Raw genomic sequence first — 72,089 nt, 5'->3', positions numbered from 1 at the left:
TCCCTTGACTGATTTACTCTGTCTATTGTCATTAATGGATTAATGCCAGTACCTGCTCCCTCTATATCTTTTGACTCCATCAAATATAATCTTAGACAAGTATCCCGTCCGTATACGTCCGCGCAAGCCCAGTAAGTTCTTTTCATGTCCTCTTTAGTGACCTTTACTATCGTTACTACCATCTCCGTGGGGATGTCGTTATACCTTCTTATCCTCCATCTGGACGTCCAGCCCCCCGTCTCATATCTCCTTCCCCCCAGTATGTCTAAATACCTGAGCCCAGGAACAATCCGCTGAGGGGGCTGAACATAAATACAACGGGATCTTATAATCCCATGTTGCTTGCTTATCCGCTCTGATAAGATCCCTAATCATAATTTTGAATCTTACTCCCCACCCTTCTCTGACTCCTATTTTGTAGATCACTCGCCCTTGATGGTCAGTATGTCGGGTCGCTTTCCCTTTATTTCTTAATAATGGTAAGGCCATAGCGTAATTGGTGCGAGGTGGTGGTGGATTTTGACCTACCACGACTATTGCCGAGACTATGATGCAGTTCAGGGTCACCCATATTCCACAAAAAAAATAACCAACCCTCTCCTGTCTTGAGTCCTTCTGCTCGGTACCACCCCATACTCACACCCTAGGAACACACTACAGTGATGATAGGTCTGGGTAGGAGATCTTCGTTGACAGAGGTGACCCCCGCACCCTGTGGCGCAGTTCCGCTCGTCAACTCTGCATGTGCTAAGCGGTGCTTGTATGTGGTCTTACCTTCTTGCAGTGGGTAACATGGACCCAGGTTCCTCTCTCTGCTATTCTAATGGCCAAGGTGGTTACCAACATAACCTGATAGGGCCCTTCCCAACAGGCCTGCTTCCAGTTTTCCTTCTAGTGACTGGATGCTCACCAGTCACCTGGTTAGATAGTGGGTCACCTTCTCCTTTAGTTCACCTGTGGGGCACAAAACCTCTGACATACGGGTGTGGTTAATAAACTATCTTCACACATGTTCAGATTAATGTAACAATTTCTGACTGCATTCTCTTTTTAGACTATCTAAAAAATGTTTTTTTTTTAAGTATTTTGTCCTCTCCTTCGTATATTATCTAATACAATTAGCCTCTTCCCCCCTCTTGACACATAGTTCTGCTTATGTGTCAATTTTTTCCACCTTCCTAAACATTCCCTTAGGTTATTTATCAACCAATTGCCATGCCTTTCATTTTTTAGATTCTTTTTTGCTTCTTTATTGCTCCTCCCACTTCCTTTCTCTTTATGGCGGCTAAATTCGACTTTCATTCAGTTCAGAATCAATTAGTAATCCAATCAAACAATCTCTTATCTTGTAAAAACACTTATGTTTAGTTCAACCTCTGTTCTACCCCGGCTCTCCCGGGCTTGACCTGAAGACTGATTGTTGGACATGACAAGTCTATTTTTTAAGTCACTTAAGTCTTCTGTCTAGCAACAAAGAATAAAAATCTCTATGTTCATGATTAACCCAGTTATCTCTAATAGCCCACCAAAAAACTTCATCATCTTTAAATCACTACCAATGTCATATCCCTCGTTACTCTCTACCATTTGGGTAACATCCCTGATATATTTATTAAAAGCTAAGACTGTTTGGGAAGAGAGCAACAACATAACCTGTTCTTCCTCCTCAGAGTTCCAAATGATTTTACCATGGGCCGCCATTGCCTTCCCATAGATAAGATCACTTGATTTACCCGTATGCAGTACATAATGACGACCTTAGCTTTACAGAAGTCTATCCTTACCAAAAAAGCTCATCATTCTTCATCTAATTGTTTTCTTATTTTCCTTATCTACCTGACCCTATTGCTAAATCAATGACCTAGGCAATAGTTGTCTCGCCTTAGATTGTACATTCTTCTGATTACTGCAGCTTATTCCATGAATTTAGTTTCAAATATCACCCAATAAACCGTTCCATCCCACAGCATAGTAAACACCACCTATGAACTGTTGAAAATTCCCTAAATTCAACATAACAACCCTTTATAAACATCATGCTGGGTGTGTTTTTATTTTATTTGAAAAACCCAATTGAAAAATAACAATCAAAGATAGTTAGGCTCAACTTAATTTGGTAGCTCCCTCTTATGACCTAAATATGCCTAACTTCATAAAATCCCTCAAAATTCCTCGAGTATACAATGATTATTTAATTGATTACTCTAAATCTGCTACATGTGATCTCATTCAAATGATCCATTATCAATTATTTGATCCACCCCCTAGTAAATCTCTCTCCTCTTCTATCCTGGAGTTTTACCGATCCCAGCTATTTCCCCTAGTGGCCATTAAATACTCTGCTCTCGTCTGTTCCTTTTCTTACTCTGTTAGTCTCTGCTTTTCAAGCTCCAGAAACTGTTATCTCTGTCTCTCAGCCTTTTATTCTCTCCCTCTCTAACTTCCTCTGTCTCTCTAAGTCTGTCTCTGCCTCTCCTTTTTCCCGCCAACCAGAGCCACAAATCATTCTCCTTGTCCTCAACTCTCAACCCTCTCAGCTCTATCGCTACTTCCCTCCTATCATTACTGAATCAATGATAATACATTTACATTCTAGTCACCCAGCAGACGCTCCTATCCAGAGCAACCTAGTGAATACATTTGTATTATTTTTATCTTTATTTTTTTTTACTGGCCTCCCCCCGTGGGAATCGAACCCATAACCCTGGCGTTGCAAACACCATGCTCTATCAACCGAGCTCCATCCCTGCCGGCCATTTTCCCCCCTACCCTGGATGACACTGGGCCAATTGTGCGCCGCCCATGAGTCTCCCGGTCGCTGTCGGCTGCGACAGAGCCTGGATCCGAACCAGGATCTCTAGTGGCACAGTTAGCCCTGCGATGCAGTGCCTTAGACCACTGCGCCACTCAGGATAATAATAACTGCAATAACTATCAATAATAATTATAATAACTATTACGAATTATATTGTCCTTTTTCTGATGTTCAAATTGTAGTCTATTCATTTTAGTTTTAAATATAAAGTTATTTATAACAAATCCAGAACCCACCACAGGCTGGCGCTATTCCCCCAGCACAACAGCCAATGCCACTTGCTTCCTAACCAAAATAAATTATCGTTTTAAAATCGTCCAATTATTCTGTATTTTATGCCTTTCATTTTCAGTTCGCTATTCAATATCTTTAACAGTTTTCTCTGATTCGGCCCCAATCAATAAAACAAACGCTTGATATTATTTATCAGCATACACTTAATGACATCCCTACCATTTGAACGATGTCCTGTCTCTCACTCCCCCCCTCTCCTGCTCCTTCCTACATTATGGGGGAGGCGCGGGAAACTTCCCTACAATTTTCCTTCTTAGGAAATAATGTAATTAGTACTTATAACATATTTTCATAGCTTTAGTAATATTCTAGATATGTCTATCTAATGCAACTTTTAATACACGTAAAAAAACTCTCTCCACCCATTCCTTTTTGAATAAGTGCGTCTTCCTAGTTCCCCCATAACCACGCCTCAAATCTTTTATTTAGCATTTAACCAACCAAATACTAAGTAGTATCCGGTTATCATTTATACCCGCCGTTGAATTTCCTCATACACACATATTTCACCTTCTGCCATTCAAATGCCCAACACGACAGAATAGTTCCATGCAAACCTCTATTGGCTCTTCAAGTCGCTCCGGATTAGAGCGTCTGCCAACTGACCAAAAACGCAAATATTCTCTCATAACGTACGTCTACGTTTGAGTGCGAAAGCTCATACACACGCATAATAATATGTCATTTAGCAGACGCTTCCATCCAAAGCGACTTACAGTCATGCGTGCATACATTTTTTTAAATTATTTTTTATTTTTTTATTAGTGGTCCCGGGGATCGAACCCCCTACCTTGGCGTTACAAGCGCCATGCTCTACCAGCTGAGCTACAGAGGACCACATCGTTGGATTTTATAGGTACCTCTCAAATAATCGCTTTGTGGTGTTTTTAGCCAATTCTTAATTGACACTAATCATTTTGTCAAACATTTGTTCGAACCAAAAATATTGACTGTTATTCTCCTTTTTATCCCCTGCAGTCACGATAGTTAAATATTCCTTTGTCCCCGTTAAAGCATTTTCGCCCTTAAAAAAACACACTCCCTGTCTTCAGCCCCTCCTTTCGCTTTTTTTCCATCTAATTTTATATGCATCTGCCTACTAACTTTTTTACTTCGAGATGCCCAATAAATTCATACCTCTTCTCCCAAATGGACCCATAAAACATATTTCTCCGATCCCTCCCTAACATATATATTTCATCTCCCGTTAATTCTCGGACTTGTTTAGAAGATGTCTTTCCCATCGTGGAACAATAAGAAATCCCTCCCCCCCTTTTTGTTTTTTAAATAATTCCCTCCCAAATTATTTTCGTAGGAGCTAATCTCTTAGTGCCCCTCTTGCTTTTGTAATTAACCCTTTAAAATTATTTAACCCCTAACCCAGAGTTTCTATTTAAAACTCCGGTTTCAGGAAAAGAGTAAGTTACCCAATTTTTTTCTCACACAACTTATTTTTTCCCCTCCACCCCTGAAATAATGATCACGTCTCCGAGGGATTAAGTCTCACACACATACGACCTTATCATCCGTCAAACTTGTTTGCACAGTTCTAGCAAATGCCCAGTCGCATATATGAACTCCCGACACATCCCTATCATACGATGATAATTATTTCCCTGTTTATACTGAACATTGCAATTCGTACAATGACAATATTAACTTAGTTTACATTTGTGATTGCAATTCACTACCATGTCATTTCGGACTAGTTTTTTTTTGTAATAGCTATTTACCTCTAGGATCAATTGCGGACCCTCCCTGTCGTAATAATTATTACCTTCTTTGGTAACTAAGTTCAACTCATTTTACCAAAATTCATGAATAAAAATTACTGACCTTTTCCTTGCAGTCTGGATTAAAATGCTTTTTCAAACTTGTTAACGTCTTTATCGTTCATAAAGAGTAATCACCGGCCTGTTTATTAACCTTAACGTGGAAGGCCAGGACTCTGTAACGGATGCTATCACCCGCCCGTGCACGGATTTCGGTGTCTCTAGAACGATAAAGATGTATTAAGCTCCGCTCAGAAGGACCAATCTGTCACGTGAATTTTTATCTCTAATTCACCCTAAGCTTGAATCATTACCAGAGGTTGTAAGGCTCTGGTTTTAATCATCAATGATTCAAGGTCCACAACTCACAAGTCTTATCTGTATTTTTATTCATGGCGAGAGCTCTCGGGCCAAAGGCACAAACATACTGTTTTTATACCCCTTGACAAACAAAGACACTATGCTCCTCCCACCTTTCTTAAACAGTTCCCGCCTTCCCCCTTGAATGGTTAGTAACGCCCCTTCTGTTAGTGGGTTGACACTACATGATAATTCTAACATTTATACTGTGTTTGGGGTGAAATTCTTTAGTCATTATTCTTAAAATCCAAATTAATCTAACAACGGGGAGTCAACAACCAATCCTATTCACCTGAAGAAATCACGCACAACCGGGCCAATGGATGCCGAGCCCGCCCTCGTAAGCCCGCCTTCCTGGCTATAATTCCGGGGTTTGTATTAATTTCCTCAATTCAGTACTGCTCTTCAGCGAGCCCAAACCCCCAGACGGAGAGGGCCAAAATATGTTATACCTCGTTCCTTCCTTCATGGAACAGTAGTTATATTCATAACTGTACATTCCCTTTCAGTCGGTCAGTCGGTATAACATACTATGGGGACATAAAATCACGCCCCAAGCCGGCTCAGAGGGTACCAAACTAGGAGGCCCACGGCAGCACAAGCAAACACAGGTTCCACCGGCTCCAAAAAAGGGGTTACAGAAGCCACCTTTTTCCCTAATACATACCCGAGAAGCCTGAACTGTCAGAGCCTCATGAGGCCTGAACTCTGAGCCCCATATAGGGAACCAGAACATGCTGCAACTTGGCTATGTGCACTGACATGCTGCCACTGCAGCCCAATTCCATAGATCCCACGGTTACAAGAATACTTATCTTGCGAGCCTGAAATGCCAGAACTCGTACAAGGAACCGTCCAAAAGTCCAAAACAACGGAACACCTGTTGTGACTTGGTAAAGTGCACATGTGCGCTGCATAGCATCGACCAGCGTTGATGAACCACGGCAGCCCGAGGCTCAAACCCACAGGAAACTGCAGTAACCTGGAAACTGTGTACTCGCACCAACAGGAAACTGTGGTAACCCTGATAATGCACACTTTACGCGCTGCCGCACAACAAGGCAGGACGAAACATCACTTTGGACTTGCCAGGCGCAAACTCCAAACAGGAAGGGTGTACTGATAGCACGTGGAGATCCCCAATGCACTTGGCCGACGCCAAAGCCATGAGCAGGGCAGTTTTGTAGGAAAGGACCTTCAGGTCCACAGAATCTAATGGTTCAAATGGAGTCTCATACAGAGTGTCTAGGACCAAAGCCAGGTCCCAGGTCGGTGCCATAGGCTTAGACACTGGTCCGAGCAGACGCACACCTTTCAGGAACCGCAGCACCAGAGGGTGAGACCCCGGGGTAGAGCCTTCAAACCCTACATGACACGCTGAGATGGCTGCCATATAAACCTTCAATGTGGAAAAAGAAAGGCACTGCTCAAAAAGCTCTTGCAAGAACATCAATGTCCACCAAAGACTTCTGAAAAGGAAAAACTCTTCACCTGACCCCAATCTTCAAACGCGTGCCATTTATACACTACCAGTCAAAAGTTTGGACACACCTACTCCTTCAAGGGTTTTTCTTTATTTTTACAATTTTTTACATTGTAGAATAATAGTGAAGACATCAAAACTAGGAAATAACACATATGGAATCATGTAGTAACCAAAAAAGTGTTAAACAAATCAAAATATGTTATATTTGAGATTCTTCAAATAGCCACCCTTTGCCTTGACAGCTTTGCACACTCTTGGCATTCTCTCAACCAGCTTCATGAGGTAGTCACCAGGAATGCATTAAAATTAACAGGTGTGCCTTCTGAAAAGTTAATTTGTGGTTAGTTAATTTCAATGCGTTTGAGCCAATCAGTTGTGTTGTGACAAGGTGGGGGGTATACAGAAGATAGCCCTATTTGGTAAAAGATCAAGTCCATATTACGGCAAGAACAGCTCAAATAAGTAAAGAGAAACGACAGTCCATCATTACTTTAAGACATGAAGGTCAGTCAATACGGAACATTTCAAGAACTTTGAAAGTTTCTACAAGTGCAGTCGCAAAAACCATCAAGCGCTATGATGAAACTGGCTTTCATGAGGACCGCCACAGGAATGGAAGACCCAGAGTTACCTCTGCTGCAGAGGATAACTTCATTAGAGTTACCAGCCTCAGAAATTGCACCCCAAATAAATGCTTCACAGAGTTCAAGTAACAGACACATCTCAACATCAACTGTTCAGAGGGGACTGTGTGAATCAGGCCTTCATGGTCAAATTGCTGCAAAGAAACCACTACTAAAGGACACCAATAAGAAGAGGAGACCAGCTTGGGCCAAGAAACACGAGCAATGGACATTAGACCGGTGGAAATGTGTCCTTTTGGTCTGGAGTCCAAATTTGAGATTTTTGGTTCAAACCGCCGTGTCTTTGTGAGACGCGGTGTGGGTGAACGGATCATCTGTCACGGTTTCGGCCGAGGCTGCCTCTCTTCCTTGCTCGGGCAGGCTTCGGCGTTCGTCGTCTCCGGAATACTAGCTGCCACCGTTGTATGTTTCTATGTTCGTTTGGTTTTGTCTGGATTATGTACACCTGTTGTCGTTTAGCGTCATTAGTGTCCTATAAGTTCTCGTTGTGTTTGTCAGGTGTTGTGTGTGATTGTTTTCGCTGTCGTGTCGGTGCGCTACTATTTACAGTGCGCTATTGTAGCTTGCCTCCTTTGTGTAGGAGAGTATTTTTCGCACATGTTTAGTGCGCCCTTTTGTTTACGCCTGTGTGCGCATTTTCTCGCCTTGGCATTCGTGTCTTGGATCGTGTTTTGAGTGTGCATTACTAAAGTCTTTTGGACTTATCAGTTGTCAGAGCACCTTACCGATCACTGCACCTGTACACAGCCCATCTGAAATTAGCCCACCCAACTACCTCATCCCTATATTGTTATTTATTTTGCTCTTTTGCACCCCAGTATCTCTATTTGCACATAATCTCTTGCACATCTAGCATTCCAGTGTTAATACTATTATAATTATTCTGCACTATAGCCTATTTATTGCCTTACCTCCATAACTTGCTACATTTGCACACACTGTATATATATTTTCTGTTGTATTTCTGACTTTACCCCATATGTAACTCTGTGTTGTTTTTTATTGCACTACTTTGCTTTATCTTGGCCAGGTCGCAGTTGTAAATGAGAACCTGTTCTCAACTGGCTTACCTGGTTAAATAAAGGTGAAATAAAATAAAAATAAAAATAAAATAAAATAAAAATTCTGCGTCCTGCGCCTGATTCCCACACCACACCCACCTACAGCATCCGCTGACAGAATCACACACCATTCAGAATGGAATCAGCAGGAGCCGCAGCAGCACAGGAGACTTTGGAGGATCGGGTCCGGGAGCAGAATGACCAGATCCTTCGGATCGGGACCGCCCTGCAGGATGTTATTAACACACTTCAACGCTGGGAGACCCGAGGGACACCCCCAACTCCACCTCCCCTGCCATCACCATCAGCCAGTCAGCCCATTCCCGCTCCGGAACCCAGGGGAATTCGACTCTCGCTCCCGAGGGCCTACGATGGTACCGCTGCCGGGTGTCAGGGCTTCCTTCTCCAGGTGGAGCTATACCTGGCCACCGTGCACCCGGCGCCCTCGGGACACGAGGCGTGTCCGCCCTCATCTCCTGCCTTACCGGCAAGGCGTTGGAATGGGCCAACGCCGAGTGGAGGAGGATAGACGCTACCACCATCACATACGCTGAGTTCTCCCGCCGCTTCAGGGCGGTGTTTGACCATCCACCGGAGGGAAAGCGGCGGGGGAGCGTCTGTTCTGCCTCCGGCAGGGGGAGGAGGAGCGCCCAGGAGTTCGCGTTAGAATTCCGTACTCTAGCGGCGGATGCAGGGTGGAATGAGCGGGCCCTCATCGATCACTACCGCTGTAGTCTACGAGAGGACGTCCGTCGGGAGCTGGCCTGTAGGGACACCAGTCTCTCTTTCGACCAGTTAGTCGACATGTCCATCAGGCTGGACACCCTGCTGGCTACCCGCGGACGTTCCGAGGGGGGTTCGTCCATTTCACCCTCCAGCGCCTCCGAGCAGAGCCCTATGGAGCTTGGGGGCGCTGGCGCTAGAGAGAGGAGGGGTCGGAGTACGAGGGGGCCCGTCTCCTGCACCAGCTGTGGCCGTGGAGGACACACCGCGGCTAGGTGCTGGGGATGGCCTCCTAGGGGAGAAGACGTCAGGCCCCGCACTGGGGAGTCCTTCCAGGTGAGTAGGCGCCCCACTCACCCAGAGCTCTCTGTTGCGCACTTCTGTATACCTGTGCGTTTTCCACAGGTAGCACCTCATTCCCAGCATAAGGCGCTGGTAGATTCAGGCGCGGCTGGGAATTTTGTTGATAGGAAATTTTGTTTAGAATTAGGGATTCCCCTTCTTCCTGTTGACGTCCCATTCCCCGTTCATGCCCTAGATAGCCGTCCGTTGGGATCGGGCTTGATCAGGGAGGTCACGGCGCCACTTAGGATGTGTGCGCAGGGGGGTCATAAGGAGATGATCCAGCTATTTCTGATCGACTCGCCTGCGTATCCGGTGGTGCTGGGCATGCCCTGGTTGAGTATCCATAACCCGTCTATTTCGTGGCAGGAGAGGGCTCTGATGGAGTGGTCTGCCCAGTGTGTGGGTCGATGTTTAGGCGTTTCCGTAGGGGCTACCTCGGTGGAGAGTCCAAACCAGGTGCCCGCATTGCACGTTCCCCCTGAGTATGAGGCAGGGAGATTGTGCGATAGACCTCCAGGCAGGAGCTGCGCTCCCACGGAGCCATGTGTATCCTCTGTCTCAGGAGGAGAAGAGAGCTATGGAGACTTACATAGACGAATCTCTGAGACAAGGATACATACGGCCATCCACTTCCCCTGCGTCCTCGAGTTTCTTTTTTGTGAAGAAAAAGGATGGAGGGTTACGCCCGTGCATTGATTACCGTAGTCTCAATCAGATCACGGTGAAGTACAGTTATCCACTTCCTCTGATTGCGACCATGACGGAGTCATTGCACGGGGCGCGTTTTTTCACTAAATTAGATCTCAGGAGCGCGTACAACTTGGTGCGCATTAGGGAGGGCGATGAATGGAAGACAGCCTTTAGTACCACCTCGGGCCATTACGAGTATCTTGTCATGCCATACGGGTTGATGAACGCTCCTTCAGTTTTCCAATCATTCGTGGATGAGATATTCAGGGAGCTGCAGGGGCAGGGGGTGGTCGTGTACATAGATGACATTCTCGTGTACTCGTCTACCCGAGTCGAGCATGTGGCTCTGGTGCGCCGAGTGTTGAGGAGGCTGTTGGAGCACGACCTGTATGTCAAGGCAGAGAAGTGTCTGTTTTTCCAGGAGTCGGTCTCCTTTTTGGGTTATCAGTTGTCTGCGTCAGGGGTGAAGATGGAGGTTGACCGGGTGTCAGCCGTGCGTAATTGGCAAACGCCAACCACTGTGAAGGAGGTGCAGCAGTTTTTGGGGTTTGCGAATTACTACCGGAGGTTTATCCGGGGTTTTGGACAGGTGGCAGCTCCCATAACGTCTCTTTTGAAGGGGGGTCCGGTGCGTTTGCAGTGGTCAGCCGAGGCGGACAGGGCTTTTGGGAGGCTGAAGGACCTGTTTACCTCGGCTCCGGTGCTGGCGCATCCGGATCCCTCTTTACCATTTCAGGTAGAGGTGGACGCGTCAGAGGCCGGGTATAGGAGCCGTGCTTTGCAACGGTCCGGCACGCCACCTAAACTCCGCCCCTGTGCTTTTTATTCCAAAAAGCTCAGTCCGGCGGAGCGAAATTATGACGTAGGGGACAGGGAGCTGTTAGCCGTGGTACAGGCCCTAAAGGTGTGGAGGCACTGGCTTGAGGGGGCTCAACACCCTTTCCTCATTTTGACTGACCACCGTAACCTGGAGTACATCCGGGCAGCTAGGAGACTGAACCCTCGCCAGGCGCGGTGGAATATGTTTTTGACCCGGTTCGTATTTAAGATCACGTACATCCCTGGGTCACAGAACGGTAAGGCAGACGCACTGTCTCGGCGGTATGATACGGAGGAGAGGTCCGTGGAGCCCACTCCCATACTGCCGGAGTCTTGTCTGGTGGCACCGGTAGTGTGGGAGGTCGATGCTGAGCTCGAGCGGGCGTTGCGCACCGACCCTAGTCCTCCTCAATGCCCGGAGGGTCGGACGTACGTTCCGCTCGAGGTTCGGGATCGATTGATCTATTGGGCTCACACGTCACCCTCCTATGGACATCCTGGTATAGGCCGGACAGTGCACTGCCTTAGTGCTAAGTACTGGTGGCCCACGTTGGCGAGGGATGTGAGGGTTTATGTCTCCTCCTGCTCGGTGTGCGCCCAGTGTAAGGCGCCTAGACATCTGCCTAGGGGTAAGTTACTACCCCTGCCCGTTCCACAACGACCATGGTCTCACCTCTCGGTGGACTTCATCACTGACCTTCCTCCCTCACAGGGGAATACTACCATACTGGTCGTTGTGGACCGGTTCTCTAAGGCCTGTCGTTTGCTCCCTATCCCGGGCCTTCCTACTGCCCTACAGACCGCCGAAGCTCTATTCACCCATGTTTTCCGGCACTACGGGGTACCCGAGGATATTGTGTCTGATCGAGGTCCCCAATTCACCTCCAGAGTCTGGAGAGCCTTTATGGAGCGGTTGGGGGTCTCGGTGAGCCTCACCTCGGGTTACCATCCGGAGAGTAATGGGCAGGTGGAACGTGTGAACCAGGATGTGGGTAGGTTTCTTAGATCATACTGCCAGGACCGGCCGGAGGAGTGGGCACGGTACGTTCCCTGGGCAGAAATGGCCCAGAATTCCCTACGCCATTCCTCCACTAACCTAACCCCTTTCCAATGTGTGTTAGGTTACCAGCCGGTTCTGGCACCTTGGCAGCAGAGCCAGATCGAGGCTCCTGCGGTGGATGAGTGGGTGCGGCGCTCGGAGGAGACGTGGAACGCTGCACACGTCCACCTGCAGCGGGCCCTCCGTCGTCAAAAGGCGAGCGCCGATCTCCACCGCAGTGAGGGACCGGTGTACGCACCTGGTGATCGAGTCTGGCTCTCTACCAGAAACCTGCCCCTCCGCCTGCCCTGTCGGAAACTGGGTCGGCGGTTTGTGGGGCCGTTTAAAGCCCTGAGAAGATTGAACGAGGTGTGTTACGGATTACAACTACCTATTGAGTATAAAAGTATTAACCCCTCGTTCCATGTGTCTCTTCTCAGGCCGGTGGTAGCTGGCCCACTCCAGGAAAATGAGATCAAGGAGACTCCTCCGCCCCCATTGGACATCGAGGGGGCACCGGCGTACTCCGTGCGGTCCATCTTGGATTCGAGACGTCGGATGGGGGGTCTCCAATATCTGGTGGAGTGGGAGGGGTACGGCCCGGAGGAACGGTGCTGGGTGCCGAGGAGAGACATTTTGGACCCGTCTCTCCTGACAGAATTCCACCGTAGTCACCCACGCGCCCTGCTCCGCGTCCTCCTGGTCGTCCCCGAGGCCGGAGTCGGCGCACGTCTGGAGCCGCGCGTCAAGGGGGGGGGGTACTGTCACGGTTTCGGCCGAGGCTGCCTCTCTTCCTTGCTCGGGCAGGCTTCGGCGTTCGTCGTCTCCGGAATACTAGCTGCCACCGTTGTATGTTTCTATGTTCGTTTGGTTTTGTCTGGATTATGTACACCTGTTGTCGTTTAGCGTCATTAGTGTCCTATAAGTTCTCATTGTGTTTGTCAGGTGTTGTGTGTGATTGTTTTAGCTGTCGTGTCGGTGCACTACTATTTACAGTGCGCTATTGTAGCTTGCCTCCTTTGTGTAGGAGAGTATTTTTCGCACATGTTTAGTGCGCCCTTTTGTTTACGCCTGTGTGCGCATTTTCTCGCCTCCGGGCTGTTGGATCGTGTTTTGAGTGTGCATTACTATTTTTTTAAATTTTATTTCACCTTTATTTAACCAGGTAAGCCAGTTGAGAACAGGTTCTCATTTACAACTGCGACCTGGCCAAGATAAAGCAAAGTAGTGCAATAAAAACAACACAGAGTTACATATGGGGTAAAAAAAAAAACATAAAGTCAGAAATACAACAGAAAATATATATACAGTGTGTGCAAATGTAGCAAGTTATGGAGGTAAGGCAATAAATAGGCTATAGTGCAGAATAATTACAATAGTATTAACACTGGAATGCTAGATGTGCAAGAGATTATGTGCAAATAGAGATACTGGGGTGGAAAAGAGCAAAATAAATAACAATATAGGGATGAGGTAGTTGGGTGGGCTAATTTCAGATGGGCTGTGTGCAGGTGCAGTGATCGGTAAGGTGCTCTGACAACTGATGCTTAAAGTTATTGAGGGAGATAAGAGTCTCCAGCTTCAGAGATTTTAGCAATTCGTTCCAGTCATTGGCAGCAGAGAACTGGAAGGAATGGCGGCCAAAGGAGGTGTTGGCTTTGGGAATGACCAGTGAGATATACCTGCTGGAGCGCAGACTACGGGTGGGTGCTGCTATGGTGACCAATGAGCTAAGATAAGGCGGGGATTTGCCTAGCAGTGATTTATAGATGGCCTGGAGCCAGTGGGTTTGACTGACGAACATGTAGTGAGGACCAGCCAACAAGAGCGTACAGGTCACAGTGGTGGGTAGTGTATGGGGCTTTGGAGACAAAACGGATGGCACTGTGATAGACTACATCCAATTTGCTGAGTAGAGTGTTGGAGGCTATTTTGTAAATGACATCGCCAAGTCAAGGATCGGTAGGATAGTCAGTTTTACGAGGGCATGTTTGGCAGCATGAGTGAAGGAGGCTTTGTTGCGAAATAGGGAAGCCGATTCTAGATTTAACTTTGGATTGGAGATTCTTTATGTGAGTCTGGAAGTTGAGTTTACAGTCTAACCAGACACCTAGATATTTGTAGTTGTCCACATACTCTAGGTCAGACCCGTCGAGAGTGGTGATTCTAGTCGGGTGGGCGGGTGCTAGCAGCGTTTGATTGAAAAGCATGCATTTAGTTTTACTAGTGTTTAAGAGCAGTTGAAGGCTACTGAAGGATTGTTGTATGGCATTGAAGCTCGTTTGGAGGTTTGTTAACACAGTGTCCAATGAAGGGCCAGATGTATACAAAATGGTGTCGTCTGCGTAGAGGTGGATCTGAGAGTCACCAGCAGCAAGAGCGACATCATTGATATACACGGAGAAAAGTGTCGGCCCAAGAATTGAACCCTGTGGCACCCCATAGAGACTGCCATAGGTCCAGACAACAGGCCCTCCGATTTGACACACTGAACTCTATCTGAGAAGTAGTTGGTGAACCAGGCGAGGCAGTCATTTGAGAAACCAAGGCTATTTAGTCTGCCAATAAGAATGCGGTGGTTGACAGAGTCGAAAGCCTTGGCCAGGTCGATGAAGACGGCTGCACAGTACTGTCTATTATCAATCGCGGTTATAATATCGTTTTAGGACCTTGAGCGTGGCTGAAGTGCACCCGTGACCAGCTCGGAAACCGGATTGCATAGCGGAGAAGGTACGGTGGTATTCGAAATGGTCGATGATCTGTTTGTTAACTTGGCTTTCGAATACTTTCGAAAGGCAGGGCAGGATGGATATAGGTCTGTAGCAGTTTGGATCTAGAGTGTCACCCCCCTTTGAAGAGGGGGATGACCGCGGCAGCTTTCCAATCTCTGGGGATCTCAGACGTTATGAAAGAGAGGTTGAACAGACTAGTAATAGGGGGTTGCGACAATTTCGGCGGCTAGTTTTAGAAAGAAAGGGTCCAGATTGTCTAGCCCAGCTGATTTGTAGGGGTCCAGATTTTGCAGCGCTTTCAAAACATCAGCTGTCTGAATTTGTGTGAAGGAGAAGCGGGGGGGGCATGGGCAAGTTGCAGCAGAGGGTGCAGAGTTGGTGGCCGGGTTAGTGGTAGCCAGATGGAAAGCATGGCCAGCTGTAGCAAAATGCTTGTTGAAATTCTCGATTATTGTAGATTTATCGGTGGTGATAGTGTTTCCTAGCCTCAGTGCAGTGGGCAGCTGGGAGGAAGTGCTCTTATTCTCCATGGACTTTACAGTGTCCCAAAACTTTTTGGAGTTAGTGCTACAGGATGCAAATTTCTGTTTGAAAAAGTTAGCCTTTGCTTTCCTGACTGCTTGTGTATATTGGTTCCTAACTTCCCTGAAAAGTTGCATATCGCGGGGGCTATTTGATGCTAATGCTGTACGCCACAGGATGTTTTTGTGCTGGTCAAGGGCAGTCAAGTCTGAGGAGAACCAGGGGCTATATCGGTTCTTAGTTCTGTATTTTTTGAATGGGGCATGTTTATTTAAGATTGAGAGGAAATTACTTTTAAGGAACAACCAGGCATCCTCTACTGACGGAATGAGATCTATATCCATCCAGGATACCTGGGCCAGGTCAATTAGGAAGGCCTCCTCGCTAAAGTGTTTTAGGGAGCGTTTGACAGTGATGAGGGGTGGTCGTTTGACCGCGGACCCGTTACGGACGCAGGCAATAAGGCAGTGATCGCTGAGATCCTGGTTGAAGACAGCTGAGGTGTATTTAGAGGGTATGTTAGTCAGGATGATATCTATGAGGGTACCCATGTTTACGGATTTAGAGTTGTACCTGGTAGGTTCGTTGATAATTTGCGTGAGGTTGAGGGCATCTAGCTTGGATTGTAGGATGGCTGGGGTATTAAGCATATCCCAATTTAGGTCACCAAGCAGTACAAACTCTGAGGATAAATGGGGGCAATCAATTCACATATGGTGTCCAGGGCACAGCTGGGGGCTGAGGGGGTCTGTAGCAAGCGGCAACAGTGAGAGACTTATTTCTGGAAAGGTGGATTTTTAGAAGTAGAAGCTCAAACTGTTTGGGCACAGACCTGGATAGTATGATAGAGCTCTGCAGGCTATCTCTACAGTAGATTGCAACTCCACCCCCTTTGGCAGTTCTATCTAGACGGAAAATGTTATAGTTGGGGATGGACATTTCAGAATTTTTGGTGGCCTTCCTGAGCCAGGATTCAGACACTGCTAGAACATTAGGGTTGGCAGAGTGTGCTAACGCAGTGAATAACTCAAACTTAGGAAGTAGACTTCTGATATTTATGTGCAAGAAACCAAGACTTTTGCGATTACAGAAGTCATCAAATGATAGCGCCTGGGGAGTAGGAGTGATACTGAGGGCTGCAGGGCCTGGGTTAGCCTCTACATCACCAGAGGAACAGAGGAGGACTAGAATAAGGATACGGCTAAAGGCTTTAAGAACTGGTCTTCTAGTGCGTTGGGTACATAGAATAAAGGGGGCAGATTTCCGGGTGTTATAGAAAAGATTCAGGGCATTATGTACAGACAAGGATATGGAAGGATATGAGTAAAGTGGAGGTAAACCTAAGCGTTGGGTAACAATGAAAGAGATAGTATCTCTAGAGGCATCAATTGAGTCGGTCTCTGAGTGTATGGGGGAGGGACAAAGGAGCTATCTAAGGCAGGTTTAGCTAGGCTGGGGGGTCTACAGTGATATAGTACAATTAGAAATAACCGAAACAACAATAAACTAACCATGTTTGGGCTGAGGCTAAACATAAACAGGATGTAGTACCGTAAAAAGGAACAGTCCAGCAGATATCAGCTGTATAGCTGAGTTATCATAAGGTCCGGTGGTGAAGCGCTAGTGAGTAGGAGGCCACGGCTAGCGTGTGCTAGGGCCAGGGCTAGCAGATGGATGGAATCTTCGCGGTTAACGTCGTAACCACATCAGACGATTTCGTTCTACAACTATTGTTCTACAATGTAGAAAATAATTTTGTAAAAATAAAGAAAAACCCTTGAATGAGTAGGTGTGTCCAAACTTTTGACTGGTACTGTTTAAACCCTCTCGTAGAGGGTGCACGTGCCAACTGTATAGTCAGTCACGTTCAAGGATAAATCCCTGGCCGTCAAATTCAACCTTTCAGGGGCCAAACCCACAGATACCATATGTGGCCGTGGATGCCAAACTCTCCACGGGTCCCCGCCCAACAGGTAGATGATCTCCAGGAACCATGGTTGTCTGGGCCTACGGGGAGCCACCAGAATCAACAACAGACCCTCCTGATGGACCCTCTCCACCGTGACCCGAGTCAGGTACACCGGAGGAAACACATAGAGCAGTGTCCGATGCCACTGATACGGTAAAGCATCCGTTCCCACCGGAGTGCCCAGATCCCTCATTGTGAAGAAGACGACAATGCACATTTTCTCGCGATGCGTAAAGATCTACTGCTGAACTGGACCCATATCTGGGCAACCACCGAGGGGTACAGTCTCCACTACATAGAGATAGCGCCCCCGTGGAAAGTAGAACCGCACCCACGTTGAGAAATACGGGAAGATACGTCGCCCTGAGCGACAGGAAATGCGCACTGCTCCATACGAGCAGATAACGGGCCAGGTTTAGGAGAGACTGAGACCACGTCCCCTCCTGCCTGTTGATGTAAGCCACCACTGTCCTGTTGTCGGACCAACACATGCTGGCCCTCAAACATTGGAAGGAAATGCCTTAGCGCTAGCAAACAGTCAGTAGCTCTAGGTAATTGATATGCAGCACCCTTTGCGCTGTTTACCAAATCCCTCTTTCAGAGTAGCCCAAACACAGCGCTCCCCATCCCAGTAAGGATGTGTCTTGATCTACCCGGCCCATGAGAACCCTCTGCAACAGCAGTCGCAGGTCCCGCCAAGAAGTCAATGCCCTTACGCACGACCGGGATACTTTGAGCAACACAGCCAGAATAGTACAGCGGGACAGACGCAGCACAAATCAGCCCTAGCACGGATTTCGTCGAGAAGCTCTGAAACCTACTTCCCCGCCTCCACGGTCTTATTCAGCTCCTGCAGCAAATCGATATGCAACTGCAGCATTGTGACCACATTCAACGACTAGGCCGCCACACCCACCGCCTGGTCCACCCACACAGACAGTGTGGTGAAGAAGGCACAACCGCGCCTCTTCAACCTCAGTGGCCAAGCCGAATTTCTTCAGCCTCCTAAGACCCTCAGAAACTTTTACAGATGCACAATTGAGAGCATAATGTCGGGCTTTATCACCGCCTGGTACGGCAACTGCACTGCCCGCAACGGCAGGGCTCTCCAGAGGGTGGTACGGTCTGCCCAACGCATCACCGGGGGCACACTGCCTGCACTCCAGGACACCTACAGCACCCGATGTCACAGGAAGGCGAAAAAGATAATCAAAGACATAAACCACCAAAGCCACGGCCTGTTCACCCCACTATCATCCAGAAGGCGAGGTCAGTACAGGTGCATCAAAGCTGAGAATGAAAAAACGCTTCTATCTCAAGGCCATTACACTGTTAAATAGTCATCACTAGCCGCAACCCTGCACCTTAGAGGCTGCTGCCCTATATACATAGACATGGAATCACTGGCCACTTTAATAATGGAACAAAATCAAATCAAATGTTATTTGTCGCATGCGCCGAATACAACAGGTGTAAACCTTACAGTGAAATGCTTACTTACAAGCCCTTAACCAACAATGCAGTTTTAGGAAAGAATACCTAAAAAAATTTAAAATTACAATAGCGAGGCTATATACAGGGGGTACAGGTACCGAGTCAATGTGCGGGGGCACCGGTTAGTCGAGGTAATATATACAAGTAGGTAGAGTTATTAAAGTGACTATGCATAGATAATAAACAGAGTAGCAGCAGCGTTAAAGAGGAGGAGGAGGGGGGGAGATAGTCTGGGTAGCCATTTGATTAGATGTTCAGGAGTCTTATGGCTTGGGGGTAGAAGCTGTTTAGAAGCCTCTTGGACCTGGACTTGGTGCGCCGGTACCGCTTGCCGTGCGGTGGCAGAAAGAACAGTCTATGACTAGGGTGGCTGGAGTCTTTGACAATTTTTAGGTCCTTCCTCTGACACCGCCTTGTTTAGAGTTCCGGGATGGCAGGAAGCTTGGCCCCAGTGATGTACTGGGCCATACGCAGTACCCTCTGTAGTGCCTTGCGGTCGGAGGCCGAGCAGTTGCCATACCAGGCAGTGATGCAACCAGTCAGGATGCTCTCGATGGTGCAGCTGTAGAACCTTTTGAGGATTTGAGGACCCATGCCAAATCTTTTCAATCTCCTTGGGGGGAATAGGTCTTGTCATGCACTCTTCATGATTGTCTTGGTGTGCTTAGACCATGTTAGTTTGTTGGTGATGTGGACACCAAGGAACTTGAAGCGCTCAACCTGCTCCACTACAGCCCCATCGATGAGAATTGGGGCGTGCTCGGTCCTCTTCTTTTTCCTGTAGTCCACAATCATCTCCTTTGTCTTGATCACGTTGAGGGAGAGGTTGTTGTCCACATGGCCAGGTCTCTGACCTCCTCCCTATAGGCTGTCTCGTCGTTGTCGGTGATCAGGCCTACCACTGTTGTGTCATCTGCAAACTTAATGATGGTGTTGGAGTCGTGCCTGGCCATGCAGTCATGAGTGAACAGGGAGTACAGGAGGGGACTGAGCACGCACCCCTGTGGGGCCCCCGTGTTGAGGATCAGCATGGCGGATGTGTTGTTACCTACCCTTACCACCTGGGGGAGGCCCGTCAGGAAGTCCAGGATCCAGTTGCAGAGGGAGGTGTTAGTCCCAGGATCCTTAGCTTAGTGATGAGCTTTGAGGGCACTATGGTGTTGAACGCTGAGCTGTAGTCAATGAACAGCATTCTCACAGACACTACCGTTCAAAAGTTTGGGGTCCCTTAGAAATGTCCTCGTTTTCGAAAGAAAAGCAAAAAAATTTGTCCATTAAAATAACATCAAATTGATCAGAAATACAGTGTAGACCTTGTTAATGTTGTAAATGGCTGTTGTAGCTGGAAACGGCTGATTTGTTTTATGGAATATCTACATAGGCGTACAGAGGCCCATTATCAGCAACCATCAGTCCTGTGTTCCAATGGCACGTTGTGTTTGCTAATCCAAGTTTATCATTTTAAAAAGGCTAATTGATCATTAGAAAACCCTTTTGCAATTATGTTAGCACAGCTGAAAACTGTTGCGCAGTTGTGCACCGGGGCCTCCCACTCCTCTTTCTATTCTGGTTAGAGCCAGTTTGCACTGTTCTGTGAAAGGCGTAGTACACAGCGTTGTACGAGATCTTCTGCCTCCTCCATACCCTCTACATTCATGAACTTGCCATAACCTGGTAGCACCAGCCTGGCTGAATGAGGGAAATCCCAGGTTGCCTTTAGCTCATCGTCAAAATCTTTAAACCGGGGTAAGCGATGCTTCACCGCTGCAGGAACAGGAGGTAAATATGATTGGTCGTTGACTCCCTATAGTACAGTGCATTCGGAAAGTATTCAGACTGCTTCACTTTTTCCACATTTTGTTACGTTACAGCCTTATTCTAAAATGGATTACAAATATATTCCATCAATCTACACACAATACCCCATAATGACAAAGCGAAAACAGGTTTTTCAAAAATTTGGCAACTGTATTAAAAATAAATACAAATAAATTCCTTCTTTACATAAGCAATCAGACCCTTTGCTATGAGACTTGAAATTGAGCTCAGGTGCATCCTGTTTCCATTGATCATCCTTGAGATGTTTCTACAACTTGATTGGAGTCTACCTGTGGTATATTCAATTGATTGGACATGATTTGGAAAGGCACACACCTGTCTATATGAGGTCCCACAGTTGACAGTGCATGTCAGAGCTCCGAGACAGGGTTGTGTTGAGGCACAGATCTGGGGAAGGATACCAAAATATTTCTGCAGCATTGAAGGTCCCCAAGAACACAGTGGCCTCCATCATTCTTAAATGGAAGAAGTTTCGACCACCAAGACTCTTCCTAGAGCTGGCCGCCCGGCCAAACTGAGCAATCGGGGGAAAAGGGCCTTGGTCAGGGAGGTGACCAAGAACCCGATGGTCACTCTGACAGAGCTCCAGAGTTCCTCTGTGGAGATGGGAGAACCATCTCTGCAGCACTCCACCAATCAGGCCTTTATGGTAAAGTGGCCAGACGGAAGCCACTTCTCGGTAAAAGGCACATGACAGCCCGCTTGGAGTTTGCCAAAAGGCACCTAAAGGACTCTCCGACCATGAGAAACAAGATATTCTGGTCTAATAAAACCAAGATTGAACTCTTTGGCCTGAATGTCAAGCATCACGTCTGGAGGAAACCAGGCACCGCTCATCACCTGGCCAATACCATCCCTACGGTGAAGCATGGTGGTGGCAGCATCATGCTGTGGGGATGTTCTTCAGCGTTAGGGACTGGGAGACTAGTCAGGATCGAGGGAAAGATGAACGGAGCAAAGTACAGAGAGATCCTTGATGAAAACCTGCACCAGAGGACAACGACCCTAAACACACAGCAGACAATGCAAGAGTGGCTTCGGAACAAGTCTCTGAACGTCCTTGAGTGACCCAGCCAGAGCCCGGACTTGAACCCGATCTAACATCTCTGGAGAGCCCTGACAATAGCTGTGCAGCGCCGCTCCCCATCCAACCTGACAGAGCTTGAAAGGAGCTGCAGAGAAGAATGGGAGAAACTCCCCAAATACAGGTGTGCCAAGCTTGTAGCGTCATACCCAAGACCCGAGGCTGTAATCGCTGCCAAAGGTGCTTCAACAAAGTACTGAGTAAAGGGTCTGAATACTTATGTAAATGTGATATTTACTTTTTTAATTTTAATACATTTGCAAAAAATTTTAAACAGATTTTGCTTTGTAATTATGGGGTATTGTGTGTAGATTGAGGAATATAAACAATTTAATCCATTTTAGAATAAGGCTGTAACATAAAAAGTGAAGGGGTCTGAATACTGTACCGAGTGACCGACTGAAAGGGAACCCTTTATTATCTATGTAGTTAGTACCATGACAGGCCTCATTAGGTGTATTATTCCTACTTTGACCCTGTAGCTCAAATCCAGGTCTTTATCAATACAGCTGGCTGTTAGTCATTGTGTGATAACAATATAATAATATATTAGCTAAAAATAAATAGTAATAGCAACTTGGGTGTTAGAGGAAAAACTAGGGTGGGATCAGCTCATCCGTAGCTGCAAGGAGTTGAGGAGTGGGGTCCAGTTTTCATTGAAGGAGTTTGTTTTGTCTTTGGTGGATGCTGTAACTTTTTCCATTGTGAGAAGGTTAAGCCATTGAAAAACAGTTGGTTTCTGTTTTCCAGTTGAGTAACACACACACACACACACACAGTTACTTGCCATAATAACATCTTGCAGAATACACTGTTTCCTCAGTTTGGTAACATTTATTTATTTGTCATAAAACTACAGTGATTACTTTGCTGATTTCGACCATATACCAATAGTGTATGTGGAAGCACTAGCAGTAAGAACACACCCTATTTATCTACAATTATTTTTATGTAGTATAATCTGTGATTAATAAAGGGTGTTAAGATACAGGAGGTTCCCGTGTGGCATTACTTTTTGGGGGTGTGATCCACCCCGTCCTCATCCCCCACAGATCTTTCCGGTGACCCCTTTGTCGTCAGTGATCATGTAGGATTTGGGGTGACCCTCAACATAATCTGCTAGGAAGATGTCAAACAGTGGATGCACAAATATCATATCCCCAAGACATGCTAACCTCTCACCATTACAATAACAGGGGAGGTTTGCATCTTTGGAGGGGTATGATATTTATGTCTCTGTCATTTTCTCACTCATCATTATTCACGATTCATTCAGAATGAGCCGCAATCGTGGTAGCATCCACATAATGTAGAAGTGTTTAGAAAAATATTATATTGTAAATGACACAATACATTATTTACCATTCATTTCTGTTGGGCACAAAATAATCTGAAACACAACCAAAACAAACAGCAAATGCATCCAACAAATGTTTTTGGTCACAAGCTTGATGTAGTTATTGCGTGCTGTGAACATGGGACCAAATACTTCACTTAGTACTACTGTAATACACACAGATTTTGTCCCAATACTTTTGGTCCCCTAAAATGGGGGACTATGTACAAAATGTGCTGTAATCTATAAACGGTTCACCTGATATGGATGGAAATACCCTCAAATTCAAGCTAACAGTCTGCACTTTAACCTCCATAGTCATTGTATAATAATAAAGTGCTGGAGTACAGAACCAAAATAACAAAAAATGTCACTGTCCCAATACATTTGGAGCTCACTCTATATGGACATGGAATTGCTTATTCTTTGAAAAGTCTAATATAAATGTGTCTTATAATCCCATATGGGACGGGCCACATAGGCTAAGTGGCATTGCACAATAATAAAATATAAATGTTTGAAATTATATAGACTCCCTCCTGCTGGACTAGGTTACATACCGGCCTAATTGGTGATTTGCCAATTGAAATACCGCCCTTCCCACCTGATATGCTTTGGTCTGATACGTTTACACCTGATTCGTCATGGCTGTCGTCATGGCTGTCGTCATGGCTGTTTGTGACTGAAGCTGGAGCACTCTTTCCCTAACCCATTGTTGCTACGATGGAGAGGGACAGAGAGAGGGTGAGAGGAAGAGAGACAATGAAATGCTCCAAATGTAAATGGAAAGCAGGCATTGAAGATACTGAAATGTAAATTAAGTGTCAGTTACCACTCATTGCATAAACTGGCAGTACATACGTATTTTGATGTCTTGGTCTGTATACTGATTGAAACTGTTTTTAAAAAACTGTTTTTAAGTCTTGAAACGAGACCAGGGTGGGTGTCAAATCAGAACTGATTTGAGAATTCCAATTAATTTATTGAATTTGAATTAAAATAGTAGACTACTATTCACGGCACCAGCATCAGGATGTTACACTACATACAGTGCCTATAATAAATATTCACCCCCCTTTGTTAAGGCAAGCTTAAATTAGTTTACTTCAAATCGAATAATAAATTGCATTGATTCGCTCTGTGTGCAATAATAGGTGTTAACATGATTTTTGAATGACTGATCCATTGCTGTAATGTACCCCATAAACACATTTCTGTAAGGTCCCTATGTCACCATGAGGCTAATCTTGTCCCCAGCCAGCTCTCTCTCTGTAGTAATTAAGTCTGGGGGTGAGGTCACAATGAGGCCAATTGTGACTTAAAACCTAAAGCATGTATTCTAAATAATGTATTTACCTGTGTCTGTGTTCTTCATTGGTGGTGCAGTGGAGGGCTTGAAGGTTGTAGGAATCAGGCGTTTTAGTGCAGAGTGGAGAGATGGTTGTGCTTTTATAGGGTAGCGCTGACCGAGAGAGAGGGGGGCATTCTCAGCCCATCACAGGTATTTAAATCCAGGTAAATGTTTCCGTTCCAGAGAATTAAGATGATGATTCAGTTCCAGAGATTTCCAGAACCTACGTGGGCGTTGCACTGTTTAACTTATTTTATCTCAAAGTGACATACTTTTAAAACCACCCCCTGAGAGGTAACTCATTAAAAAGCAAGGGAGTTTGATCACTTAAATAAAACAATGATCATTCATAATATGAATCTTGTTATCTGAAAGTGGATAACAAATATTTTTTAATGCACACTTAAAAAAGGCATACTTTTGGAATATAAATTGGATTGGAATGTTTCTAAGGTGTTTTTGACCTATTTTCAGATATGATCCAATGATGACACTGAATATATAACACACATATATATATATAGGCAACAGTGGCGGCTCCTGAAAAAATTCTCAGGAGGGGCAATTTTTCTGATGATTTAGGTGACCTACACACATTTAAAAAAAGATATGTCCAGCAACAACATGAAGACAGGGGCAGCATATAAGTCAATACCAGAAGCATTTATTGACTGATCTCAAAAGTGTTGGCTTACCAGGGTTGGTGGAGCCCTCAGTTTCATCTTTGCCTCGCAAAGCTAACTCAAACACTCCGCAAAACTTCACACACTGGATTAGCCGGCTGAGGATGTGGCGGTTCTTGCTAATGTCGTAGTAAATATATTTGTTATAGTGAATATGGAATATGATATGTTGAGTAAAATGTTGTGCTAAGATCTATTTAGGTCAGGAGCTGGTTATAAGTTATGTTCCTATCCAATAACAATGGACAAAAGGGTCCTATCTTGTCAGCCTTGTCAGCAGGTGGCCAAGGACAACACCCACGCCATAGGCCTCTCAGTTCTTCCAACTCACGAGTTCTTGCTCTGAGGACACACACACACAAACACACACACACACACACATCATCACTGTTAAACACACACACACACACACATCATCACTGTTAAACACACACACACACACACACACACACAAAAAAATCCCCTCTCTTAGGCTGAACATTTGAAGACAGAGAACCCGACTCAGAGCCAATGCAACAGTGACAGTAGCCTGGAGGGGACCTCGCCCAACTCATCAGGACCAATCAGAAGATCAGAACTACTAGATTGAACCTACTTAATTTATTGCATAAAATGTCTGCACACAATGTTTCGGGGCTCTCTTCAGATAATAATAATAATAATAATAATAATATGCCATTTAGCAGACGCTTTTATCCAAAGCGACTTACAGTCATGCGTGCATACATTTTTGTGTATGGGTGGTCCCGGGATCGAACCCACTACCTTGGCGTTACAAGCACCATGCTCTACCAGCTGAGCTACAGAAAGTGGATACTCATGGATGCGCATTGCAATTGTAAAATGTCAACACAATTGGAGACACCACGTCATTTTTGGAGACATGTTATTGACAGTAAACTATTGTAGATGCGACTGCTAACTAAATAAAACATTTTAGCTGGCTAGCTAATCATCTTAGCTAAATGTGGGGCAAACAATTCAGTTATTTACCGTTAATTTGAGGGATTGGGGTGAAAGAAATCGAGTTACATAGTGATACTTTACGATATACTGTATTGACAATATCGCAATATTTTAGCGCTAGTTGGCTGTACCTGCACCAAAACACCATTATTGTTCCTTCATAGCTTGTTCTCAATCTTTTCACATTGGGAGCCAATTTGTTTTCAGCACTTTTATTTCCATGACTGATCAAAACTCGTTCTCATGGCTTTCTGATCCCTCTGCAACAGACATATGGTGCGCAATAAAATCACAGTATCGAATCGCAATACGTATAGAATCATGAGACTCGCAATGCTGATGCATATATCTTATCGTGAGGTTCCTGGCAATTCCCAGCCCAAGTTCATTTGCCACAACAAATCTCTTCGCTAGCAAACGCAATGCGTCTCCAGCAATGTTTACTTTTTTGACGTTCTATGGCATCTCCACTTTCCAAGCATATATGACCACTTGTAATATTTTGGTAAGTGATGCAAATAGTGAACTATGTAGGGCCAGGATGTAAAATATATGTAGCTGCAGCAATTTATCTTATCTGATATGGTAAGTAATGGGGCTTGATTTATAGCTCCCTAAGAGTTTGACGAACGGGTCCGTGAACGCGATTGCAGATATCTTTACCTCTGAATAAACTGCCTTATATTATACAATTATCCACCTTGTCCAAAAGTCTCTACTTTTTCTCCGTTCTCCAGTAAACTTGTTTTATCAACAATAGTAAGGTTCAATGACACAGAAAGCAGTTCAATGTCGGGTACAGTCGCTCTCTTACCAGGATCGCGGTCCGCTCTGACCAGGGTGAAGGTGGCCGGCTCCACCTCTCTGCCAGCAGCGTTTTCATTATTTAGTCCGTTCAGTAGCGGGTATGTACACGATCAACAAGATCAGTCCAAAACCGAAGATCAGTCCAAAGCAGAATGTTTGCAGAATGTTTGTAAACTAAGTCTACAAATTAAAAACATAAAATAACGCCACACTGCAGGTCGCAACATAGACGCTGATAGCCGCCATTGTCTTAGTTACGTTCAACGTTACGTCACGTATGACGAAAGCGCGTAAGTGCATGCACACAGACACCCATAGAGAATGTATTGAAAGCTTTGAAATGTGAAAAAAATAAATTTTACATGACAGGCTATGAGAGACTTCTGGGCGATTTTCAACCTGACTGAAATCGCCCAAAAAACGGGCGGGGCCATTTGAAGCACGACTTTAGCCTGATTTGACATTTAGTGGCTGGCAGATCAGACGTGAACACTGATAACTGCTGTTGCCGTGATATAATTTTTTATAAATTTATAAAAAAAAATTATATATTTTTTATTTTTATTTTTTATAATTGATTAGAAAAAAAATCCCTTCCTTTTCCCGTTTGGCAGTGCGTCGCCCATATCGCCCTATTGAACAAGCCGTCCCTGATAGGCAAAATATATAGTCGGGATTCGACTACAGTCAAGGTAAATGTTAGAATTTTGAGTGAAGCATCCATCCCTTCCATCCATCCCCAGCTTCTGTTTAGCTTGTGCAGTGGTGCCCCTTATAATGAAAAAATTAACTGGGGCCAGCTATGACCATGTGAGGGTGTCTGAGTTGCTGTCGTCATTGTGGTTCTCCCGATTGTGAAAACTGAGCTCAGATCAGCTCTTAGCCAGGGTCTTAGTCTAAAGCTCTATGTACAGTGGTTCTCCTGGTTTTGTCTCAGGTCCTGTTTGCGCTGGAAGCCATAGAGGCAGTGGTAGGGCTGGTTTCTACTGTGCTGACGGCTGTGGGTGATGAGGTTGGAGCTCTGGCTGAAGGCTTTGCCACACACCTGGCACACATGGGGCTTCTCACCTGGGAAAGGAGGGCAGAGGGGACATAGTATTAAAGGGAAGTTCATTCTTTTATAACTTAATGTTAGATGGTTCCTCACCCTGAAGGTAGTCTAGTGGCCAGGAAAAACTATAATGCTTGGTTCAGGTTTCTTTAATTAAAACAGCCACTACAAACTTCAGCTAACTTATTCCAAATCAATGAGTGATAGGGGCATGCGGTGGCTGTTTTATTTATTTTAAAGGTCAAATCACTTCCCACGTCGCCGTACTCTGGCATGTAGTCACTACAAATTTTAACAGGCACCACATGCCCCTACCACTCACATTGTTTTTTTATTTTTATATATAAAATAGTTAATATGTTTCGAACGTGACTGACAAAGACAAGATCCCTATTTCCATAGAATGCATATCGACTCACCTGTGTGAATGAAGGTGTGTTTTTTCATATCAGATTTCTGGTGAAATCCTTTGCCACAGTATTGACAGGGGTAGGGCCGTGTGTCAGAGTGGATAAGCAGGTGAGTGGACAGGGTGGAGGAGCGCTTGAACACTTTCCCACACACCTTACAGCCATACGTACGCTCCTGAAACACATGGCCATATATTTATTTATTTATTTTTATTGTGTTTTAATTCATCTTTATTTTTTACACCAAACAAAAACGAATATAGGTCATATAGTATAGGCTATATAGTCATGTATAAGATGTATTGTGGTGTGTTTTCCTGTATATAGTTTATAACTGGCATAAAAACCTTTAAACCCCCTAAAGTAGATGTCCGCGCCCCCGCGGAAATTTAATTAGCATTAAAAAAATGTCTGTTTTAAGATAGAGATCGTTTTTTTTTTGCATTGGGTACGTCTCAATCCACCACATCCGCCGATGTTGCAGATGCTCAATCAACCGCATCCGCCTGTCGCAATTCTGCATCTGAGGTGAAAGGTGATAGAGCTAGAGCAGTGTTTGTCAGACCATGACACAAAATCGCCTGTAGCGTTCCGAATGTCCTACAAACTATTTTGACCCCTCTATGGAAAGATGATACTCTCACGAACATGTACATGTTTTGCTCTAGGATGCCCACAGGCCTCACAAGACTCGTCTGAAGGTCCCCTGATACCAGTTGAAAAAATGTATGGAAGTATATATGGAGACTATTTAATGCCCAAAATATGGGGTTAAATACATGTTAAAAAAAACATATAGGAGAGACACTTCAGAACAAACTTCCTTTTGATATTTTTTTGGGGACTATATGTTGTTCCATGTAGTGAATCTGGTATTCAATGTGTTTGTATGGGCTAATAGCAGTATTTTTTATTTATTTTTGATACTTCAACGAGTCTTAAAATTCAAAATCAAATAGCTAAATGATCCTTGGTATGACCTTAAAACAATTCCATATAGCTTAGTAGAACCCACATCATGATGTCACAATGAGGATCTGATTTATAATAGACCAATGACTGTTCATCTGGGTAAGGGGGTGGGCACTAGACCATCCTATCAGCCAATCAGGGCTGTGTATGTAAATATATTTAAATTTGTTTCCTAACGTGCCCACACGATTAGACAGAATTTCAAGGGCCAAAGGAGGCTCAGGAAAATAAATGATAAATACATTTTAGTTATTTTAATTAAGTAAACAGTGATTTATTAGAATACAGTGATTTAAAAATAAAAGTACAAAGTCTGCATGGGAGCTTTAATAAACATTCTGCTGATAATACACTAACATTTCTTTCATGGTATCTACTTTGAACCAGGGTTGGGGTCAATTCCATTTCGATGACTGAATTAAAATGGAATTGACCCCAAACCTGCTTTAAAACACTATGTTATACAAGTAATGGGGCAGGCAACAGACCTTTATTGACATCATTAGGTGTGTTATTCCTACCTTGACCCTGTATCTCAAACCCAGGTCTGGCCTATAGCCATATGGCTGACTGTCAGTCTTGGTGTGTGCTGATGATGACTGCTTGTGTCTGCCACCATGGGACTTGTGGACATGGTACGCCAGACTGGAGGAAGAAAATAAACTCTGAAAAGAAAAGAAGAAGAGGAGAGCAGTGCAGTAAATATAATTGACCTCTTATTTGATCTAATCCTCACACTGGTCATCCAGTCAAAAACAGAGTAGAGAATCAAAGCATGTGAGACTTCAGTTGCTGCACTTTGACCTTTGGTTAATAAAAAGGCTTTGTGTAGGTCTATCCAACCACCTCAGTGGCATTCCAATGAGTCGAAATTGTTCACTATCCATGATGGAAGCAAACATAGCTTTCTCTTACCACTAATATCAAACCTTTTTCATGGAGAGTAGGATTGATGTTTAATAATTCACCTTTATTTACAGTACCAGTCAAAAGTTTGGACACCTACTCATTCAAGGGTTTTTCTTTATTTTTACTATTTTCTACATTGTAGCATAATAGTGAAGACCTCAACTATGAAATAATACACATGGAATCAAGTAGTAACCAAAAAAGTGTTAAACAAATCAAATGTATATTTTATATTTGAGATTCTTCAAATAGCCACCCTTTGCCTTGACAGCTTTACACACTCTTGGCATTCTCTCAACCAGCTTCACCTGGAATGCTTTTCCAACAGTCTTGAAGGAGTTCCCATATTTGCTTAGCACTTGTTGGCTGCTTTTCCTTCACTCTGCCGTCCGACTCATCCCAAACCATCTCAATTGGGTTGAGGTCGGGGGATTGTGGATGCCAGGTCATCTGATGCAGCACTCAATCACTCTCCTTCTTGGTAAAATAGCCCTTACACAGCCTGGAGGTGTGTTGGGTCATTGTCCTGTTGAAAAACAAATGATAGTCCCACTAAGCCCAAACCAGATGGGATGGCGTTATGCTGTGGTAGCCATGCTAGTTAAGTGTGCCTTGAATTCTAAATAAATCACAGACAGTGTCACCAGCAAAGCACCCCCACACCATAACACCACCTCCTCCATGCTTTACGGTGGGAACTACACATGCGGAGATCATCCGTTCACCCACACTGCGTCTCACAAAGACACGGCGGTTGGAACCAAAAATCTCAAATTTGGACTCCAGACCAAAGGACACATTTCCACCGGCCTAATGCCCATTGCTCGTGTTTCTTGGCCCAAGCAGGTCTCTTCTTCTTATTGGTGTCCTTTAGTAGTGGTTTCTTTGCAGCAATTTGACCATGAAGGCCTGATTCACACAGTCCCCTCTGAACAGTTGATGTTTTTGTCTGTGACTTGTAGCTTAATTGGTAGAGCATGGCGCTTGTAACGAAAGGGTAGTGGGTTCGATCCCCGGGACCACCCATACGTAAAAAATGTATGCACGCATGACTGTAAGTCGCTTTGGATAAAAACGTCTGCTAAATGGCATATTGAAATCTGAAGCATTTATTTGGCCTGCAATTTCTGAGGCTGGTAACTCTAATGAACTTATCCTCTGCAGCAGAGGTAACTCTGTGTCTTCCTTTCCTGTGGCGGTCCTTATGAGAGCCAGTTTCATCATAGCACTTGATGGTTTTTGTGACTGCACTTGAAGAAACGTTCAGTTCTTGAAATGTTCCATATTGACTGACCTTCATGTCTTAAAGTAATGATGGACTGTCGTTTCTCTTTGCTTATTTGAAAGAAATTCCACAAATTAACTTTTACGGCGGCACACCTGTTAATTGAAATGCATTCCAGGGGACTACCTCATGAAGCTGGTTGAGAGAATGCCAAGAGTGTGCAAAGCTGTCATCAAGGCAAAGGGTGGCTATTTGTTTAACACTTTTTTGGTTACTACATGATTCCATATGTGTTATTTCATAGTTTTGATGTCTTCTCTATATTATTCTACAATGTAAACATTTTTTAAAATAAAGAAAAACTCTTGAATTAGTAGGTGTGTCCAAACTTTTGACTGGTTGTGTATACAGGTAAATCAATTAAGAACAGATTATTATTGGCAATGACCACTTGTCAGAGGAATAGAATAACATAACTGACTTGGGATCATCCACTAACCTTTCCACACCATGGACATTCAGTCCCAGTGGTCCTGTGGTCACTGATCTGGGGACAGTCTCTGTGTCGGGTCTCCCCCAGGAGGGGAGAGCCCACCTCCTCAGCAGGGCTGCCAGGGTTCAACGGGGAGGTAGAGTGGTGGTGCAGTGCAGCTCTACCATCTTAGGATGGAGAATAGCAGGTGGTTGATACGTTACATTAATTAGCCCCTTCTTACAAGCAAACACTGATCTCTAGTAGGTCTTAAACATATTGCAGTTTCAGTCTTAGCTTAAATGAACATTGTATAATAATGAATGATTTTGAGAGAACAATAATACACACAACTGGCAGATGTACATGAGCTTGTGTTAGGTGAGCCTCAGTGTTCAACACCTACCTGAAGACATGGGACTAGTGGGGTGAAGGTAAGGGTGACTATGTGAGGCAGGGTGGAGGGCTGGAGGTGGAGAGGGCTGTGGTGAGTAGGCCTCATTGTGTGTCACTAGAGACACTGCACTCTTAGGTGACGGCTGTCCCTGAAGAAGGGTACCCCACTGCCTCTTGTCTGTTTCTGGGGGACCCACTGGCACCAGGGTCGTGCTCAAGCAGGGGCTACCTGCTTTGGGGCGCAGAGGGTGAGAGCCCCCCCTCCTCACCAGGAAAGAACGAGGCATGGTGGGGAAGCGAGAAGCAACAGGGGCACAGGGGGTTTTGTAGACTCAATCTAATGGAAGGGAAGTAGAAGACCCTGCAATATGGAGTACATGAAAATTGACATAGTCCAGGTGTTATTCATATCAACCAACATACAGCAGGTGGCAGCAGTGCTTTGACTAACACTGTCACATTACTACACTGCCGTGTTTCATAAAGCTTCTCAGAGTATGAGTGCTGATCTCGGATCAGTTTTACCTTTTCAGATCATTATGAATAGGATAACAGGGACAGGGGGGACCTGATCCTAGATCAGCACACCTACTCTGCAATGCTTTATGAATACAGGCCCTGGTCACACAACCACTCCGAAAGTAACAGTGCTGTGGGTTTTGCTGACACAAAAATTATGAAGACAACATTTTTAAACCATAAAACTAGCTCCATAATGAAATCAGTTCAAATATGTTGAAGGAAGTACCAAGTATTTTCCAGCTGAGCTTTCCCTATCTATTCATAAAGGAGGTAATTTATTTGGCATTAAATGTCTGTTATGTCCAATTTACAGAGACGTCTCTAGACAGATTGCATTAGCCAAGTCATTGCACATACTCATTTCTCTTGAGCTTGGTTGGATTGCTGCATAAATTGTGGCAACATACACTTCTTTTTTCATCCTAGTCAAATGGGATGGGAAGGTCAAGAGATTGACTGACTAGAAATGACCCAAATTCAAATAAACACAGCAGACCGTTGTGTATTGTCCCGACTCCAGACACACCCTGTGAGCTTTCTCTCCACGGCCTTACAGGTGGCAAAGGGTAGATTATTGAATACATAATGAGAGAAAAGACTAGGGACAATAAGGCTCCCCAAAACAGCCAAACTTTATTTATTTTCATCTGCTGGATTCATACTGGTCTAAACTTCAGATATAAAATATTTCTCATTTTCTATGTTACTAGGCAGAATAGTTCAATCTTTTGCCCAAGGGCCAATGGATCACTATATAAAACCCGGAAATATGTATCCTGTGTAATTTTGCAGATACAGGGTGGCATTTGAAATAGCATAACTAAATAGGGCGGAGATGGATGATGATTAGATTGAACACATTGGCTGAATTAATTTGGTACAGTAAAAACTCACCTAATGAAAGAGGAATGACAAATCTCTGCCAACAGCTGGCCCTGTTGATGTGTTCAGTCAAGTAACCTGGTGAGATAACAAAAGAGCATTGATTTTAAAGATGGTACATGATAATTTCCTAAAAGCACAAAGCAAAAACAAGCTCCTAATCTTAATTGCAGGAAAGACTGCAAGAAGTAATTTATGCCATTATGGCTAGCAATGGAAAATGTGAAAATCTCACTACAAAAAAAGTGTTTTATACAATCTTACCAGATAACTCATTCTTTAAAGGTATCCAAATGTCAACATTTCACGTCAAGAAATAGGCTGAACAAATATATTTAGGCTCAAATTTTAAATTAATTAAAATATAACAATATGATATGCTAAAATGTCAACTTTACTCCTGAATCTCCAACTAGTAAACTAATCATGTATCATTAAAGTAAAAATCTATAGGCTGAAATTTAAGCTCTAAGCTGTATTCAGCCACTGAGATGTAGTGTTCAGTTCAGTGAAGCCCAATGATACTGATGGGGAAGAGCATGTCTGTAGCAACTCTCCACTCAGCAGCAGCCACCTCAACCACAGAGCTTCCTCAGAAAGACCAGACAGACTCCACTGCTGAGCAACAGGTCTTACTGTTGCCCTAAAAACACACGCATCGCTGCTTTGATACAGTATATAGGACCAAACAAGTCGAGATGTACTCGCTCTAATCTCTTCACTTTCAATTGACCAAATGTCCTCTTTGTCTTGAGGATGGTATACAAATCTGTCAGTCTACTTCATTGTTATATCAAAACTATTCACATGATCACAAAACAGGAAGATGTGTAGAAGTGAGGCAAGAGAAAACCAAGTTACAAGAAATTGGATGAGGGAAGGATGGTGGGGTCACTTGAGTACTGTGCTGCACAAAGTGTCAACACACATAGCTAAAGTGTTGAGACGGGGGGTGTGGGGGTGTGGGGGGGGGGGGGGGGGGGGTGGGGGGTGGATTTCAAAATGGATGTTAGAGCAGAGAGAGAGGAGAGGGAAAGCCCAAACCGTAATGAACTGGTAAACCAATGTTGTGATGAGCAGAACGGGGGAGAAAGATAAGAGAGAGGGACAGAGAGGAAAACAGGTTCAATGGAAGATTACAATGGATTTTACATCCAAATGAAGATAGGGGTGCACACAATCAACACTCGAGTCAGCACAACAACACCGTACCACCACAACATGGCATCTGAGAATGTGTAGTGTCAATGTTTATTTCATATCAATCATCATCAAGAACAGAACACTGAAATGTTTTCATAATATTGTCATTAATATCATCTTTATTACTGTCATGAATATACTTGACAACACATTGGTAGAATTGCAAGAGAGAGTGAACAAGGTTGGAGGGCGTAAAGTGGATCCCGACCTGCTGTTACATACAGTGGGGGAAAAAAGTATTTAGTCAGCCACCAATTGTGCAAGTTCTCCCACTTAAAAAGATGAGAGAGGCCTGTAATTTTCATCATAGGTACACGTCAACTATGACAGACAAATTTAGAAAACAAAATCCAGAAAATCACATTGTAGGATTTTTTATGAATTTATTTGCAAATTATGGTGGAAAATAAGTATTTGGTCACCTACAAACAAGCAAGATTTCTGGCTCTCACAGACCTGTAACTTCTTCTTTAATAGGCTCCTCTGTCCTCCACTCGTTACCTGTATTAATGGCATCTGTTTGAAATTGTTATCACTATAAAAGACACCTGTCCACAACCTCAAACAGTCACACTCCAAACTCCACTATGGCCAAGACCAAAGAGCTGTCAAAGGACACCAGAAACAAAATTGTAGACCTGCACCAGGCTGGGAAGACTGAATCTGCAATAGGTAAGCAGCTTGGTTTGAAGAAATCAACTGTGGGAGCAATTAATAGGAAATGATAGACATACAAGACCACTGATAATCTTTTTAAAGTTTGCTAGAGTGCATTTGGATGATCCAGAAGAGGATTGGGAGAATGTCATATGGTCAGATGAAACCAAAATAGAACTTTTTGGTAAAAACTCAACTCGTCGTGTTTGGAGGACAAAGAATGCTGAGTTGCATCCAAAGAACACCATACCTACTGTGAAGCATGGGGTTGGAAACATCATGCTTTGGGGCTGTTTTTCTGCAAAGGGACCAGGACGACTGATCCGTGTAAAGGAAAGAATGAATGGGGCCATGTATCGTGAGATTTTGAGTGAAAACCTCCTTCCATCAGCAAGGGCATTGAAGATGAAACGTGGCTGGGTCTTTCAGCATGACAATTATCCCAAACACACCGCCCGGGCAACGAAGGAGTGGCTTCGTAAGAAGCATTTCAAGGTCCTGGAGTGGCCTAGCCAGTCTCCAGATCTCAACCCCATAGAAAATCTTTGGAGGGAGTTAAAGTCCGTGTTGCCCAGCGACAGCCCCAAAACATCACTGCTCTAGAGGAGATCTGCATGGAGGAATGGGCCAAAATACCAGCAACAGTGTGTGAAGACTTACAGAAAACGTTTGACCTGTGTCATTGCCAACAAAGGGTATATAACAAAGTATTGAGAAACTTTTGTTATTGACCAAATACTTATTTTCCACCATAATTTGCAAATAAATTCATAGAAAATCCTACAATGTGATTTTCTGGATTTTTTTCCCTCATTTTGTCTGTCATAGTTGACGTGTACCTATGATGAAAATTACAGGCCTCTCTCATCTTTTTAAGTGGGAGAACTTGCACAATTGGAGGCTGACTAAATACCTTTTTTCCCCACTGTACATGAGAGAAGTCCTACACCAGGGTTGTGTTTATGAGGCACCAAACGGAAGAAAACTGACTGAAACCGGGAGGAACTTCATGGACTTGTCCAATAAGAAACACACATTTTCATTTTCTGTTGCAGAATGTTTTAAAATATTTTACATTGCGTGCCCTAATGAATACAACCCAGGGTATGCATGAGGACACAGTCCATCATTTTTCTTCTTCTTTGAGACAGACAATGGCATGTACAGTACATTGTAAGCGTTCCAGTTTCATTCTAACATTGTTATATATATTTTTTTATCCTTCAGTCCTAGCTCAACAGTGGCCTTCCCCTTTCTGAGATATTTTTGGTGAACACCACCCTAAACCAGAGTGAAAATGCTGAACTGTCTAAGAAAATTGCATTTGATATACATGTCATTTATATACTATGTATAAATCTACCTACATGATGGCACTATAGAAGATTTAAACATGGAACAAGACCAGTGGTGTAAAGTACTTAAGTAGTACTTTAAAGTATTTTTACTTAAGTCGTTTTTGGGGGTATCTGTACTTTACTTTTTATATTTGACAACTTTTACTTCACTACATTCCTAAAGAAAATGTACTCCATACATTTTCCCTGACACCCAAAAGTACTCGCTACCTTTTGAATGCTTAGCAGGACAGGAAAATTGTCAAATTCACACATCAAGAGAACATCTCTGTTCATCAGTACTGCCTCTGATCTGGCGGACTCACTAAATACAAATGCTTTGTTTGTAAATTGTCTAAGTGTTGGAGTGTGCCCCTGGCTAACCATTAAAAAAAGCAAGAAAATGGTGCTGTCTGGTTTGCTTAATGTAGGGAATTTGAAATGATTAATACTTAAGTATATTTTAGCAATTACATTTACTTTTTTGATTAAGTATATTTAAAACCAAATACTTTTAGACTTTTACTCAAGTAGTATTTTACTGGGTGACTCACTTTTACTTGAGTAATTTTCTATTAAGGCATCTTTACTTTTACTCAAGTATGACTCAAGTACTTTTTCCACCACTGACCAGGACTACTATACTCTACAGTAGGTTGACTCAACACATGGCATTCAAACTCCCTCCCATTGCTAAAGTAATGCACTGACTGACTGGTCCAGGATGTTACAACAGACAACTGATTTCAGCTGCTACACTGGTTTTTAACCTCAAAAGGTGGTTATTTGTAATACTTGAGCGAGCAAAAGATAGGCTACATGGCGGTGGAACCCCATTGGAGGAGCTCCCTTATTTCTTCGGCAGTTGGTGACAGGTTCCCCCTTCATCCATCATCACTGTGCGACAAAAGCCAGGTACACAACAAATCTGAGTACATGGCATAATTTGAACATAAGAAAACAAAGCATGATACAAAGTTGGGATGCATAGGCTTGGTGGCATAGCATCATACAGTACCTCAATACTACCAAGAACCTTTACAGGTGCTCACCAATACTGACATGAGACAGGGCCTTAGCTTGCTACACTAAGCACTCCAAGCATCCACTCCAATATTCCCAGGACAGCACTCACTGCTTTAAGTCAAGAGGAGATCTTTAATCTTAGAATCTATATCTAGAATCTTTAAATATAGATTCTGACTGTTAGAATCTATATCTAGAATCTGTTTAGAATCTATGTCTTAGAATCTATATAACACCCTTTTGAATATATTACTACACACATCCTCTACAGTCTGCATCAGCAAATCAACTAAATCGTTCTTGTGATATATTTATATAAATACTTTAGTTTTCAGGTTGTCATACTGTATAATTCAATAATATTCCATACATTTTGCTTCCACTGTTGTAAGAATATATTAATGTGATATGTGAAGTGTCTGCCACAGAAGTAAGACAATGCTCCTTCCATCTATATTAATTAAGTTTGTATGGAACCCTTTTCCCCCTTGACGTTGGGAAAGCAACTACATGGAGCTTCTTTCTGGATGGCTATCATCGATTCCCATGATCAACTCTCTCCCATTGATACAAACAACATATTTGAATGCTTTGGAAACATGACACCAAGCCGATGCATTCATCACCCCACTCCTAGTGACTGAGCTAAAGCTAATTCTAACAAGTGTTTGTCTTATATTCAAGACAATTGGGATGATATGCCACATAGTTAGCCAATGAGGTATATACACTAGGCAAAATACTGATTCCAGTCTGACACCTGTGCATTATAGCCATCTGAAGCTGTAGTAACAGCATGCATCAGATAATCAGACATTTTCAGTAAACACATTCAACTGAATGTTTCCATCCATCCCTAAATCCTATTGGTAACAGGCAGTAGAAAGAGGAAGTGATGTCACAGTTGGATGTTCTGGAAGGAGAGGTATTGACACATCATAATACATTACCATGACTGAGACGAGAACAGCAGAGACATAAACAAGAGTGATGACCCTGGTCCAACTTGATAATTATATTTATGATGATCTGAACCGTACACTTGTAGCTCTTATTTTTTTATTGCCTCTGATCGGTCAATACCAACAAATAGCTTTCTCATATATTCAACTTCAAATTAACCCCTTCACTTCACTCACACAGCCTTTTGACGGACACATGCCAATCAGTCCCAAACTAGTCAAACTATAGCCTCACCATTAGACAAAATGAATGATTGACTGAGCCATTGTTGTCCTTTTACAAACACTTGTGGGTTAATATCTGCTCTTAGGGTTTAAAAATGCCTTAACACATTTCAAATAGTTTATAAAGGAGTTCTATATGTGTGGGTATTTCATAAGCCATAGGTAGAGACATCATTATGAAGTATTGCCATAACCATTCAACAATTTCTTCACGGTAGTTTTTGTACTCGCAACTGATTCCTGGGAGAAAGACTGGGAGAAAAAAGGAAAATCATAGCAGCGTGTTCGTTCTGTCTCTTACATGCATCGTTAATTACCCCGTCCGTTGACACCTCAGCGTTAGGATTCAATTTGGCACAAAGGACCGATGGAACTCAACGTATATATAAAGTTTGGCCGCTGTCGGTATCTATATATTTATATAGATATATAAAAAAATATTAAAATAAATAATAACATAAATAATAGCAGAAAAAACAACAATGATTTGGCAACGTAGAGATTATTTTTTACATTACCCATCGTAATTTGCTTGCCTTGTTTCATTTGCAAGGCATTGAGACACACAACATACATATTTCAGTAAGGTAAATTGATAATATTAATCTATGCATGGGATGTCATCTAGTAACATCCTTATGATATTGATGTGTACAAGTCCATACCTTACTCCTCTCTTCTCCTACCTCTATCCTTCCATCATTCCCTCCCATTTCTTTGAAGAGTGTGTATTGTGAGGTTACAGTGGATGGTTGTTTCTATTTTAACAGGCAGTGTAGGTGGCTAATGGGTCTTCCTGGAATGATGGAATGACAGAAAGAGAGAGACAGAGAGAATAGGAGAGATCGAGAGGGTGATCAACTTTTCTGGGAGAAAAGGAGGAGGAAAGAGATGGAGGGAGACAGTATGTTTCACATCTCTCATGGGACAGTACAGTACGAGCAGGGTCAAGCCAAATAAGACATCCATCTCCTCTTTCACCGATCCCAAGTCCATATTGAAGTCCTTCCAATTTGAGGGGAATCATTTCATCAAAGCGATGTCCTATGCATCTCATAGTCACTGCTGTGTGGTATGGTTGGAGTACTGAAAGTTGAAAGCTTTTATTTTGTCAATTTTCAGTCCCTTTTATTTTCTTGTTTTTCTGTGTGGATAGGATATGCTTGCTGCACAGTGAGCGAGCGTACTGAAGTAAAATGTTATTCACTCGGGTCCGGAGTGCAGTGTGGAAACTAATGGCAAGGACAGGACAGGAGAGGGGAATTGACTATACCCCCATAGGGAAAACATGGTCTGCCGGTGAGAATGTAGAGGAGAAAGAGATTGAGGGAGAGCGAGTGAGATAAAGAGAGAGATCAGAGTGAAGGAGAGAGAGGAGTGAAGAGAGAGGTAAAAGGGGGAGATGGAGAGAAGATAATTACAAAAAGAGGAGAGACCATGGCACCAGCACGAAGGAGGGGAGGATGTCTGTTACAGGTTACAGTAGTTTAGGATGAGAACAGTAGTACAGTAAATTTGGGGTGAGTACAGTATCTCTACTGTATCTTCAGTAGTCTAGGTCAGGACCAGGGAGTTCCAGGGACCTCCATGGCTCAGTTGTCCAGGACCTCAGCACACACCATGCTAGTGTAGAGCTGCTGCGAGGGGCCGTGGTGGGGGTGGTCCGGGTGGGCCTCCGCTTCGCTGTCGGTGCTGCCCTCGCTGTCCAGCCTGGCCGAGGGGTGGGGGTGGGGCAGGGCGGGGTACATGGCGTCGGGGGGGATGGGGCTGGGGAGCAGGTCCTCATCCGAGCTCAGGTAGTCGACTCCGGCCGACGAGGGGCTAGCTAAACACAGGTCCGGGTAGCCCCCACCCCCATCCCGGGAACTAGGGGCGAACTTGGAGCGCTGCCCGCGGAGCTGCCTGATCTAAAAGAGAAAGAAATAAGGATATTTAAGACATTCATACCCGTAGATCATTATCACAATCATCTAGGATATTACTGATCTCACAAAGAAAGGCTTTTGGTGGTATTTCAGTTGGTGAGAAGAGTGTGTACACTGGTTGGAAAGTGACCCATTTCTATAGCAACCTGGTATGGTGTTGTAGCCTGCGGTGAGAGCACGTCAGACTGGATTTAACTCTGTGTGTGGGTGTGTTCTAAATCTAGTACCTGGTAACTGATACAGTTGAAGTCGGAAGTTTACATAAACTTAGGTTAGAGTCATTAAAACTCGTTTTTCAACCACTCCACAAATTTCTTGTTAAACAATAGTTTTGGCAAGTCGGTTAGGACATCTACTTTGTGCATGACACAAGTAATTTTTCTAAAAAAAATTTACAGACAGATTATTTCACTTATAATTCACTGTATCACAATTCCAGTGGGTCAGAAGTTTACATACACTAAGTTGACTGTGCCTTTAAACAGCTTGGAAAATTCCAGAAAATGATGTCATGGCTTTAGAAGCTTCTGATAGGCTAATTGTCATCATTTGAGTCAATTGGAGGTGTACCTGTGGATGTATTTCAAGGACTACCTTCAAACTCAGTGCCTCTTTGCTGGACATCATGGGAAAATCAAAAGAAATCAGCCAAGACCTCAGAAAAAGAATTTTGTAGACCTCCACAAGTCTGGTTCATCCTTGGGAGCAATTTCCAAACGCCTGAAGGTACCACGTTCATCTGTACAAACAATAGTATGCAAGTATAAACACCATGGGACCACGCAGCCATCATACCACTCAGGAAGGAGACGCGTTCTGTCTCCTAGAGATGAACGTACTTTGGTGCGAAAAGTGCAAATCAATCCCAGAACAACAGCAAAGGACCTTGTGAAGATGCTGGAGGAAACAGGTACAAAAGTATCTATATCCACAGTAAAACAAGTCCTATATCGACATAACCTGAAAGGCCGCTCAGCAAGGAAGAAGCCACTGCTCCAAAACCGCCATAAAAAAGGCAGACTACGGTTTGCAACTGCACATGGGGACAAAGATCATACTTTTTAGAGAAATGTCCTCTGGTCTGATGAATCAAAAATAGAACTGTTTGGCCATAATGACCATCGTTTGGAGGAAAAAGGGGATGGCTTGCAAGCAGAAGAACACCATCCCAACCGTGAAGGACGGGGGTGGCAGCATCATGCTGTGGGGGTGCTTTGCTGCAGGAGGGACTGGTGCACTTCACAAAATAGATGGCATCATGAGGAAGGAGAATTATGTGGATATATTGAAGCAACATCTCAAGACATCAGTCAGGAAGTTAAAGCTTGGTCGCAAATGGGTCTTCCAAATGGACAATGACCCCAAGCATACTTCCAAAGTTGTGGCAAAATGGCTTCAGGACAACAAAGTCAAGGTATTGGAGTAGCCATCACAAAGCCCTGACCTCCATCCTATAGAAAATGTGTGGGCAGAACTGAAAAGGCGTGTGTGAGCGAGGCCTACAAACCTGACTCAGTTACACCAGCTCTGTCAGGAAGAATGGGCCAAAATTCACCCAACTTATTGTGGGAAGCTTGTGGAAGGCTACCCGAAACGTTTGACCCAAGTTAAACAATTTAAAGGCATTTCTACCAAATACTAATTGAGTGTATGTAAACTTCTGACTCACTGGGAATGTGATGAAAGAAATAAAAGCTGAAATAAATCATTCTCTCTACTATTATTCTGACATTTCACATTCTTAAAATAAAGTGGTGATCCTAACTGACCTAAGACAAGGAATGTTTGCTAGGATTAAATGTCAGGAATTGTGAAAAACTGAGTTTAAATGTATTTGGCTAAGGTGTATGTAAACTTCCGACTTCAACTGTAAATAGGTTGAGAAGGTCTGTCGATAAGCTTTACAGAAAGTCAGATTGCCTGTGGATTTTCAGCTGCCAGTACAGATTTAAGTCTGTTTTACTATGAAAGAACCTGCTGAAGCACCAACCATTTCACCAGTGTGTGTGTGTGCGATCACATATGAAACCTGCATCAATGACGTGTAGTAGGTGTCCCTTGCGTGACAAGCCACAGCCGGTCTCCGCTTCAGCAAGTACGTGTGTGTCTGTGTGAGCGTATGTGTGTGTGCATGTGTAGATACCACACTGATTCAGTACTTACAGAAAACTCTGAGATTTGTATTGAATTAGGCTGGTAGGAGGGGGAGGGTAGTGGTTAACCAATAGGAACACTATGACTAGGCACTCGCCCACCTCTTCCTCTTCTGTCTCGGTGTACAGCAGAGCTCAATCATGTACACTATGCTGTCTGGGAAAAACAGATCTGATTCTAGTTCAGCCCTTTCCGAAGTGTATCAATACTGTACTATGTTGAAATGAATCATATTGTTCAGGGACAAATCAGAATATTTAAAAGTCATTGGCATGACAAGCACTTTAAAATCATAACTTGAAGTTACTAAAAAAACATGTGAATCTCTAGTTATGATACGGTCCAACACCAAAACATGAATTAATTTGCTAAATAGATGCCTGTTGTGCCTTCTGAAGGTGAATTTCTCATTTCTAAACTTGAACCATATTTTAATACACAGTAACTCAGTTGAATTGCTAGGAATTTTGAGACCGGAAAATTACTGCTTGCTAATTTCGACTTTGTCATGAATATTTCGGTACTCTTTACGGAAAGGCTCCATATGATGAATATAACCTACAGTATGCACTCTAAGAACTAGTGAACAGAAAAGGGCAAGGCAGTGTCATCACTCCCTCCTCTGACATCCTTGTCACGCATAGCCTCTCTCTGAATGAGCAAGTGTATAGCGTGGTTCAGCTGTGTTTGTGTGTGTGTGTGTTTTTAAGTATGTGAGAATCAGTGTTGTCTAGTTCTCACACGCATTCATCGCTCTCTTTCTGAGGTCTGGGGTTTTGAAGGGGTATGTCTGTTTTTTGGTTGGAAATGTCATACAAAGGAAGGCCAGTGTTCCCTGATTGCAAGAAAGGTAGATTCTAGTATGTCAAGCTTCATGTGGCGACCAACATCTATCATTTCAGAGAAATACAAAAAGCATGAGGGGATCTGATTCACATGTAGCTGGGTTTCAATGGCTAAACTAACCCCAGCTTTTACTGGTGTGTGTGGGGGTGGTCCCGTGTGGCTCAGTTGGTAGAGCATTGCGCTTGCAACGCCAGGGTTGTGGGTTCCATTCCCACAGGGGACCAGAACCAAAAAAAACTATGCAAATGTATGAAGTCCCTACTGCAAGTTGCTCTGGATAAGAGTGTCTGCTAAATGACTAAAATGTTAAATGTGTGTGTGACCTCGTTCTTGAGCTCTCCGATCTGGTCTCGAAGCTGGGTGATATACTGCCTGGAGTCAGAGTGGTTCAGCTGACCCTGGATCAGACCCTCCTCCTTCTGTAGGACACAGGGATAGGGGGATGAGACACACAAACTCACGTACGCAACCGAACAGTCAACGCCAAAGAATCAGGGAAGACGATCTCTCCAATGCACACATACCACCCAGAAGAAATCTAAATACACTTGACAATGACATCCAGTCAATATGAAAGTCAAGTTTAGATCTGTATACAAACACCACACCTGTATCTCCAGCTCAGCTATCTTCTGTCTGAGCTCAGCCATGGCAGCCATGCTGTCAGCCTCCCGCAAGCGCACCGCCATCACCTCCTCTTTACTCTACAGAGAGAGGGAAGAGAGAGGTAGAACAGAAAAGATAAAGACAGAATGAGAAAAATCACCTCTGGTGCAAAGCCTGAGTGAAAGCCACTAGTCCATCTAGTTGTGCAATAGCGTCTGTTTGAATTGCAGCCTCACACACACAGCCCACTTATTAATGTCACCCTTGACTGCTTCCATTTCCCCCCACCCTCTCCTTTACCCACCTCTCTCCCTCCCACCATCTTCTCACCTGGCAGTCAGTCCACTTACTCCACTACCTTCCTCCATCCGCCCCATACCTTCTCCACTCCCCCTCTCCTCCCACTTCCATCCATCCCTCCCTCTTTCTGCATCTTCCTCTCCCTTTCCCGTCTTACCTTGCAGCCCACTTATCCCACACATATCAATGCTACCATTGGCTACCTCCATCCTCTGCCTCTCCCCCACCTTGCAGTCGAGCTCAGCCTGTTTCCTCTTCATCTCGGTGAGTTGGGCCTGCAGCCCCTTGTTCTGGCCTGCCAGCTGCTGCAGCCTCTCCTGCAGGGCGGCGCTCTCCACCTCATGGCGCCCAATCAGCTTGCCATGAATCTGGTTCTGAAGGTGAAGAGAGAGTGGGGACACTGTCAGAAGGCTGAAAGCGTAATTAGTCACTCTGGATTAGCGTCTGTGAAATTACAAGTATTTTAATGTAATGTATATGATATTAGTTGTCTGCCTCTGTCTAAGTGTTTCAACAAGAAATAATCAAGTTTGTAACAGAAAGCTAATTTGAGAAATGAACAACTTGTACTTCCACACACTCAAATCACCCGTTGACATCAATGCATTATTTATGTGAAACTGAGTTATGCACACGCTTGTCAAGTTACATTAAGACCCAAAAGCAGGTTGACGTTTATTGGGATGAATCTTGTCCTGGAGGCAGAGCTGAGCGATTTCCACTAGATGGGCAGGCTGCAAAGTCAAAATTGGCTATATTATAAACAAAAATGAAAACAAAAATGAGCTTTTTAGTCTTAATTTAAGGTTAGGTTTCAAATCTGCTTTTATGACTGTGGCTGTGCCAGCTAGTGACCCCTCTACAGAGCTGCCTCCAGTACATGAGTCATCCCAATAAATGCCAATCTGAGGCCCAAAGTGATGAACTGTAAAGAAAATGTGTGTGTGTGCGCCTATGTTGTTGTATAGAGCTGTGAATAATCCACCACAACAAACATCTCACTCATCAGGGTGAGAAACATGAGTGTGGAACTGAATGTTAAAACACTGAGCAAGGTACTTTTCATAAATCAAAAAGATGAGACAGTCAATGTATCTTCCTTACCACTTTTATACTGCATTGTCCTTTCACAATGTCATATAATGTCACACTATTTGTCCTTGGAATTTATCTATCATTTCCACACAGTATTTGATGTATGAATTACCCCCTAGTCATTTAGGCCTAATGAAAATATCTATTAGAAATGTGATCCAACACAATGCATTTCCCTAGGCTGGTCCCAGAACTGCTTCTGCCGTCTTGCCAACTCCTATGGTCATTGTTACGTGCAACAGACCTGGGAACAGACTAAATCAATAATATAGCACAAACAGATCTGAGATCAGGCTAAAGTATTTCACCATAGTGTTACTCCACTGACCTGGCTCTCCAGCTGTATGGCTTTGAGTTTGACCTCCCTGAGTTCAGCCTGGGCCTGGGCCTCTCTCAGACGCACCCCCATCAGCTTGTCCTGCAGCTCGTTCAGGGCGTTCTTCTTGGGGGATTCCTTCCAGTGACCTCCAACCCCACCGCTTTTTGACATGTGGTGCTGGAGAGAGAGAGAGGAACCGAGACGAAGAACAGGTTAGAGAGCCACAACCATGGTGCATAGGTTCTCCATCTATCTCTCTCTTTCTTGTGCCCCTGCTGGTTTACATCTTTGGGATTACTTTCATGTCTGAGTGGTGACAGAGAGTAGAGGTTTGCTGAATGTATCCTTCATCCTTTTATGGTATGATGACTCCACTGTAATCTTGTTGATTCACTAGTAGATCTATTAATCTACCTACCACTAAATGTAACCGGTGTGAAATGGCTAGCTAGTTAGCGGTGACGTCACTCGCTCTGAGACCTTGAAGTAGTCGTTTCCATTGCTGTGCAAGGGCCGCAGCTTTTGTGGAGCGATGGGTAACGATGCTGACTGTTGTCAATGTGTGCAGAGGGTCCCTGGTTCAAACCCAGGTTGGGGCTAGGAGAGGGACAGAAGCAACACTGTTACATTGATGCTGTTGACCTGGATCATTGGTTGCTGCGGAAAAGGAGTAGGTCAAAGGGGGTGAGTGTAACCGGTGTGAAATGGCTAGCTAGTTTGCGGTGCGCGCTGGTAGAGTTTCAATCAGTGATGTCACTCGCTCTGAGACCTTGAAGTAGTTGTTTCCCTTTTTGTGGAGCGATGGGTAACGATGCTTCGAGGTTGACTGTTGAGGTGTGCAGAGGGTCCCTGGTTCAAACCCAGGTTGGGGCGAGGAAAGGCACAGATACTGTTACATAAACACTGTTCTTCTAGTCAACTTTACTATGCTCTCCCCTTCTAAAGCCTTACGTTCCCTAATGTACAGACCTCTGTGGTGTGTTACTTACCTGCCAGCGCTGGTTGAGCTCGGTCACCGTGTCCTGCATCTCTCTGAAGGAGTGCAGTGTCTCCAGCTCTCTGAGCTTCACCAGCTTCAGCTCATCCTGCAGCTGGGCCACGTTGTTCTCATCAGGCAGAGAGCTGCTTCTCTGGAATGCACACGATGAAGATATGAAACACACAGATACAACCACACACACACACGCACAGGTGTGTTCTCTTACCTTCTCTAGGTCCAGTACTTTGTCCTGCATCTCTTTGAGGGCTCCCAGTAGCTCCGCCTCCTGCAGCCGGGACTGCTCCAGCTGCGTCTGCAGACCGGTCACAAACTGCTCTGTGTACTGAGACACAACACATGGACCAATTATAAACTGAGACAACACACTGGGACCAATACCAAACTGACACTACACATACCAACCAATCACAAACTACTCTGTGTACTAAGGCATCAGAAGATAAAGATCATCCACCCAGCAAAGTCAGAAGAGGACTGGGCCAACCCTCAGAGACTGGTTCCTCTCTAGGTTTCTTCCTAGGTTCCTGCCTTTCTAGGGAGTTTTTCCTAGCCACTGTACTTCTGCATCACTTTCTCTTTGGGGATTTAGGCTGGGTATCTGTATAGCACTTTGCGACTGCTAATGTAAAAATGCCTTTTTAAAATACATGTGATTGATTGATTGGGTCAGAAGATTGTCTAAATGGCAGGATATGGGAACCGCTCAGTCTATCAGTGTATCCACGAGGTGGATTCACCTCATTTGTGTACACCCAAGCTGATAAATGAGTGATGTACTAAAAGGAGATGTGGAGTACAGCTCTGTGTAGCTGTGGCTGCGATAGTTGTGGTGGGATGGACAGAAGGGATGTGGTGGGCAAAGACTGCAACCAACCCGAAAACATGGCCGTTTCTCACTAGATGCATTTCAGAGAGAAGAGACAGAGAGAGATGGTGAGAGATAAAGTTGGGACAGACTAAGAGAGTGAGAAACCAATATATTTGTAGGTGTATGCATGGCATAAAAGCCTTTCTTTCTTTGTGAATTAAAGTACCCACTCAGTTTCAATGTGAGAGAGAAGTGAGAGGTGGGGGTGTGAGAGTTCTGGCTTGGTAATATACTCAGGCTAGTCATCGGAGGCACAACACACTATCTGACCACACCTGAAACTCCAATTCCATAGCAACAACACCACACACACCTATACTACTGATTCTCTCCATGGCCCCAATACTAGTAGATCTAAACCTAGTTCACTGTGTGTTGAAAGACTGATGGAGGAGGAGGAGACAGTCAAGGAAATAATGTCGAGACGTGTGAACTCTCACACACCCTATTCTTCACATGGTGAATGAGTGTAATTAGTGTGAAGAGAAACTGCACATTGTTAAAATACTACATAGCCATAATATGACATTTGAAATGTCTCTATTCCTTTGAAACTTTTGTGAGTGTAATGTTTACTGTTCATTTCTGTTTATTTCACTTTTGTTTATTATCTATTTCATTTGCTTTGGCAATGTAAACATATGTTTCCCATGCCAATAAAGCCCTTTGAATTGAAACTGTGAAACCAACGTCTGTAGAAAGAGTTGTGGTTCCTGACACATTTAGTAACAGAAACATATCGTCATCTTTTGTTTTTGCCGTAGTTGGGGACTTGCATTCAAAACGGATTCAAGCACTAACTGACAAACACGTGTTTGAATAGACAAAAACGACTTTAAAAAAACGACATGCTGCACACATGATGCAGCGCACCTTGAGGCAAAGTCACAGAGGAGCATTCAGTGTTGCTGTAGCATACAACACACACAAACACACAAGGACAGGCGACACACAGCTGCCAAAACATAGCTACAATAGAATAACCGAACCCCGGCCTCCCGAGTGGCGCAGCGGGAGTGGCAGCGATGGAACAACACTAACTACTAATTGAATATCACGAAATTGGGGAGAAGGGGTCAAAAAACGACTAACTGAACCCCTTTTGTGCTGTCCCAGCTGGACTACAGGCATTGTCTGTCTGTCTACGCTTTCAATATCACACTATTGTCCACCTCACCATGGCTGTCTGTCTACACCTATACATTAGATGGCACATACAACTGGCTAATACAACACCAGCCCTGGGTGAACACAATGTTATAACACTATGGATTTCAAACAGGTCAAACGTCAAACTCTATACAATGACTACCGCCCGTAGCACTCACGTTGGTAGCTATGAAGTGCCCCAACAGATCCACAGATGACACAATCTCAATCGCACTCCACACTGCCCTTTCCCACCTGGACAAAAGGAACACCTATGTGAGAATGTTGTTCATTGACTACAGCTCGGCGTTCAACACCATAGTGCCCACAAAGCTAATCACTAAGCTAAGGACCCTGGGACTAAACACCTCCCTCTGCAACTGGATCTTGGACTTCCTGACGGGCCGCCCCCAGGTGGTAAGGGTAGGCAACAACACAAATGCCACGCTGATTCTCAACACGGGGGCCCCTCAGGGGTGCGTGCCTAGTTCCCTCCTGTACACTCCCGGTTTACCCACGACTGCGTGGCCAAGCACTACTCCAACACCATCATTAAGTTTGCTGACGACACAACAGTGGTAGGCCTGATCACCGACTGTCATAGACTGTTCTCTCTGCTACCACACGGCAAGCGGTACCGAAGCGCCAAGTCTAGGTCCAAAAGGATCCTTAACAGCTTCTACCCCCAAGCCATAAGACTGCTGAACAATTAATCAAATGGCCACCCGGACTATTTGCATTGACCCCCCCTTTGTTTTTACACTGCTGCAACTCGCTGTTTATTACCTATGCCTAGTCATTTTACCCCTACCTATATGTACATATTACCTCAATTACCTCGACTAACCTGTACCCCCGCACATTGACTCGGTACCAGTACCCCATGTATATATAGCCTCGTTATTGTTATTTTATTGTGTTACTTTTTTTAAACTTTAGTTTATTTAGTAAATATTTTCTTAACTCTATTTTCTTAACTGCATTGTTGGTTAAGGGCTTGTAAGTAAGCATTTCACTGTAAGGTCTACACCCGTTGTATTCGGCACGTGACAAATAACATTTTATTTTATTTATAATGTACGATGTTTCTCTACTGGCAACTGAAAGCAATGACTCTACATTAGAAACAGTCAATACATTGACAAGCAACACCATACTAAAACACACCCAGATTTACTGTACGTGAGCGTCAAACGGGTTACTTTGGTAGTGATTCAGTTTCTGTATTTTACATTTTCAGATAAGATCCATAAAGAGAAACTAAGAAAGTGTTTACCAGCCTGTCCACTATCATCAAAGTGCTACCCTACACTTACAATGAAACTTGATCCTGAACTTACAAATCACGAACATCCATACACGGAGTTACACTGAACTGTTTAAAAAACACGTTGTTATTATGTTACATGGTATGAATAGCAAAAGGCCAGAATAACACGCATGCACTGCAGCAGTTGACTTCTAGACATATTTTCTATAAATTGTATATACACGGCCAATACATATTTTGACACTTAATTATGATGCAGACCGATAGTTTGCATCATCCAACAGCCACTAACTGTGTCACTCTGGCCAGATTGAGTTCACAACTCAACACAAACTGGTTTGGGGAAATTCACTTTGACACTTCCCCGTTCTCGCCAACACCAGCCTTTATTTTTTTAGCCGAAGAATTTCTCAGCATCATCGATTTAGAATGTAACTATTTTTGAAATGACAAGTCAAATTCGCAAAAAATTATGTTGATATTTTACGAGCAGAAGACCATCAGAATGAGTCAGTTCCCCAAACAAGAAAAACAACAACCACAAGGGCAACCACTGACTATACAGCCTAGTGCTTGTAATTTTCCATACCAGTCACTGGCGCATCACATTTCTTTTGTTGTCAATTTGTACCTTTTTAGAACTTGTTACCCATTGCAATATAGTTTTTTACTCATAATCTCTTAGCGAAAGACGGGTGCACCGTTCATCAAAGCCTGACTCTAGATCAGTTCTACATCTGAGTCCCTGCCCCTGCAGCATCCCAATATCTCACCCACACTGACTCCAGATCATTCCTTACCTTCTCCCGCTGCAGTTCTCCGATGGTGTCCTGGGCTTTCTCCAGGTTCTGGCTGGTCACGCTGAACTGCTGCCTCACCACCGCCAGCTCCCGCTTGATCACGTAGTTCTCCTCAGCCTCCTGCGCCCGCGTCACCTGACCCTGGAATAGTTAAGATAGAGGGTCAGAGACCAGAGGGGGCCGTGTCAGTTATAGGGAATGTGTCTGGGGGGTATCGACAACGTTGGTTTGAATTTAGAGGGAATTGGGGCTTAGCGTTAACACTTTCACTATTGAGGTTAGATATTAGGAGTTGACAGAGTAGAATATAAATGGCTCTTCTGTATCCTATCCTATTAGGTTGTAATTACCCTACAAAGACATTTCTATCCTAATAAATGACAAAGGGCCTAAAACAGTGCCTTGGGTACACCTGTGTTTCCACATGCCTCATGCAGGGCTGTAGGCCTTAGTATTAGAGCTCCTGCCATGGACACACAGATGCACATGCGGTGAAGGGGGAGCATGGTCTGACGGACAGACAAACAAACATTCTCTCATGCAGAAGTCAGGCATTGATTGGTCACTGTCAAGGAGACGGAGAGAGGAAGTGCAGGAGGAAGGAAGGTGTGAGAGGAGGAGAGGAGAGATGGTTTTCCAGTACTGTACCTGTATCAGCCTGTCTGCTAGAGCAGCACTTTCCTACAACACCGATGAAGGAGAGGAAGAAGAGGATAAGAAAAGGAAGAGAAAAGGAAAGGAGGAAAAGGAAAGAATAGGAAGAAATAAAGAGGAAGATAAGCAATGGGCGAACAGGGCGAACGAGTAACGGAAATATGACAACAGGAAATAAATAAGAGAAGGGGAAGAGAGGGTGAGAGAGAAATCGATAATATAGAGTGAAAGAGCGGCAGTGTGTTTGTGTGAGAGAAGGAATAAAGAAGAGAACAGAAAGACAAAAAGCTTTACTCAGAGAACAACAGGAGAGAAGAAAGTGGGAAAAGAAAAGCCAGAGTACTTGGAAAAGAAGGAGAGACTTAGTGGCTCCGGTCTAGAATAAGGCCCATCAATTTAAATCATCCACTCACGCACACAAAATCAACAGACATGATCTCTGTCCTTAGGTACATTCACAACTTAAGTAACCTCACTTATTCTGTAAATGTGACAGGATATAAGTATTAGTTGGCATGGCTATATTTTAGCTTCATATGTTTCTGGCTGTGTTTTATTGTACATCATCAACCTTATTCACATAAGCGCTAAAGTGAGTGTCTGACTCGAAGCCAAGTTTCCATCTCTTACCTTCTCCAATGTCTCAATCCTTTGCTTCAGAAGCCTGTTCTCTGTGCGTAACCTCTGTGGATTTTTTTTTTGTATTTAAGACGAGTAGAGAGACAGTTAGGAAACTGTGTTAGTCATTATACAAGGTAAAACAGAAAAACGTTTTTTCTGTTGGCCTATTAATATATTAAGAAGAAGAAGTTAGACATGCACACACACACACACACACACACACACCTTAATCTCTATCTGCTCCTCCATCTCTTTGTTCTTGATTGTGGTGTACTCTTTCTCCAACCTGGCAAATAAAAGCATTTTAGCAGAGTTAGATTCATACAATATGTTTCCATTGTACATTTATGTATTTGACTATGTGCAAATAAAACTGAAACGAATCTAATCTTAAACTAAAAGCATGCTTTGTATAGTAATAACACCACAAACCAGGTCCCATTAGGCCATATCAACTGTAGTCTACACACTAAAGCCAGTATTGTTATTCTAATATATGATCAGATGCAGAACCTACTTCTTCATCCTCTTGGGGTTGTATTTAACCTGGTAGGCCCTCAGGATCAGCTTGTCTGGGCAGCTGTCAAACTGGTGGGGGATCACCTTCTGGAAGTGCTGTGAGAGAAGGCAAAGACATGGTTAGAGCTCCATATAATAAACTATGAAAAATAATATGTTAATACACTATGAACGAGCATATGTCCTGTTAATACGCTACGAACGAGAATATGTCCTGTTAATACGCTACGAACGAGAATATGTCCTGTTAATACGCTATGAACGAGAATATGTCCTGTTAATACACTATGAACGAGAATAATACGTCCAGTATAGGTAATCACATGACAATTGAAGTAAAGACCCTTCACAAATGCCCATATGTTTATACAGTGGTTAATTCCACTTTTTTTGTTTTTCTTGCTTGCAGCAAGTCTTGTGTCTATCTACATTGATAATTCATGACTTATACTATAGTGCAGGGGTCCCCAATTAGATTTAGCTGTGGGCCGATTTTTCCTTGAGCGGATGGGCGGGGGGCCGGAACATAGTTATAAATAATTTGTACACTGCACATTGACCGCAAGAACGGATATAGTACTTGACAAAACAATTATAATTTCAAACCTTGATTACATTTTAATACAATCACATATGCCTCTATTTATCCATGGGAATACTTGGGAACAGATTTCCTAAATTAAAATCATTTTGAGCTCATTTTCTGGTGATTCTACAGTCTTTTATGCCCAAGAAAGAAAAGTAATATTATTATTTTTTAAATTAAAAAAAACTCAACTTGGGGGGCCAAATAAAAGCACCCGCGGGCCGAATTTGGTCCCTTAAAGCTGGATTATTTAATGGTGAAACAGCCTACTGGGGAACCCTGCTGTAGTGCCCTTTATGTGATGCACCCTATTCCATATATTGTGTACTACTTTTGACCAGAGTCCTATGGGGGGCTAGTGGTTGTTACCTGGGACATGCCCTCCATGTCCAGCTGGATGAGGTCAGTCTGGTTGTACTGCAGAATGGCCATGCCCACACGAAATATAATCTCCAGACCCTGAAGACAGGGAATGAAAGTTCAATTCAACACACACAGTACTAGATCACAAGATTCTCTTGTAGAAGAGATTTTATCTTAAGGAGAACAACCTGGAAATAAAGGTTACAAAATTAAAATAAATCAGACATAATGTATATTAGATCCACTATGTTTATGTTTTCTAAGTATATGTTCACCCAAACACGTTCTCACACTCACCTATAAGACACCAGTGGTGAGTCTCTTACCTCGTACATGAAGATATCAAAGATGCGCGTGGCGACGGGCATGGGGAGGAAGGTGAGGAAGAGAGTGAGGAACCAGGAGGAGGCGTACATGGAGGTGTGGAAACTCTGAGAACGGAAGTGAACGTTCAGCTCCGGGAGCTGCTCCTGTTGGGATAAGGAAAGAGAGGGAAAAGAGGAATGGAAAAGGGTGGATGAGAGGAAGAGGAAGGGAAAGAAGGGAAGAGAGGGAACGAGAGGGAAGGAAGCGTTAATAGGGATTTTAGTTCAGCTACAAATCCATAATGGTTTCAAAGTGGTACTTTTAAATGTAAGGACTAACCTAGCTCAAGTCTGTGCTGTATGAATCTATTTGCTGCCCCATAGTGGACAACTTTATCATTGCAATATCTGTGCTTATTCCCCAACTACAGTACACTGTATATGAACCTAGGTACAACTAGACATGTTTGAGGTAAACCAATCATTTCAATCCCAGACACCTGCCAGGCCCTTAAGGTTTTTAGTTTATTTGTCAATAGATGCGTCCTAAATAGCACTGTATTCCCTACATAGTGCACTACTTTTGACCTATTGGCCCTGGTCAAAAGTAATGCACTTTATAGGGAATAAGGTGCCATTTGGGACGCATACAACCTTCTACATTGGCCAGCGTGACATATGGAGATGAATAAAGACAGAGTTTATTTACCTGCAGCAAGTATTCAAACTGGTAGATACAGAGGCCTAGCTCAGCCATGGTTGGTTTGAACAGCTCCCTCAGACGGTACTCCTGCATCAGACGCACAAACACACAGAACGCCTCCTCCTCTGGCATCTAGAGGGCCACAGGAGAGACAGGGTCAGGCCGTGTGTGTGTGTGTGTGTGTGTGTGTGTGTGTGTGTGTGTGTGTTCGCACTAATCAGGAGCTCAGAGGTAATTTATTCATATAAGCAAGGGAAAAAGGGTAGAATCAGGACAATTCCGTATTTAGCACAACGTAGAGTGATAGCAAGAGAGGGGGATGTCTAGACTAGAGGGCTGCTGAAGAGACGTTACCTGCATGAGCAACAGGCCCACGATGAAGGCACTGCCCTGGCAGTAACCCACCTCCCTGTCCACCAGAGAATACGCCTGCACACACAAACATCAATATGAACAAACCTATACTCATAGGGGAGGTTCCCCGGACACAGATTAAGTTTAGAGATTCTCCATTTGCCATGCTTTTTAGTCCAGGACTAGGCTTAATCAGTGTCTGGGAAACCAGCCCATACAGTTCATATACACATCTAACTCAATCAATCAATCAAATGTATTTATAAAGGCCTTTTTACATCAGCAGATGTCAAAGTGCTATACAGAAACCCAGCCTAAAACCCCAAACAGCAAGCAATGCAGATGTAACTGCTTCTAACTGTTCATCAAACTGCACATCTCACTAGTATAAAAAGGACTAATCAAACCAAATCCATTCTGTTTGTCCATGTGAACCAAAGAGACAACATTCTAATAATGCAGAAAAAAAGTAATGTCAAAGGTCAAAATGTCATGCACCCTCACCTTCATGACGTTGAAGAGCACCTCCTGACCCAGGCTGTCCTGGCCCTTGAAGAACTCATGCTCGGGGTAGGTGCGGGCGATGTCCCGTCGGATGAGCTTTTCGCAGGGCGAGGACATCTTGAGCAGCTCAGAGTACTGGTTCTTCACTGGCATGTCTGTGGCGTTACCCAGCAGCTGCCACACGATCGCCCGGAAGTGGTGTGGGATGCCCTTACGGATCAGCTCCTGGAGGTGAAAAGAAAGGTTTATTTACAAGTCAAATTCTCAGTTTACTGTAAAACTCTACATCCTAGCCTATACTGAATGTCTACACCCTCTCATATGTCTCTAATCTTCACTTATCCTTTCTTCTCCCTCCATCTGTGCTCTCTCCTCATTTGTCCTCGCTCCCATTTTCTCCTCTCTAATCTCTCCTGCTGTTCCCCTCTCCCTTTTTCCATCCTCTCCCCTCCTTTTCCCTGGCACCGTCTGCTCTCTCCCTCATCCATCCTCTCTCTCCATGTTCTCCTCTCTTCCCCTTGCTCCTTTCCAACTCATCCATCGCTTCTCACCTTCCCTACTGTCCTCTCTCCCCTTATTCGTCCTCTCTGCTCTGTCCCCGCGCTCCATCTTATCCCCCCTATCCCCTATGTACCCTCTCCCTTACCCATCCATCCATCTCTCCTCTGCCCACCACTCCCATGTCATATATCCTCTTCCCCCCCTCTCCTCCCCTCATTTATCCTATCTCTCCATCTTCTCCCCTCTCTTCCCTTCGCTCTATCAGTCTCTCGATCAGTCTCTCGATCACTCATCCATCCTCCCACCCCTCACCTTGAGCAGCTTGTCCTTCTTGCGTCTCCACTCGTCCCACTCGTTGACGATGCGTCCCCACAGGATCCAGGTGTCCTCCTCCAGGTGGGACAGGTTGGACGAGGCAGAGGAGCTGGACACCAGGGACGAGCCGCTGTTCCGCCGCGAGCCGCTCATTGAGCGCATCGACTTGGAGTCCGCCTCCAGAAGTCTGGGGAGGAGGAAGGGGGGTCAAGGGGTTAGAGGTCAATGGTCAGATAAGGGTCATGAGTGACTCGAGTCACTTATGCTTTCATTACTCATCTTGTTTCTTTCCATTACTTGCTTATATATTTTTATTGTTAATCCATAATGTTAAACTCTTCGGGCTTAATGTTATATTTCTCTTTTGCATTAATTAGACTGTTCACTTCAATTTACGTAAAGAGTTTAAAAAACCTTGAAAGGTTTTTTCATTTTTACCCCAAGTGATGTAGTAGAAAATCATGTGGGAGAATGTAATCTAAAACACTAGAGGGCACAAACAACCTGCAGTACCTTTAATACTACTAGGTGAAGTCACTGAGCCTTGCAGTGCACCTCTCTTGATAGTGAAACACTGGGCCTTTTGTTGAGACTTATCAGTTTCAAGGCCGTAGCAGCTACTCTGATAGTAGACACACTGAGGGTGCGTGCAAAATGGCAGCTTTTTTCCCCTATATAGTGCACTGCTTTTGACCAGAGCTCATCTGGACCCTGGTCAAAAGTAGTGCACTACATAGGGAATAGGGTGCCATTTCAGACACAGACTGAGTGTGTGCTTGCACATTGGTTATAATTATGTGGCAGTAACAGCAAAGCTCCAGCTCACAGAGGCAGAAGAGGCAGGTGCAACAGTGAATGTTCCAGCTCTGGCATCAAAGCGTATCTCAGCTAGCCTAGCCGGCCCACTAGGCCTTGGCCAGAGGCTCCTCCAGCCCAATGAGACATCTGCTCAGTGCATCTGCTCTGGAGCTACCCACAACGGGGAGAGGCTAACCTCTGCTACCCCATACAGACCTGGAAGCCTCATAGCAATGTTCTGTAACACAGATGGATCGCTGGACTGTACCTGTCTGTTTACGAGTGGATCATCATTTACCTGGCAAAATATCAGCAAATGCCATTCTCACAACAGCGCAGTGATCTTGAAGGCAGCCATGCAAGACCAGTCACCAGGCACAAATTTTGCAACAGTAGGCAGGTTTATTTGACAAAAGCAATATTGCGAAAAGAAATCTTGGTGACATGTGTAATGGAAACGGCAGATATAGGAGACATTTTCTAAAGATCAACATTTATCTGTTCGATATGGGTGGATTTTTATTTTGTAGAACTTTCTTTATTGCGACAAATTCTGATGGAAACTGTTTTTAGAATAAATGATTGCCAAATAATTGTTAAGGTAGGCCTAACTATAAAGATTGAATCCACATCTAATTCTAAATGCCAACTACTTGCAAAATAATAATGTTTCTTTGCAGGACAAGGATTGTCCTGACTTTCAAGAATGCCTGAATTGCTTCGCTTGCTTTTCTGGTTGGCTGGATGCAAGTTCACTATCCAATTATTTCAGATCAACAGGAGTGCAAGTTTCACCATGGCAAGGACTGTGATGATACAGTGGCACATGACAATTATTAGAATATGGCAAATATTAGTCAATTCTTGCATTCTATCCATGCTGGCTCTTGCGGGCTACCTGAGACATGAAACAGATAGGTGGGAGGGCATACAGGCTGTCGCCAATTTATTAATGCGCAATTTGTATAAATGGATCATGGAAACACTTCAACCACTTCATTTTTATTTGACACTAGATTTTATAAATACAAAAATAATAATTTGATGGGATGTCATTACGTCCAGCTGTTTTTAAATCGACACAAGACAGTTCAATGGAAACGCAACGTGGCAGGCAATTGTCGCATCTATTTTCTATGCAAACTTTCTAAATGCCTACACAAAACCACTGGACAAGTTCATGGAAACATACAGGTAACTGCCAAACTAAATTACACTTGAGTAAATGAGGCATACAAAGTCAATTGTAAGCAGGTGCTTCCACACAGGTGTGGTTCCTGAATTAATTAAGCAATTAACATCCCATCATGCTTAGGGTCTATGTATAAACATGGCCAGTCTCCCATTATTTTGGCCACCATGGCTAGAAGAAGATATCTCAGTGACTTTGAAAGAGGGGTCTCAAAGGGGCATTGGGGGTTTAAAGGGTGTGTGTGTGTGTCTCAGTCACCAGATCTCAACCCAACTGAACACTTATGGGAGATTCTGGAGCGACGCCTGAGACAGCGTTTTCCACCACCGTCAACAAAACACCAAATTATGGAATTTCTCGAGGAAGAATGATGTCGCATCCCTCCAATAGAGTTCCAGACACTTGTAGAATCTATGCCATGGTGCATTGAAGCTCTTCTGGTGGCTCAACACCCTATTAAAAGACACTTTATGTTGGTGTTTCCTTTATTTTGGCAGTTACCTATAGCTACTGTGCAACACGTGAATCCCAGTTCCAATCTCTTTCTCACCTGTTCTGCTCCTCCAGCTTAGCCAGCAGCTCTAGCTCGTCAGGGCTCAGGCTCTCCGAGTCAGCGGGGGAGGCGGCGGGGGCCGAGAGCATGGCATCTTGGCAAGATGAGTCCGGGCTGAGCAGGGGGCTGCCCATGGAGTGGTCCATGCCAGGGGGAGAGGAGGGGGGACACTCCAACTGGTTGGGTCCCCCTGTGGAGCCCTCTCTCTCGGGGCTGCCGCTGGGGGTGGACATGGTGGTGGTGGGCACGGTGCAATGCACTGTGGGACAGGGGAGGCTGTGGCTGGATCTCCTCACCCGTCTCCCCCGCTGTAGGGTCACCTGGTAGGGCGGCGCCGGAGCGTGGAGCCAATCGGATCAGGGTTCCTCAAACCTGTTGTGAATTTAGAGGACATTTGAATTACGAGGACATATTCACAAGGACATACATTGAACAAAAATATAAATGCAATTGAACAAAAATATAAATGCAACAAGTAAAGTGTTGGTCCCATGTTTCATGAGCTGAAATAAAAGATCCCATAAAATGTTCCATACGCACAAAAAGCTTATTTCAACAACAAAGAATATCACAAATTTGGTTACATCCCTGTTAGTGAACATTTCTCATTTGCCAAGATAATCCATCCATATGACAGGTGTGGCATATCAAGAAGCTGATTAAACAGCATGATCATTACACAGGTGCACCTTGTGCTGGGGACAATAAAAAGCCACTCTAAAATGTGCAGTTTTGTCACAACACAATGCCACAGATGTCTCAAGTTGAGGGAGCGTGCAATTGGCATGCTGACTGCAGGAATGTCCACCAGAGCTGTTGCCAGAGAATTGAATGTTCATTTCTCTACCATAAGCCGCCTACAATGTCGTTTTAGAGAATTTGGCATTTCGTCCAACCGGCCTCACAACCGCTGACCACGTGTATGGCGTTGTGTGGGCAACTGGTTTTCTGATGTCAACGTTGTGAACAGAGTACCCCATGGTAGCGGTGGGGTTATGGTATGGGCAGGCATTAGCTACAGACAACGAACACAATTGCATTTGATCAATGTCAATTTGAATGCACAGAGATATCGTAACGAGATCCTGAGGTCCACTGTCGTGCTATTCATCTGCCATCATCACCTTATGTTTCAGCATGATAATGCACAGTCCCATGTCGCAAGGATCTGTTCCTGGAAGCTGAAAATGTCCCAGTTCTTCCATGGCCTGCATACTCAACGATCGACATGTACGACAGCGTGTTCCAGTTCCCACCAATATCCAGAGGAGTGGGACAACATTCCACAGGCCACAATCAATAGCCTGATCAACTCTATGCGAAGGAGATGTGTTGCGCCGCATGAGGCAAATGGTAGTCACACCAGATACGGACTGATTTTCTGATCCACGCCCCACAGTTTTTTGTTAAGGTATCTGTGACCAACAGATGCATATCTGTATTCCCAGTCATGTAAATCCATAGATTAGGGCCTCATGTATTTATTTCAATTGACTGAATTCCTTATATGAACTATAACGCAGTAAAATCTTTGAATGCATGTTGCGTTTATATTTTTGTTCAGTATAAACTACCGGTCAAAAGTATTAGAACACCTACTCATTCCATTTTATTTTTATTTATTTGTACTATTTTCTACATTGTAGAATAATAGTGAATACATCAAAACTGTGAAATAACACATATGGAATCATGTAGTAAACAAAAAAGTGTTAAACAAATCAAAACATATTTTATATTTGAGATTCTTCAAATAGCCATTCTTGATGACAGCTTTGCACACTCTTGGCATTCTCTCAACCAGCTTCACCTGGAATGCTTTTCCAACAGTCTTGAAGGAGTTCCCACATATGCTGAGCACTTGTTGGCTGCTTTTCCTTCACTCTGCGGTCCGACTCATCCCAAACCATCTCAATTTGGTTGAGGTCGGGGGATTGTGGAGGCCAGGTCATCTGATGCAGCACTCCATCACTCTCCTTCTTGGTGAAATAGCCCTTGGTAAAATAGCCCTTACACAGCCTGGAGGTATGTTGGGTCATTGTCCTGTTGAAAAACAAATGATAGTCCCACTAAGCCCAAGCCAGATGGGATGGTGTATCGCTGCAGAATGCTGTGGTAGCCATACTGGTTAAGTGTGCCTTGAATTCTAAATAAATCACAGACAGTCTCAACAGCAAAGCACCCCCACACCATAACACCTCCTCCTCCATGCTTTAAAGTGGGAACTACACACGCAGAGATCATCTGTTCACCCACACCGCATCTCACAAAGACATGGCGGTTTGAACAGAAATCTCCAATTTGGACTCCAGACCAAAGGACAAATTTCCACCGGTCTAATGTCCATTGCTCGTGTTCCTTGGCCCAAGCAATTGACTGACCTTCATGTCTTTAAGTAATGATGGACTGTCGTTTCTCTATGCTTATTTGAGCTGTTCTTGCCATAATATGGACTTTGTCTTTTACCAAATAGGGCTATCTTCTGTATACCCCCTACCTTGTCACAACACAACTGATTGGCTCAAACGCATTAGGAAGGAAAGAAATTCCACAAATTCACTTTTAAGAAGGCACACCTGTTAATTGTAATGCATTCCAGGTGACTACCTCATGACGCTGGTTGAGAGAATGCCAAGAGTGTGCCAAGAGTGTGCAAAGCTGTCATCAAGGCAAAGGGTGGCTATTTGAAGAATCTCATATATATATATATATATTTCTTATTTGTTTAACACTTTTTTGGTTACTACATGATTCCATATGTGTTATTTCATAGTTCTGATGTCTTCACTATTATTCTACAATGTAGAAAATAGTCAAAATAAAGAAAAACCCTTGAATGAGTAGGTGTTCTAAAACTTTTGACTGGTAGTGTACATACATAAATGCATACATACATATGTCTCTCGACAGTCAATGCTTATACGCCTTTAGAGGTCAACTGTTGGTTGATTGCTGTGATAAATGGCTAAGTGCTCTGAAAATATAATTCGATTGACATTTTCATAGAGCCAATTTCTATGTCAACAAAAATAATTTGATTAGGCCCAACTGATTGAATGATCAATAGACTGAATACTGATTGACATACAGTCCCTTGATTCCTATCTAAGTGAATTGATCACAGTAAATCCACAGTGAATGGTAGTATAGCCATCCACTTGCTCAGGGAGCGGTTATCAGGGTGTGGGCCTGAGTCACCCTGGATGATGACATAACATTCTATAATGGCCATAGTCTCACTGTGGCTCAACATTCACTTACAGACTTTTTTATAAAGACATTGGTTGCGTCTCAAATTGCACCCTTTTCTCTATAGTGCACTCTAAATTGCACCATATTCTCTATACTTTTGACCAGGGCTCTGGTCAAAGGAGTGCACTATATAGGAATTAGGGTGCCATTTGGGACGCACACATTATATGTGTATGGATTTAATGGATCATGATGTAATCCTGTATTAGAAGGACACACAGTCATCTCCCAATCATAGAAACCATCAACGTAGAGTTCAATACTGTATTTCACCATTTAAACCACTCACTAATGGATCAACATTAGCTAGATTGCCATTAATGTGATGTCATGAATGTTTGATGACATCATGCTGTGAATATCAAGCAAGCAGGAAGAGACTGGATTGGAGCCATAATTAACTATGAGATTAGCAAACTAGAAAGAATGTGTTGAGAAAGATAGGCCATGTTGATATACTAGAAATCTGCAGAGCTATGTAAATACAAAACAACATTCCTCAAAGTATTATATTTTCTAATTGTTTGTTTTCTCATGCAAATCCATTGACAAAGAAAAAAAGAATGGCAATTTAAGCGGAGGTTAAATCCATGAAATCCCATTTTCTGATAAGGAAGGTTTTGTGTTTGTTGTTGTTGGTGTGTGTGTGTGTGCGCGCACACTCAGGCCTGTGGTCCACAACGTGCAACATTCTACTGGCCTATGTGAGGCGAGGCAGGGTAGGCAGGGCTTGGTGCTTTGTCAGTCCACTATCCTATCTCTTCCTTCTAGTAAAGCCAAGAACAGACTGTGCACTGCACAATGTAGCTACTAATCACAAAACCAATGGGGGGGTTTCCTCTATGCACTCCTGTCTGTGGCAGCCAGGCTGCACTATAGAAATTGATTTACTAGAATGAGAATCCCATGAGGGTGCAGTCAAATTGCGGTGGCCTGGGTTGTTTCCTGTTCTACTCATTCTAGTTCTATGGTGTTTCCACTCCTGTCTGTGGCAGCCAAGCAGCACCATAGAAATATAATTACTAGAACGAAAAAGAAAACCCTGACAGCACCATCGAAATATAATTATTCTAACAGGTAAAACACTTCAGGCCATGGCAATTTGACTGCACCCTCATAGCATTCCAATTATAGTGATTATATTTCTATGGGCAGAAGCACAGCCCTGGCCTGCATCATGTATGGGAGCTCTATTACTGGGTAAGCCAGTCCAGCCGAGCTGGTGGCCCCAATTCACATAGAGGAAGAGGAGAGATGGGCCTAACCCAAAGCCGAGGGTAATTCAGCATACATTTGACAAATGGACAACCGGAATCCCAGAATGTAGGGCTTGTGCACATCTGCAAAAGGAAGACGAGGGAGGGGGAGAGAGAGAGATGAGGGTAATGGGCTAGCCACCATCGGAATGCTGAACAGCTCTACGACTACAACTCACACACACACACAACATATCCAGGACACCACCCAAAGATTGTTTGAAGGGAGAAAACACTGCAGAGGGATGGAGAGACAAGGACAGCATTCATGCGCTGGGAGAGGCCAATCAAAAGAGCCATTAACTAGCACATGAGACCAATCGCATCAGAAGAAGAGCAGCAGCTCGGGCAAACGGGTGTCTCCAAACGGTCACGATACTCCCTCGAAATTACACGTAGCTAGTTCCTCCAAAACAATGTAACAATAGCAACAGAGAAAAGTTGTCCATATGTAGCCTAATTTGATCAAAGCAAATCTTATAATGCTATAAATACTGAACTTTAACCCTTCATATTCCTCACGACTGCGACGGTGGAAATGCATCTAGTTACCATTTAAGAAACTTCCTTAAAATCTAGAAATCTATGAAAATATAAACACTAGTCTCCCTCTGAAAACTATTCCCGTAAATTGCTGCTATCCCCATTGGTCATCTCACCAGGCATCACTCCACTCTAGCTACAGTTGGAAGTACAGCAGAGGGGGTATACAGCAATGTCATTGAAGCCAGATTGTAGTCCAAACTCTGAGTCATGCTAGACTACAGCAATGTGTGGGACTATTGCTGGTCTGGCTATCAGTACATTACATCTCTCTAAAGGGTAAAAGTAGGACAAAATGAAGGTCTTAGAACAAAAATACATTTAAAAAATGGCACTGAATGTAGCTGAATGTGGAAGTCCTCCCATTTAGTGTGTCTGGAGGTGGTATGTTGTTTACATTTACATTTACATTTTAGTCATTTAGCAGACGCTCTTATCCAGAGCGACTTACAGTGAGTGCATACATTTTTTTTTTTTTTTCATACTGGCCCCCCATGGGAATCGAACCCACAACCCTGGCGTTGCAAACGCCATGCTCTACCAACTGAGCTACATCCCTGCCGGCCATTCCCTCCCCTACCCTGGACGACTTGTGCGCCGCCCCATGGGTCTCCCGGTCGCGGCCGGCTACGACAGAGCCTGGATTCGAACCAGGATCTCTAGTGGCACAGCTAGCACTGCGATACAGTGCCTTAGACCACTGCGCCACTCGGGAGACAATGTTGTGCTTCCCAAATGGCACCCTATATAGTGCACTACTTTTGATCAGAGCCCTATGAACCCATCCTATGGGCCCTGGTCAAAAGTAGTGCACTCTATAGGAAATAGGGTGAAATTTGAGACGCCACCATGGTGAACTTGGGACTGCAGAGTACTGGAGATAGAGATAGCCTTGGGGGACCAAAGGCTGTACCCAGCACATGAGGGAGCTTCAATGTGAGCCCTGTTGTGTGTGTGTGTGTGTGTGTGTGTGTGTGTGTGTGTGTGTGTGTGTGTGTGTGTGTGTTAAACCGCAGCTTCTCCCTAGCTGTGAATGGGGCAGCTTCAATGTGAGCACTGTGTTGTGCCTATGCATGTGTTTGTACGTAAACCGCTATCTGCGTGCACAATTATCACATTGTGTGCCTCAGCGCTTCCTATCCTCACTCCCACTGTCCACAGCAACAGACAGAGCTATTGTACCCCCAACCCCCTACTATCAACCCTCTCTATCCCCCATTTCTCCCTCCATCTTTCTCACCCCGAACCCCTAAATCACCCCTCCCCCATACCATGCCTCCCTCCCCCTCTCTCCCTCCTTGTACGTGTTGTCTCCCCCTCAGGCCATGCTTGACATCAAGGGCAGCGCCCACGCTAATCCCCCAGTCCTCCCTCCTGTCCGCCCTAACCTCGCTGTTGCTACATCTCATTTACATCTTTGTGCCCGTCTGTCTGCTGACACGTGGCTTGCCCCTCAATGCAACAACATCCAAGTGCATGCGACTGTGGTTGCATCCCAAATGGCACCCTATTATCTATATAGAATGCCACTTGGGAACGGGCCCTGGTCAAAGGTAGTCCACTATGTAGTGCCCAGTTCGTCTCCCGCTCTGGTTTCTATGGTTTGTATTATGAACCCTGTGCTCTTCTGACGTCACTGTTGTTGATGTATTCCCTCTGTGTTTCTGTAATGGCTGCATATTAACCCTTGTCTGTAATAGGCTTGACCTCCCCTAGTCATCCAACATCGTCATGGTAATGGCAGCCTGATCTCCACATGACCTTCCTTGACAAAGTTAATTATATATACATTCATTACCATGATTTCATTGGTCGTTCGGTCCATGGCCCTGTTCAGCAGATGGTATCTAGAATCTAGATGAATCTAATGAATAAGTTGCTTTGACGGTCAGCTTGAATGAAGACCAGACACATTTGGGCTAATTAAAATGACATGTCATCCGGTGAAGCTCCCTCAGAATACCCAAGTTCCCTAAACGTAACCACATTTAGAACAAGAATTGCTTCCTGAATTCCTAGTTTAGCTATAAGCGCCCTCCTGATAATCACGTTGCCATGAATACCAAGGGGAACATGGCTTTAAAATACACATTTCCACCATCCTCCCTCCAAAGGAACTGCAAAGCAATGCGATGTGACTAATAATTTATTCTGCAATGGTACTGAGTGTATTGTCGGATGGTGGCTAGGCCTATCTGACCCTGATCAGGTCTGTGATTCAATAAGAAAGATACAGATTAAAAGGATCACACGCACTCCTGCGTTAACCTCAAAAGGATTACAAACCGATTACACACTGTACACCAACTTAACCCCGGATGCCCTTGCATTTGCCTAGGCATTAACAGAAAAGTCCCCTGTAGCTCAGTTGGTAGAGCATGGCGCTTGCAACGCCAGGGTTGTGGGTTCGTTTCCCACGGGGGGCCAGTATGAAAAATGTATGCACTCACTAACTGTAAGTCGCTCTGGATAAGAGTGTCTGCTAAATGACTAAAATGTAAAATACACACATAAACGATGCATGGGATTGATTTAAACCTCACTTTCCCACAGTAGATGAACCAACCTGATCCCCTTTTCTGGGGCACCGACCGAAACTGATCTGGGTCCAGTATAGTTAGTGTGGCGTCAAACAGAAACCATTTGACCTATTACTGGCACACCTGTTCCACTTTGGTACAATAGCCCCGGTACATTGTGTCACCAGTTGATTGTGTGTTCATTCAGCTCCATATTAAAGCCATATGAAACCTCCCTTCAGAACAGGTCTGGATAGTTTGCCACCCACAGTGGAATGGGCCAATGGAGCGGTGACGTTAATCATACTCCCAGAGACGCACCACACAATGAACTGATGTGAATCATTCCTGTACATTACTAGACACCAGTGATCCTAGAAAACAAGTGCAACCAAGACAACAGCTCTGGTGAAATGGTTGCCTGGGCTTGCTTATCATAATAAAGGGCAAGGCCCTGTTCACCTGACTAGGTGGGGATATAGATAAGGGGGCGTGGTAGTGGGCGTGGCCAACAGCACCTTCTCCAACCAACATTTTTAGAGGCCCTCCCCTGACGCAGAGACAAAATGTTGCTGTTTTAAAGCAAATGTTTCTGCTATTCGCAATTCTAGACATTTTGCCATGGGGAAGAGAGAACATTTCACAGTTTTAAAGCTAGTTTCCTGCAATTCTACACATTTTGTTAGGGAGTTAAGAGAAAAGAAATGCAGTTTTAAAGCAAATTTCCTGCAATTCTACAAATTTTGCCATTGCAATGAGAGGAAATTACAGTTTTAAAGCTAATTTCCTGCAATTCTACACAATTTGCCATGGCTTATGCTGTTCCCCAACTTCCGGACAAGGGGGCCTTGCTCCTCTCCAGACCACCCCCCAGGCATCCTCACTCAATAACATGTACTGCTCGTCAAACATCTCATTACAAAATCATGGGCATTAATATGGAGTTGGTCCCCCCTTTGCTGCTATAACAGCCTCCACTCTTCTGGGAAGGCTTTCCACTACATGTTGGTACATTGCTGCAGGGACTTGCTTCCATTCAGCCACAAGAGCATTAGTGAGGTCTGGCAATGATGCTGGGCGATTAGGCCTGGCTCGCAGTCGGCGTTCCAATTCATCCCAAAGGGGTTCGATGGGGTTGAGGTCAGGGCTCTGTGCAGGCCAGTCAAGTTCTTCCACACTGGTCTCGACAAACCATTTCTGTTTGGAACTCCCTTTGTGCACGGGGGCATTGTCATGCTGGAACAGGAAAAGGCCTTCCCCAAACTGTTGCCACGAAGTTGGAAGCACAGAATCATCTAGAAGTCATTGTATGCTGTAGCGTCAAGATTTCCCTTCACTGGAACTAAGGGGCCTAGTCCGAACCATGAAAAACAGCCCCAGACCACTCATTATTCCTCCTCCAAACTTTAGTTGGCACTATGCATTGGGGCAGGTAGTGTTCTCCTGGCATCCGCCAAACCCAGATTCGTCCGTCGGACTGCCAGATGGTGAAGCGTGATTCATCACTCCAGAGATTCCACTGCTCCAGAGTCCAATGTTGGCAAGCTGTACAGCACTCCAGCCGACGCTTGGCATTGCGCATGGTGATCTTAGGCTTGTGTGCGGCTGCTCGGCCTTGGAAACCCATTTCATGAAGCTACCGACGAACAGTTCTTGTGCTGACGTTGCTTCCAGAGGCAGTTTGGAACTCGGTAGTTAGTGTTGCAACCGAGGACAGATACGCGCTTCAGCACTCGACAGTCCTGTTCTCTGAGCTTGTGTGGCCTACCACTTCGCGGCTGAGCCGTTGTTGCTCCTAGAAATTTCCACTTCACAATAACAGCACTTACTGTTGACCGAGGCAGCTCTAGTAGGGCAGAAATTTGACAAACTGACTTGTTGGAAAGGTGGCATCCTATGATGGTGCCACATTGAAAGTCACTGAGCTCTTCAGTAAGGCCATTCTACTGCCAATGTTTGTCTATGGAGATTGCATGGCTGTGTGCTCGATTTGATACACCTGTCAGCAAAGGGTGTGGCTGAAATGGCCAAATCCACTAATTTGAAGCGGTGTCCACATACTTTTGTATATATAGTGTATCTGAGTGACTCAAACATTCTAACAAAATCAATGGGGGCCCCATGCCAAGAAATTTTTGGAATTTTAGGGGAAACACTGCCATGTTGTTTTTGTATTATTACCCCTCTAGTATGTGATGTCTCTGAAACAATACAGTTATACTGATCTGTAGCATCCTGTATCTGGGCAAATAATGGTTTGCTTTGTGAGTAACTTTAACTAGTTACCATTCTATTAGCGCTTTATTCCGTGCTGTAATGTAAAGTGCTACCAAAATAACAAGAACAACAACAGACTAGAATCTCCTGAGTGGCGCAGTGGTCTAAGGCACTGCATCGCAGTGCTAACTGTGCCACTAGATCCTGGTTCGAATCCAGGCTCTGTCGCAGCCGGCCGCGACCGGGAGACTCATGGGCGGCGCACAATTGGCCCAGCGTCGTCCAGGGTAGGGGAGGGAATGGCCGGTAGGGATGTAGCTCAGTTGATAGAGGATGGCGTTTGCAACGCCAGGGTTGTGGGTTCGATTCCCACGGGGGGCCAGTATGAAAAAAATAACATATGTATTCACTAACTGTAAGTCGCTCTGGATAAGAGCGTCTGCTAAATGACGTAAATGTAAATGTAAATGTAGAAGGGAGCTTGTAGTAGCTGCAGTAGGGCAGGATACTGGAGTTTTAGGCTTGGTATGTCAGGTCATGGAGTTGCTCCCAGTATCTCAGCATCAGCAGCACAGCAGGATAATGGAGTACAGCCTTTAGCACAGGGCAGGCCTCTGCTGATTGCTACAACCAACCAACCACAGTGAGAGTCAGTGTGACGGACAGACAGACAGACCCTCATAGAGATGCACAGACATACAGAACCTGACAGCAATCCAGACAGACATCCGGACTGGTAGATGATATCCCTCCCTCCTATTACTACGGCCCTTATTGTGGCATTCAGCAGTTTTGTACGGCAGCAGCACGCCACTGCCAAGCCGGTGTAAAACACAAAGACTGTTTATCCTGACAACATCACAAAGGCCTATTAGCTTACCATTCATTCACAGTTCACCTCTGCATAGATTGCCGTAGCAACAGCAAGTAGCAGGGATGATGAGTAAGAAGTGGAGGTTTAGACAGCTGTATGTGAATGCCAAGTGTCACTTTAATGTTAAAATGTCCCATCATTGTGTGTGTGGGGGCGGCATTTCATTTCAAAACAAGGTCATAAGGATGTGTGAAGATCAGATAATTGTTTTCTTGAGAGCCAGTGTGTTTCACTCCCTCTCTGTATGGTGAGTGCATTTCCTAGATAAGGCTAAAAGCAATGACTTGATTTCTCACTCAACACACAACCATTGCTGATTAAATCTACCCAGCGCTTTCACTTGGTGGTGCATGTCTCTAGTCTGTTCTATTCTAGTGTTTATAATATTAACCATAATTAGTCTGAAATGCAAGGTAATTTATTCCTTAAACATTAGTCCCCAAAAGAGACTGAATGCAGACGCCTGGGGCAGAATATTTCACTTTTTAATAGTCAGCCATAATACCCCTTCCATAATAAAATGTTAGCCGCAATTCATACTAATGTCTGAGATCTTTCGCTCTCCTTTTGGAGTAAAGCCAACCCAAGGGACATCCATTTCTGACTACAATATTCTAACGGCTGTATCATGCGTTCACTAGCAAATAGCATAAATCTGAAGGACAAAACCTGCGTTGTATAGGCTACAAATAACTAGCTGAGGATGTAATTCCGTATGCTTTTGCCTGTTTCGGTTTGTGTGATGGCACTTTGCCTGGATTTAAGGCCAAAATGCTGATGCATATGGCTGCTACCTTACAACAGGCTCTCGCGCTGCAGATGATGCTTCAGTTCCAGCATCTGTCACCAATTCAAATGACAGCTCGAGCCTATGTCTTGCAGCGCAATGTGACAAGAAGAAGGCTATTCAAAACATTGCATCGATTGTATAACGATATGAAATTGAGGCCTCGCCGGCGAAGGGGCTACAATGTGTCCTCTTATTTCTGTGCGTAATACAGTAGGCTACAGAAAAAAATAACAGGGTTTGTAGCCTATTTCGGCTATTTTCTTTTTCGCTTGCCTTCCCTTTCCATTTGAGGGGCCTATTCGCTCTCCGACAATATGCAAATGAAGACCACTGTATTATTTCGACAAGAGAGAAATTGAGCAGTATTAGCACCGCTGTCGCCGAGTAACCTCTGATGAAGATTAAGGCTTCCTTCTCTGTGCTTTGTTTTGGAGCAGAAACGTAAACTTCGCTCGATCCATCTACATGCATAACAAATATTTCTGTGACACATGAAATTATAACAAGAACAACAACAGTAAATAATGTCTAGATACATTTATAAATAAAACAGCAATGCCCACCTGAATGTTCCCATAATCGAAGCGGCTCTTGCTCGTAGCTCCTATATCATTCCAACACCTGGCAACCACGAAACTAGCGCAGAATAAAACCTTCACAATGTCGACTTCGCCGCCTTAAGAAAATTACAGTACGAAACGCGACGCCGAAGCCATCGCTCGTGCTGCTGTTTTATTAGAAAATGCGAACTCGCGCGCCTGTCCGTCTGTCTGGAGCTTCCTCAAGAAGACCTATAACTAGCTACAGGCGACAACTACTAGACAGGGAGCTGTCCACCCTTTCTCCCCTGTCATCCCCAACTATGTAATAATACAAATAAGGCAGACATTAAAATCAATCATTAATAGAAATCATAAACAGAATGGCGTGCTTCAGCGTTTCTACAACGTTTGCCATGAAGTGGTGCAAACACCAATCAGATTACAACACAGACATGATTGGCATGTCTAAAGCCAATGAATTGGCTTAATTAAGGTACCATTTGTAGTGACACGGCAATGATCCACTCATGCCTATTCTTTATTCTGCGGGGAGGCGGGGCTTGCAGGTGTCACCGGCATACAGTGGTGTACTTGCTGTAAAGCGTTTCGAGATTTGTTCCCTCTCAAGAAAGATAAAATGAGAGAATTTTTTTAATGTAACTCTTTTTATGTCAATTGCAATTAGGTTAGGGCATTATTATAGCCTATACTGGGCT

At 44.2% G+C, this 72,089-nt stretch overlaps 2 protein-coding genes across 3 annotated transcripts; both read right to left on the bottom strand.

The window, feature by feature from the left end:
* Positions 1–27,430: 27,430 nt before the first annotated feature.
* On the bottom strand, positions 27,431–34,144 carry LOC121533200 (zinc finger protein Gfi-1b-like). Its single transcript, XM_041839006.2, has 7 exons — positions 33,935–34,144; positions 33,683–33,748; positions 32,277–32,627; positions 31,898–32,058; positions 29,786–29,929; positions 28,302–28,467; positions 27,431–27,899 (listed from the first exon to the last, which is right to left on the bottom strand). Exons 3-7 carry the CDS (start codon positions 32,551–32,553, stop codon positions 27,736–27,738), a joined length of 912 nt encoding a protein of 303 aa, XP_041694940.2. The 5' UTR covers positions 32,554–32,627; positions 33,683–33,748; positions 33,935–34,144; the 3' UTR covers positions 27,431–27,735.
* Positions 34,145–37,422: 3,278 nt separating this feature from the next.
* On the bottom strand, positions 37,423–71,767 carry evi5l (ecotropic viral integration site 5 like). Of its 2 annotated transcripts, XM_041838997.2 has the most exons (20): positions 71,395–71,767; positions 59,378–59,752; positions 56,835–57,024; positions 56,022–56,246; positions 55,518–55,592; positions 55,170–55,295; positions 54,482–54,625; positions 54,162–54,251; positions 53,205–53,302; positions 52,913–52,973; positions 52,697–52,750; positions 52,061–52,093; positions 51,413–51,553; positions 47,531–47,647; positions 47,315–47,455; positions 46,335–46,502; positions 45,139–45,285; positions 44,614–44,709; positions 44,329–44,424; positions 37,423–40,987 (listed from the first exon to the last, which is right to left on the bottom strand). In XM_041838997.2, exons 2-20 carry the CDS (start codon positions 59,611–59,613, stop codon positions 40,673–40,675), a joined length of 2,553 nt encoding a protein of 850 aa, XP_041694931.2. In that variant the 5' UTR covers positions 59,614–59,752; positions 71,395–71,767; the 3' UTR covers positions 37,423–40,672. The 2 variants fall into 2 exon arrangements, with proteins under 2 accessions (XP_041694931.2, XP_041694932.2); XM_041838998.2 differs by lacking the exon at positions 52,061–52,093.
* Positions 71,768–72,089: the final 322 nt, after the last annotated feature.

The sequence above is a fragment of the Coregonus clupeaformis genome, chromosome 20 (genome assembly GCF_020615455.1).
Source record: "Coregonus clupeaformis isolate EN_2021a chromosome 20, ASM2061545v1, whole genome shotgun sequence".
NCBI lineage: Eukaryota > Metazoa > Chordata > Actinopteri > Salmoniformes > Salmonidae > Coregonus > Coregonus clupeaformis.
Note: the sequence above shows the minus strand (reverse complement) of the source record. Positions and strands in the feature narration are given on the sequence as shown.

What these genes read in the sequence shown, in the direction of transcription:
- LOC121533200 (XM_041839006.2), bottom strand. Translation starts at nt 32,553, where the DNA reads ATGCCTCGTTCTTTCCTGGTGAGGAGGGGGGGCTCTCACCCTCTGCGC. An exon ending in CACTAGTCCCATGTCTTCAG is followed by an intron (nt 32,059 to 32,276) that starts GTAGGTGTTGAA and finishes CTCCATCCTAAG; the next exon opens with ATGGTAGAGCTGCACTGCAC. An exon ending in AATGTCCATGGTGTGGAAAG is followed by an intron (nt 29,930 to 31,897) that starts GTTAGTGGATGA and finishes TTTTCTTTTCAG; the next exon opens with AGTTTATTTTCTTCCTCCAG.
- evi5l (XM_041838997.2), bottom strand. Translation starts at nt 59,613, where the DNA reads ATGTCCACCCCCAGCGGCAGCCCCGAGAGAGAGGGCTCCACAGGGGGA. An exon ending in TGGGCCTGTTGCTCATGCAG is followed by an intron (nt 55,296 to 55,517) that starts GTAACGTCTCTT and finishes GTGGCCCTCTAG; the next exon opens with ATGCCAGAGGAGGAGGCGTT. An exon ending in AGTTTGAATACTTGCTGCAG is followed by an intron (nt 54,626 to 55,169) that starts GTAAATAAACTC and finishes TTATCCCAACAG; the next exon opens with GAGCAGCTCCCGGAGCTGAA.